The 71566-nt window shown below is 32.0% G+C and overlaps 5 protein-coding genes, 2 long non-coding RNA genes and 2 pseudogenes across 11 annotated transcripts; 7 read left to right on the top strand and 2 right to left on the bottom strand.

The window, feature by feature from the left end:
* Nucleotides 1–16931: 16931 nt before the first annotated feature.
* Nucleotides 16932–22137, top strand: LOC107647773 (uncharacterized). Of its 3 annotated transcripts, XM_088489301.1 has the most exons (4): nucleotides 16975–17111; nucleotides 18063–19138; nucleotides 19238–20118; nucleotides 20316–22137. In XM_088489301.1, exons 2-4 carry the CDS (start codon nucleotides 18094–18096, stop codon nucleotides 22074–22076), a joined length of 3687 nt encoding a protein of 1228 aa, XP_088345427.1. In that variant the 5' UTR covers nucleotides 16975–17111; nucleotides 18063–18093; the 3' UTR covers nucleotides 22077–22137. The 3 variants fall into 3 exon arrangements, with proteins under 3 accessions (XP_088345425.1, XP_088345427.1, XP_088345426.1); XM_088489299.1 differs by having other exon boundaries at nucleotides 16932–17111; nucleotides 18063–20118; XM_088489300.1 differs by lacking the exon at nucleotides 16975–17111 and adding an exon at nucleotides 17558–17692 and having other exon boundaries at nucleotides 18063–20118.
* A 390-nt stretch (nucleotides 22138–22527) lies between these two features.
* LOC107647772 (alpha-amylase-like) lies at nucleotides 22528–26127 on the bottom strand. The gene is made up of 4 exons (XM_021105352.2): nucleotides 25936–26127; nucleotides 24139–24409; nucleotides 23124–23671; nucleotides 22528–22926 (listed from the first exon to the last, which is right to left on the bottom strand). Exons 2-4 carry the CDS (start codon nucleotides 24254–24256, stop codon nucleotides 22669–22671), a joined length of 924 nt encoding a protein of 307 aa, XP_020961011.1. The 5' UTR covers nucleotides 24257–24409; nucleotides 25936–26127; the 3' UTR covers nucleotides 22528–22668.
* A 9969-nt stretch (nucleotides 26128–36096) lies between these two features.
* Nucleotides 36097–38455, top strand: LOC148563153 (vacuolar protein-sorting protein bro1-like). The gene is made up of 3 exons (XM_088491428.1): nucleotides 36097–36840; nucleotides 36920–37954; nucleotides 38052–38455. The coding sequence occupies exons 1-3, from the start codon at nucleotides 36163–36165 to the stop codon at nucleotides 38325–38327; spliced, it is 1989 nt and encodes a 662-aa protein (XP_088347554.1). The 5' UTR covers nucleotides 36097–36162; the 3' UTR covers nucleotides 38328–38455.
* Nucleotides 38456–40067: 1612 nt separating this feature from the next.
* Nucleotides 40068–40990, top strand: LOC148563152 (putative pre-mRNA-splicing factor ATP-dependent RNA helicase DEAH5 pseudogene; annotated as a pseudogene).
* Nucleotides 40991–44007: 3017 nt separating this feature from the next.
* Nucleotides 44008–46435, top strand: LOC107647770 (vacuolar-sorting protein BRO1-like). Its single transcript, XM_088491305.1, has 3 exons — nucleotides 44008–44877; nucleotides 44965–45957; nucleotides 46055–46435. Exons 1-3 carry the CDS (start codon nucleotides 44239–44241, stop codon nucleotides 46328–46330), a joined length of 1908 nt encoding a protein of 635 aa, XP_088347431.1. The 5' UTR covers nucleotides 44008–44238; the 3' UTR covers nucleotides 46331–46435.
* Nucleotides 46436–47814: 1379 nt separating this feature from the next.
* Nucleotides 47815–49064, top strand: LOC110263866 (putative pre-mRNA-splicing factor ATP-dependent RNA helicase DEAH5 pseudogene; annotated as a pseudogene).
* Nucleotides 49065–53478: 4414 nt separating this feature from the next.
* On the top strand, nucleotides 53479–54982 carry LOC148563151 (uncharacterized). The gene is made up of 3 exons (XR_015885978.1): nucleotides 53479–53616; nucleotides 53711–53765; nucleotides 53844–54982. It is a non-coding gene; the product is annotated as an uncharacterized LOC148563151 (long non-coding RNA).
* A 4347-nt stretch (nucleotides 54983–59329) lies between these two features.
* On the top strand, nucleotides 59330–62010 carry LOC148563150 (uncharacterized). 3 transcript variants are annotated; one of them, XR_015885977.1, is made up of 3 exons: nucleotides 59330–60891; nucleotides 61101–61433; nucleotides 61568–62010. It is a non-coding gene; the product is annotated as an uncharacterized LOC148563150 (long non-coding RNA). The 3 variants fall into 3 exon arrangements; XR_015885976.1 differs by having other exon boundaries at nucleotides 59330–61248; nucleotides 61406–61433; XR_015885975.1 differs by having other exon boundaries at nucleotides 59330–61433.
* A 116-nt stretch (nucleotides 62011–62126) lies between these two features.
* On the bottom strand, nucleotides 62127–65340 carry AMY1 (alpha-amylase-like protein). Its single transcript, XM_088491306.1, has 4 exons — nucleotides 65135–65340; nucleotides 64911–65040; nucleotides 63359–64164; nucleotides 62127–62558 (listed from the first exon to the last, which is right to left on the bottom strand). The coding sequence occupies exons 1-4, from the start codon at nucleotides 65222–65224 to the stop codon at nucleotides 62313–62315; spliced, it is 1272 nt and encodes a 423-aa protein (XP_088347432.1). The 5' UTR covers nucleotides 65225–65340; the 3' UTR covers nucleotides 62127–62312.
* Between the last annotated feature and the right edge of the window lie 6226 nt (nucleotides 65341–71566).

Raw genomic sequence — 71566 nt, 5'->3', positions numbered from 1 at the left:
GCAGCGATGGAAGCGGAGAGGCTGGACGGTGGCGGAGACTGGACAGCTAACAAACCGCGATAGAGCACGACGGCGCTGATAAGTGAGAATGGATGGAGGCTGACGAACTGCGACGGAGCACACGCTGCTGTTGGATGGCGTGAGGCTTCGACAGACGGCGGCAGAGAGGACTGGGACTGAGAGAGGAGAATGGAGTCTGAGACTGCATGAGTGAGAGAGAAGTTTATGGCGTTCTGGTTTCTGCGGCGTGAGTGATTGAGAGAGAGAGAGAGAGAGAGAGTAGTGTATCTGTAAAGTGTTTTAGGGTTGATTTAGGTTGAGTGGGGTAAGACTAGTAACTTATATAGTTATATGTATTTACCGGTTTGGTTCAGGTTTTTAGTGTTAGAACCAAAAACCGAACCAAACCGAACAAAAAACTGCAAAATTACATTTTTTCGATTTTCGGTTTATTCAGTTTTCGATTTTTTTGGTTCGGTTGATCGGTTTTGTTCGGATTGGATCGGTTTTGAACACCCCTACCTACCAAACATCGACGGGATAGTAGATGTCGCATCCGGCCCCCGATACCTCAGCTTCATGGACGCGTATTTCGGGTACAACCAGATACCCATGCACCGACCTGATAAGGAGAAAACGGCTTTCATCACTCCCGAAGGAACGTACTGCTACACAGTCATGCCCTTCGTCCTGAAAAACACCGGAGCCGCCTACCAAAGGCTCGTCAACAAGGTATTCCAAAACCTATCCGGAACCAAGTTGGAAGTCTACATAGACGACATGCTCGCCAAGATCGAATCCGGCAAGCAACTCATCAACGACCTCGAGCTCATAATGAACACCTTAAGGAGGCACCGAATGGGCCTCAACCTGACAAAATGCGCCTTCGGAATGGAAGCAGGAAAGTTCTTCGGCTTTATGATCACACAGCACGGGGTAGAAGCTAACCCCGAGAAATGCCGAGCCTTCCTCAAAATGGCAAGTCCAAAGAATCTCAACTATATCCAGAAGCTCACCGGCCGGCTCACCGCACTGTCCCGCTTTCTCGGGGCATCAGCGCAGAAAGCAATCCCTTTCTTCAAGCAAATGAAGAAAGGAGCCCCCTTCAAATGGGAAGCAAAATGCGAAGAAGTATTCCAGCATTTCAAAAAGGTCTTAGCAGAACCCCCGGTTCTCGCCAAACCCCAGACGGGAGAGACCCTTTACCTATACCTCTCCATACCAGAAGAAGCACTTGCGGCAGCACTCATCCGCGAAGACGAGAACAGGGCCCAACAACCCATCTACTTCATAAGCAAAGTCTTACAAGACGCGGAAACACGCTACTCGCGCCTAGAGAAGCTCGCCCTCACACTCCTCACGGCCTCCCGACGTCTGCGACAATATTTCCAGGCCCACCCTGTGACGGTTTGAACTGACCAAGCAGTCAAGCAAATACTACAAAAGCCCGACTTAGCAGGGAGGATGCTGGCATGGTCCATGGCCGACTTCATCGCCGAGATGACACCGGGAAACTCCACCTTTGAATCTTGGAAGCTACACGTCGACGGCTCGTCAAACATCACTTCCGGAGGAGCCGGAGTAATACTCGAGAGCCAAAACGGGGTCGTAATTGAACAATCCGTTCGCTACAAGTTCCCGGTCTCGAACAACCAAGAGGAATACAAGGCCCTTCTAGCCGGCCTAACTCTAGCCAAAGAAGTCGGGGCAAAAATCTTGGAAGTATGCAGCGACTCACAGGTAGTCAGCTCCCAAGTCAACGGAGACTACCAAACACGAGACTTCCTGCTCCAACAGTACCTCACCAAGGTAAACAAGCTAAAGAAAGGATTCGACCGCATAACCATACAACACGTCCCCAAGGAACGAAATGCCAGGGTAGATCTCCTCTCAAAACTAGCCAGCACCAAACCAAGATAAGGCAATAGGTCGCTAATTCAGGAAGTCGTCAAGACATCATCTATATCGGCCACGGCCGACGCCCTTCTGACACTATCCAGCCAAGGATCATGGACCTACCCTATCCTGCAATACCTCCTCAATGGAACGCTACCCGAGGACTCCAAAGAGGCCAAGCGAATGAAAAGGGAAGCCGCTAATTACACTGTCATCATAGGACAACTATACAAACGAGGATTCTCACAGCCCCTACTCAAATGCGTCGAGCCCGGGGACACGGAGTACATACTCCGTGAAATCCATGAAGGCTACTACGGCCACCACATCGGAGGCAAAATCCTAGCACAAAAAGTCATCCGGGTCGGATACTTCTGGCCCTCGGTTATCCGGGACTCCATGCAGCTGGTAAAAAGCTGCAGCAAATGCCAAAGGCATGTCGATCTCCACCAAGCCGCCCCACACCAGCTCAATGTCATAACAGCAGAACGACCATTCGGAACAGGGGCATCGACCTCGTTGGCCCCTTTCCCACGGCACTCGGACGGTCGAACAGCTCCGGTATCTCATCGTCGCCATAGACTATTACACCAAATGGATCGAGGCTGAACCCCTGGCCTCCATCACGGTAACCCAATGCCGGAATTTTTTCTGGAGACATATCGTAACCCGATTCGGAATCTCCGAGATCGTAATCTCAGACAACAGAACCCAATTCACCGACAAAAAATTCAGAGAATTCTTGGAAGGGCTGCACATATCCCACCGTTTCAGCTCGGTTGAGCACCCCCAAACAAATGGACAAGTGGAGTCCGCAAACAAAATAATCGTTAAGGGACTCAAGAAACGACTCGACGACGCCAAAGGTCTGTGGGCTGACGAACTCGGATCAGTCTTCTGGTCATACCGAACCACCCCCCAAATAGCCACCGGGGAAACTCCGTTTCGCCTAACATACGGCGTCGAAGCTATTATCCCGGTAGAGATAGAGGACCCAAGCCCCAGAAGAACGATCGGGGGTAACGACGAAGAAGCAGAACAAGACCTCACCGTCGAAGTAAGAAGCATAGCCCATATCAGAGAGCTAGCCTTAAAACAAAGAATCAGCTGTCGGTACAACCACGGCGTGATCCGACGGAAATTCGTACCCGAAGACCTCGTCCTACGACGAAACGACATTGGCGCCCCAACCCCAGGGGAAGGGAAACTCACCCCCAACTGGGAAGGCCTATACAGAGTCAAGGCAGCAATCGGAAAAGGAGCATACAAGCTTGAACGACTTAACGGTGATGAGATCCCGAGGACTTGGAACGCCACCAACCTACGACGATACTACACATAGGCCGACCCCCTAAGTCATCTGTTACTTTATTTCCTTTTGCTTTACTTTTTAAATTTATTTCCTTTTGCTTTACTTTTTAAATTTTGCATAAGTGTTATCTTCGGGTACTCTTTCCCGCCATAAAACGGAGGGTTTTAACGAGGCCCAAATATCAATAAAATCCCATCAAAATTATCAAATACTTTCATTATATTTTCCCCTAAAAACGAAATAAACATATGGCCACTGCTGAGAGACTGATCACCCCCAAGGCCCGAGAAACGGATATCCACAAAATAATGACCCCACGACGGTCCGTCCATCCCAAACAAATTTAGGAAACAAAATAAAGTCAAAATAAACGGCTCAAAGACAAACATGCAAAGAATGGCCCGAACCGCCAAACCGGCATAAAACCTAAGTTTAAAAGTCACAATCCACGATCATACGGCCACACGGCCAAAACACCAAAACATAAAAACTAACAAGTCCTCAAAATCCAGTACAACAAGTTATAACAAAAAGCTACTCAAGGGCGACGATCTGGCCATCAAGGACAGTCTTGAAAGCTCCCATCACATTTAAGGAAATAAATTAAAATCTTAAAATAAATACCACAAATTCATTATTTATATTCATAGTTTTGGTATTCGTTGGTCTATGCATCTTATACTTGCAAATACATGCAATACAGCTGATCAAGGTTGGGACAACCACACAGGTGGTAAAATCTCGAAATGTATCTCAAAAGACATGGATTTAGATTATCCTAGCCTCTATGAGGGCACGTTTGAAAGGCAATCCGTAAATATCTTCTAAATGTTCATTGAAGCTGGGGAAATGATATAATTTTAGGTGGGTGGTGCATGCTGAATTCACTTGGTCTTTTGTTAATCATATAATTAAAGAACACGGAAGCTTCAACAATGTTTAATTAATTGAATTGAGTCTATTTTCATGAATGTGGAGATGTATATATAAAAAAAACCAGTGTTAGTTTGTCTGTAATAAAGCCAAAACATCTTGTTAAATTGTGGCACTCATTTTTGTAGTATGCCAGTTTATCATCATTGTAAGAAATCATCATCCATTTGTTAATTGAGATATATGATATAGCTCTACTAGTTAGTACTGTTTTTAGATGTTTATGTTTCTATATTCAAGAAGAAAATGAAACTATAACTATTTGATTCAGATAATGGAATATTCTAATTATACTAGGCTGGTTAAATGAATGCTTCATGTCAGCAAATTTTTTGTTTTTTAATTATTATTAAGATTTAGCTGTCATATACTTTAATCACACAAAATTACTATTAATAAAAAATATAAATGTTATATTTTAATAGATGTACAAAATTTGCATTGATGATTAGATTCTTACTATTATTATTGAATATTAAGGGACTGATTGGTTTGGGCATTTTTTTTCATATGAAAATATCATTAATTGAACATTTTAAAAATATTTTTAACGAAAACATTTTTAAAAAACAATACAAAATTAAAAATAATATTTTTTATATTTCATCGTTTTTAGTTAAAAATAATAAAAATATTTTTAATAAAAAACATAGTATTTTCAGATGATGATCTCTTGAATCTTGATTTATTGTGTTCGATCAAATTTGATTTCTTTATAAATATCTCACGTTGCCAATTATTTTTTATTAATTATTTATTTTCCGCTAGTTTTTTTTATTCGAGGTAAAAGAGGTCCATAAAATTTTGTTTGACTTATATAAAATTTTTACTATTTTTATAAATTAAATTAGAATATTAAATTATATGAAATTTAAATTTTTTTTAATTTCAAATTTTTCTGTCTTCAATGTCTTTTAAATTATTTTGATATTTTTTTTAAAATTTTTGTGCTGGTGTATTTTTCATTCATAAAAATATGATATTTTTTTTAGTATATTATTTATTTTTTCTGTTGGCATATGTTTTGATATTTTTTATTTAATTTGAAGAAAAATATGAGTGAAATTGACTAAGGACATAAAGATACCAATATAAAGAATTATGTGTACTCTTATTTAATATAAACCCCGTTTTTTTTTTTCTTGTCGGTACTCCCATTTCAAAGTCAAATTCAAATGTACTCCAATTTTATATACTTTATTTTGTATACATTCAGCTATTTTTTTTATTCCAAACTCTTTTATATTTTTAATATCTTTTAAATTGTTTTGGTATTTTTGTTGAAATTTTTGTACTAGTATATCTTTCAGATTATGAGAATATGATAATTTTTTTGTTAGTATATTATTTATTTTTTCTGTTGATATATGTTTTGGTGTTTTTTATTTAATTAGAAGAAAAATATGATTGGTATTGCCTAAGGACATAAAAATACCAATATGAAGAATTATATGTACTCTTATGTACTCTTATTTAATATAATCTCTTTTTTCAATCTGTACTCCCATCTCAAAGTCAAATCCAAACATATTTTTATTGGGCCACACTATAGTAAATTGATACAGATTTACGTCAGCGCAGTGACTTGCTTGATTTACCCTTAACTAATATTTTATGGCTTGGTTGATGATCGTCTATTTTTGTCTGCCGATGAATTGGAGCTCCATTTTGAAATCTCCGATGATGATGATGATGATGATGATGATGATGATGATGCCGCGGCGGATGTGTTGGTTCGTGTTGAAGAAAGTGTATGATGATGATGATGATGCCGAAGAGTGTGGATTCCTCTTGAAAAAAGTGTTTGGTCACATTATTATGGCTTTTTTTTTTGGGACTTGAACATTTTATGGCTTAAAAGAATGTAGTGTGTTGGCTCTGTTATTACAAGCTCAGTTTTATACATAATTGGACTGAGTTTTTGGCTTGTGAATTTTGTTAAGTGAAATTCATTAAAAAAAATTCATAGCCTAGACTCTGCAGGAACATTTTTTTTGTTGTTTTGTGTATATTGCAGAGTTTTGATTCACCACCTTTTTATCAAGAAATTGTAGTATAATATGTAAATAAAATTTTGTATTTACAGTATTATTGTGCTATTTATATTATTTATTTATGTAGTAATAGTAATGTTTAACTTTATAGAATAAATTGTTAAGAGAATAAAATACGTACTCCACGTACTCTTGATAAACACTAATTTATTACATATGTGGGATAATTTTTAGGTACCGTCTTCTTTTTTAAATTAAACTGTTTTAATTATTGATTTATATTTATTAGTTTTTTAGTTCAACCAATTTTCGTGATTCAATCAAAATAACTGTTTAATCACAAAAAAAAATCAAATAACTGTTTTATAATAAAATAATAAATAAAATATAAATAAATACACTCAAATATAATTTTTTTTCTAAATTTTAAAATGTCATTTAAATTAAAAATACTACATTAATCATAATATTATAATTTCATTCAAATACACTTTAATAATAAAAAATCACAACAATTATATAAAGTCATATGCATTTTAATTTTTAATACACCTCTGTTTTTATCTACATTTAAATATATAAAGTCATATGCATTTTAACTTTTAATATTTGTAATAACATATAATTAGCTTAGTCTCTTTATGCAAAACAATATTATGATTTATGGGGTTTATTAAACTTTTCAAAATATTAAATTATAACTATTTATTTGATATATTAAGTTATGGCCTTAAGTTATATGTCCGTTTAAATAAATATTTGAGATTTGAATCTTTTCTTATATATGTAATAATATATTAACTAACCACAAATCTTTAAATAAAAATTTAATCCATAATAAATTAGCCATGTACTTGCCGAATAAGAAAATATTGAAAAAAAAACCTACTCTTCTCTTTTATGGGAGCAGAAAGAATGAATTGTCAATTAAATTAAATCAATGAATTCCTTAGTAACAAATTAGCATGTAGATTAGGAATATTATATAATAATGAGAAAGCTACTGCCCCCATTTTTTGATCTCCAAAAAGCTTTGATTTTTGAAAAGGTAAAATTATGTAATGACATTGCAACATTGCGTATGGATGCACATTACTAAAATGTGCAAATTGACTAATCACTAGCAAAGAGACAACTAGCCCATTATGTCATTTTCGTCATTTGGTTTCTCCAACAACCAATTATTATGAAAACCTTATAATATGGAATATTGTTAATAAGAGTAAAATACATTATAGTTATTATTAGCTTAAGCATTATTAATTAACTAATACAAACACAACATGATCCCTTTGCAAGCTAGATCATCAAGCATTATCTATATATTATTGAAAAAGTATTGAGAACCAATAATAATTGTGTATAATGTGTATAATAAATTAAGAAAATAAAATAAAATTAAAATAAAAAATTAAATTATTAATTAATTATTTAATTTTAAATTTTAAAATTTTAAAATTAAGATTAGTATTTAAATTTATTCACACTATGTATGGTTATTTCTAATTTTACCGTAATTTCCAATACATATTAACAAATAACAACCCAAATTTTTGAAAATTAAATATTAAGTGATTTATGATTTATTATATTTGTTAATAATTTTACTTAATGAAAGTTATTTTTTTAAAAGTAATTAAATTAAATTTTATAATACTTTTAATTTAAAATTTATTAGAATTTTTAAATAATTTTTATTATAATAAAATATTTTAAAAAAATAAAATAAATAAAAGAATTATTATTATTATTATTATTATTATTATTATTATTATTATTATTATTATTATTTGGCCGAAGCCATTAAGAAAACATGAAGCCAAACATGGCTTGTATTATATTATTACAATATTATATTATTACTTATTTATAACATGACACATGCTCCCTTTATATATATAACCAAATGAAAGAATTAGAAGCGTGGTTTATGTGCTTTTGTACATATATACATACATATAATTGTTACACATGCCACTTTTAACTATTAATCAATGACACCTAATGAAGCATTAGCCACCACAAATTATCCATTCATTCCTATCAGCCTTATCACTTTCATTTCTTTGCTTTCACCGCCGGATTGAACTTGGAAAAAAGAAGAAAGAAAGGCCGAGAGAGAGAGTGTGAGCTTCCATGGAAACCATGAGTTTCCAGTTCCAATTTCTTAAGATTCTTAATTCCAATAAAAAATCTAATCCGATAAAAGTGTTTGTATCTTTTTTCTTTACGTGTTGGCGTTATCTTTGTTCGGTGGAAGTTGAGGGTGACGTAGTTCTCCTTCCCTTTGAGTTCTGCCAATTGGAGTTTTAGGAGACACAGATGATTTCTGACATTTTCTTCTTCAATAGCTTGATCAGAAAATTTTTCCAGAATTTCCGTTATTTTGATTTCGTACGGAGGTAAGGGATTTTATTTTAAAATTAATCGTTTTAATTTATGAATGCCATTAAAGTTTAGTGAATAAGTGCAAATAATTTATAAATGTATCGTGACTAATTTTGTTGTTGTGAGTGGTTAATTGATGAAATTGAATTGCGACTGGTTGAATTGAGGCTGTGATTGATGTTGGTTTTCTGATTTTGATGGAATTATTTAAAATTTTGATTTATGAGATTATGCTGAATTGGTTGGTTGTGGCTGAAAATTCTAATTATTGAGTTGGAAAGTTGGTTTGATTGAATATTATGTAAACTGGTTTTCTTTTCTTGATTTAGGGTTACTTTGATATTGAAAATAAATCCGCATTTGAAATGATTTGAGATAGTGGGAATGAGTTTTATTGATTTATAAAAAATGATTCTTTTAGTCTTTTGAAAGAGGTTTAAATCTAAAATGGTGTAGAAGTTGATTTAGAAAAATCATGGTTAAGTAAGAACTGGTTTTTGTATGAAAGAAGACTTCTTGTAAATAAAGTAGTTTTGGAGGCTTGGAAAAGGTTATAAAGAGTGATGTTGGTTTTAAATAAAAATGACTTGAATCCGGTTTATTAAGTAAAGGGACCTCTGCCATAAAAGAGCAGAGAACAGTGACCGAAAAGATATTGAGTGTTGTTGGGCCTTAGTGCCAAGTGTCTAGTGAGGACGGTGATACGTAACGCTCACTTGACACAATAGAGATGGCTCAATGAGGACGGCGATACGTAACACTCACTGGAGGCCATGGGCTTTATGTGTGAATGATTGTACGGGGATGCCCGTGTGTATGGAATGACTTCCAGGAGAAAGTGACACATGCTTCAGTTGGAGAATTAGCGCCTGCAAGTACTTACAGAGGTCATGTTCGGCATACTTCAGCTGGAGAATCAGCGCCTGCAAGAAGTAGAAACTTGCAGAGGTTATGCCGCTGGAATGCCTTATCTGACTTGCGAGTCGGATTGCGTCGGGTGCGGGTCGAAACCGACAAATGAGCTCATTACCTGCGATAGGACTAAACATGCATCATCATTGTTTGCACATTTGCATTTGATTGTGTTTGCTTATCTTGTCTCTCTGTGATTGTGCTGTTTGTCTTATTGCTATTTGCTTGTGTGTTGATCTATTTCCTGTGCTATTAGTTTGTGTATTGAGGGGACTGATAACTGAGGTTGTGATTGAGATTTGTCTTAAGTTCAGAAATTTAAAGAAGGTAATTAATTATATAAAATAATAGTAAAAAGTATTTTCAAAATGTTTGATAAAAATATAGTTTTATTGAGTAAAGTTAATTATTTGCATATTATTTCATTACGCTTATGGCATTCCCATTTCCTACTGAGAACGCGTGGTTTGTTCTCACCCTAAAATCTTTCACCCTTTCAGTGTCACAGGTTTGAAGACTCAGTTTGAAGCTGCGAGCGATTATTAGTCTTATTTGAGTTAAGTTTATGTGTTGAGTCGCTTTCCTAGAATTCCCTCGCGCGCCTTTATTAGTTAAGATTTTATTTTATACAGAGGGATAGGAGTTGTATAGGAGTTGTATCTGAGTTTTATTTGAATTTTTTTGTATGATATTTATTATTCTTACTAACTATGTGACTAGTATTGCTTGGAGATCTTTAATATATAATTTTAATTAATAGAAACAAAACTTTTCGGCTTTTTCTTAAAAATTGAAACGCAAAATCAAACTAAAGGCTCAGTATTAAATATTAAATACAGAAAATAGGTCAGTAACGCCTCACTTTTGGTACGATCATGACGTGTTGAAAGTTAGGGTGTTACATTACACGTCCAAAACTCACCGTCATCTTCTCCGGTTCTCACCTCAATTTCTCGCCGGCGAGGCCGCCGCATCCTCCCACCGACACCATCCTCACCTCCGTCAGTCAGCCCGATGCGCCTCGCCCTCCGACGCTCAGCCTAACGTTGTCGCTGTTTTCGTGTCTCTCTTTCGAATCGGCTTCGCTTTCTCCCATTCCTTCAAACATCTTCTCACCAATGATACCACCATGCTCTTATTCTTCTTCGGATCCAAGCATGGTTAGCTTCTTTCATGATTTGAGCCCTATGCTTCACAGCAGTGCCGCTTTTGTAATGACTAGTCCTTCAAAATTATGTTTCACCACAATAATATTTTCTTCTGTTTATTCATCTTCTTCTTCTATTTTAATGGCCAATTTAGGATGATCATTTTAGTAGGTATGCGAATGGTTATTTTATTTTCATGTAGATGATTATTTTGATTGGATTGAGTTTAGTTATATATAATTAAAATATGTTAGATGTTCAATTCATTAGCTATGCGGATAATTATTTTTATCCTTAAGTAGATGGTTATTTTTATTAAGGGTGAGTGGCGTGTGGCAAGCCAAGTAGCGACGGTGAAATGGGATGATTATTGATGAAGGTGGGGTGGCCGTCGGTTGAAAAAGAAGAGAGTATTGGAGGATTTTAGATGGTTATTTTTTTGAAATAACTAACTGGATATTTTAAAAATTTAAAATTTGAAATTGGAGAATTTGAAATTTTAAATTTAATGTGAAATAACTGAATAAGAGTTTTTAAATTTATTATTTCGTGGATAATTTTTATTTTTAATTCATATTGGGCTAAATAAGCAACCCATTGTACACATTGTACAATACCCCATTGGCTCCCTAGCGGGACTCTATATTATTTTATGGGTTAAGTACTTTTTTCGTCCCTAAGATTTGGGATGAAAATCAAATTCGTCCCCAACCTTTTTTTATTATTAAAATCATTCTCAGCATTACTAAACGTTCGTCTTTTTTTACCTCAATTTTAATTTTTTGACTAAATTACCTTTAATAATAATAAAAATAATATTAAAAAACAAAATTAAACCCACCCTCTTTTGGATAAATCTTCACTTTCTTCCCTTTCCATCCCTTTTCACCCACCACTCTCTCTTGGGACTCTTCCTCCCCCATCCCTTTCCAAAATTCTTCTTCTCTCCCTTTTCGCCACCTTACCACCTCCGCCTTCTGCCTCCTTCTTTAACTTTCCTCTCTTTCTCCATCACCAACTTCAACCCTTCCTCCATTAGTGTTAGCCTCGCCTTCCTCATCTCGCCTTCCTCCTTAGGCCTCAACGACAACCATGTTAGCATTGACCTCAACGGCATCGTTTCAACTGAAACTACCGATTTGGGTCTTCTACTCCAGTGTCAAGTCCAAAGATCTCATTTTGAAGTTGAATCTCGAGTTGAGTCTCCTACTCCACCATCTTTGTCGCCCTCAATAGACCAACTCAGCCACACTCTTCACCGCCTCGAATTTTCTGTTCCTATTTTCTTTTCTTATTGTCTATTCTTGTTCGATGTTCTCATTTTGTTCTTCCAATTTTTCATTTTTATTTTTGAAGAACATATATATCAGTGTTTTTATTATTTTTTGTTCTGAGATCTTTAAATTAGAATAAAATTTTGAGCCTGTGGCTGCACACGCCTCTCTTCTCTGCTTCCAATTGATGGTCTACATTACCCCTAATAACATGTGTATGTCTGAATTACAATTTAAATGGTAATTTTTTAAACATTATACTGTGTTATAGCATTGTTGGTAATTTAATAGAGATGGAATAAAAAATATAACTTCTGAGTTGTTGTCATTGAATTGTTACTGCCAAATTTTTTCCTCTATTTTCACTTTAAAATTGAGTTGTTGTTGCTATTGTTGGTGTTGTTTGGATGAAAGGATGATGTTGCGATGGGTTTAGATTGATGGATGGATGAAGAATGGTGTGGTGATGATAGTCGTGATGACTGATGATGCAGGGGGTATTAGGGGTGAGAATGGAGAAGATTTTTTTATTTTTGTTTTAGAGTAAAATTGTCTGAAAAATATTATTTATGGATAAAAGGACGATTTTATAATGTTTTGTAATGTTGAGGATGGTTTTAATAAGAAAAAAAATCAGAAACAATTTTGATTTTGATCTCAAATTTTAGGGATAAAAAAAATACTTAACCCTTATTTTATTCAAGGTCACACATGACCCTAGCAATAATTAATGCATGATAAACAACATTATCTTAATTTATTTTTCTAAAAAAAAGAACTATAATTAAGCATTTGATCGCACTAAAATTTTTTTTTTCTGAAAATTAATAATTTGAAACTATCTTAAAAGATAGTGAATGATGAACTTATTTTTTAAATCTTGAGAAATAATTATTGCTTATTTTCTTTCTATTTCATCTCTAGCCAAAGGAATATTAAGATTAAAACTTATTCTTTGGCTCACTTAAAATATTTAAATTTAGTTATGAAAAAGTCTAGGGACCAGCAATTTTGTTAAAATTTGACCAGCATGTAACTGGCAAAGAAAAGTGAACCATTGGATGAAATCTCACACCAATCTCACACCATTAAAACCATCATTGATGGCTATTTGATGGCTACAAATCACAAAAATTACTGGCCCCATAGCATTCCTCTTTAGTTATTATTCACCTAAATATATCTTTATAAAAAAATAATAATTAAGATATAAATATGTATTATATTAAATAATTTTTAATTATATCTTAATCACATAAAAATATTTTCACGTGTGAGTAGTGATCTTAAATTTAATTAATTACTGTGACCAAGTAACCAACATTGATTTGATTTTTGAAATGTTATATATATGAAGAGAGGATATATATATATATATATATATATATATATATATATATTTGATGAGTTAGTTGCATTATTTTCCATGTACTTGTGATAGAAGGTTTTGTTTGACGCATACACATATCCTTAAAGCTATCATCACCAGCTTCTTATTATTGTTGTTGAAGCTATGTCTTGCAAGGAATTATTTGGTGGGAGTTACCTCTTACTGAACCGTCAAGAGGCAACTCTTCTTGATCTGCTTCGACTCCTTTTTTCTTCTAAACTCAAAAACCGGAGTTTCATCGAATGTCCGGTGGACATGAAGGCAGAGGAATTCCGGCAAAGATGGCTCCTCTTCACCTCCATTGTCGCGCAAAAGCTTCTATTCACTTCAGGGAACACCATGAAAATTAATCGTGGGAGATAACTTGGAGTTGTGACTTGATGGTAATAAGTGACTAAGAAAATAGGGGTTGAATTTTAGTCTTTTTTTTGTTTAATATTAATTTCTGATTTTTCAATGGAATTTCAGGAGATTTTTTTGTTTTTGTCTCATGTTAAGTTGAGAGACACTTTTGTTTTGTCTCGTGTCGAGTTGAAAGATACTTTTGTTTTTGTCTCCTGATAAACAGAAACAGAGAAAGGTGTAGAAGAAGAAGTAACACCATATACATCTTAGTTCAGCTGCTAGGTGCAATGTAGCCTATATTCAGTCTCCATCACAACAATGATGAAATTTCACTATGTTTTCACATTACAAATACCAATTTCTCCCTAGAAACTACCCATTCTTATCTGGGATAAATTCAGATTCTAACCCCAATCTGAACTTGCCTAGACCTCAATCTAACTTTCAACAGCAAAGTACTAACCCAACTTGTAAGGGAATCCACACAGAATCACGAAACACAACAAAAAGATGTACAAAGAAACTCTGAAACATCTATGACTTTTTCTCTAATTTTGATCACTGTCTTTTTTCTCTCACTGATTTTTTCTTACAAACCTCACCATATTTACCTTTTTCACCATGAGACTCAGACAGATAAAACTAAAAAAAAAAAGAAAACAAAATGAGCACCATTAAAGGAGAAGAACTCAAGAAGCTCGAATAGCTATGAGAACTCTGTGCTTTACACTTTTTCTCCTTGATCTCAACCCTTGGCCGTTCACCCTTAATATAGAAGGGGAAGCTTTCAAGGTTGAAACCGGTTCAACCAACCTAGCAACTTCTTCTCCAACCTTAGAGTAGCAGCGGTTCGAACAGGGAGGAGAGAGAGAGAGGGAACCGGAACCTACTTGCATGTACCTCTTTCATCCTTTTTCATACATCTTCTTCAATTTTGGCCATTGATCTTGACTTTGGCTCCAAGATTTAATTTTGACCATTGATAAACTTCTGACTCAGGACAGCTTCAAGCTTCCCATTTTTGCTTCTTCCCTACCTGAGACTCAGAGGCTATCTTTTTCTTGGTAGAACAAAAAACGGAAATAAGTTTTTACCAAGGTAGATCTGCTTCCTGACCGAGGCCAATCCTTTTTTTTTCTTGGCAACAAAATCTTGAAACTTTTCTTCAAATCTTTCTTTCTATAGAAAATAGTTTTCTTAGCCTTTTTTCATAGCCTTTTCTCTGATGCTTCATTTTTCTTCTATCTTCCTTTTTGATGATAGACGTGACCGAAGGAGAGAGGAGAGAGAGAAAAGAAAAGCCTTTGATAGAAGCTTTCAATACAAATTAAATTGAATTGAATTGGGAGTTACGATTACTAATAGAGAAATTAATTGAATTGAAATTTGAGTTCCAATAACCAAGGGGAGTAGGTAACCGTAGAGTGATTGATTCATTTCCTTCTTTCTTCTTCTATTTTGGATCAAGAAAGATGTTGGATCAAGAGATGTGTTGACTTGGGCTTTGCATTAATTTTTTGGGCCAATTAGTTTTACTATCTTTTTTAAAATTCAGCCACTTGATATGAAATGATTTTTTCATAAGGCTTAATTTATTCAAAAGTTAGATTGGGCTTGATTAGCTTTAGCCCAATAGAAAACTAATTTTCTTTCATGCACACTAAACCAAATTCATCAAACAAATAATTGGAAGCAATTAAATAAACACTTAATAATAATTTTAATAATTTTTTAATTTATATTTTAATAATATTTGATCATCATTTCAATTTTCCAAACTCAACATGGCTCAATATACTTTCAAGCAATGGAGGATTTTTAGGGTTCTTCAAAAACAAACTAAAAGGTTCGTTCACTATTATTTCTTCATAATCATTTTTGTTGTTCGTAATGCTAAAGAAACAAAAACAAAAATTATTAAAATTTGTTTCATTTAGTATTTAATAATATTAGAAAAACAAAAATTAATAAATATTGAATAAAAATTTTTTGATTATTTTTTATTAATTTTTTTTGTTACTAAATATTTATATGTTTGTCATTTTTGTATTTATATTATGAATATAATTAATTAACATCATAGATTTAAAGATTTAACTTTAAAAAGTTACAATAACAATTATGCTCACCAAAAAATTAAAGAACTAAAATTATAGAAATCATAGATGATATTGATTTATTCAAATTTTTTAGTAATTTGACGGATATACTTTTAAATTTTGAATCATCAAACAAAAAATAAAAATATAACAAAAGTCAGGACCCTTTTTTTGTTATTTTAATTTTTAAATTGTTAAATTAGTGTAGATATTATCAAAAAATTGATTCAAGAATTTAAATATTTTGAATTTTAATGGAGCAGAAAATTAGTTTATCGACTTCAATAAACGTCAATTGTTATTGTGTGAATGAAAAATACGGAGGATGAGTACTTACAGTAAAAAGGCACTCTAATAAGTATTTAAGAAGTATATAATAATTTTATTAATATAAAATATTAGACATGAAATAAAACTTGTAAAATTTATTATCTAATTTTTTTGAGATATAGAAATAGGTGTCTTTTATAGACATAGAATTGAAAAATAGAATTGATGTTATGGCTGTTGATTATTAAGTGAGAATAATGATTATTAAGATTGTCCGTTACAAAATTAAAATAAAGGCAAATAAAATCGAATTATGACTCATGATGCACAATAAAAAATAAACTATAAGATAACGGGTCAAAAATTAAAAAGGTGAACTAACTCAATAATTCTGATCTGGTTGCTGGTAGATTTTGCTATAAGATAAACTATAAGACAAATCAAACTTGCGTCAACATAGATGCATTTAGATTTAGTAACCCTAACAATAAATTAGTTACATTGGTGTATGTGTGTAGATGCACTATTATAGGGTTATAGCTATCATCATCCAAGTGTTATGTGACCTTTTCTTAGAACATGAAGAAATCAAATCACATAGCATCAATTTTCTAAATCTTTTACAATTATGCTACATACACAACAATAATTAATTATTAAATTAGTTATTCATATAAAATATAAGTTAAAATATAAATATATATTAACAATAAATTAAATAATATATATATATTTATATATAAATACATAATAGATTAATTTAATGATTGATTTTTAACATGCAAAAAGTATTTTTATTTTTTTAAATAATATTTTTGCCACCTTTAAAATTTAGTAGTATTTCAAAAAACAGAAAGAGAAATATTAATAATATTATTATTACTATTTGTTTATTTGTTTGTGTTACAAGGTAGGCTTAGCTCCACTAACTGTGCAAACCTTTTAAGTTTTAACTCTCACATTTTATTTTATTTTCATTTTGCTTTATTTTCTTAATTACTAAATTTAGCTTCATACTTTTTCCTCCCTGAAGCTAATTTTGATTTTTTTTTTTACATTGTGTGATGTATTTTCCTCCTCAGAAACTTTTCAGTGATCTTTAATATCTCTTCAACTCTCAATCATCACTTTGGTTTCTGCTTTAATCAAGGTATGTTTCTCTCTCTCTCTCTCTCCCCCCTTTGCATTTTTTTTTTTTAATTTTATTTTTATCTTTTTTTCCTTTTCTATTTTTCTATTTTCCTACATTTTTTCAACACCCCAAATTATTGTAGCTTAATCTGGTTTATGTTCTTGGTTGTTTGCCAATTCTTCCTTGGAGATTGAATTGGTCTCCCTGTCTGCTGTATACCCTCTTTGCATGTCGATCAAGATAATGTGGCAAAATTTTAGTATTGACTTTTAATTAAGTCCTTGTATATTCATCTTTAATTTGTTATGATCATCACTTCTTTTTCTTTTCCATCTTGCAAAACCTTTGGATTATAGCAGTTATCTATATCAATTGTAGCTGGGATTGGAACATATCTTTGCCTAACTGCATGGCATTAAGATTATAGGATTAAGAAATATTTGTTATTGCCTTTGCCAACCTTCATTATAACTATATATATCACCAGAATTTTTCAACAAATCAGTTGAGAATTCGCGGGGTTTTCGATTGCCAATTCGATTGCCCGGCAACCACAATGATCTTCAAATGTTAAAGGCTGAGATATTTGCCTCCACAAGGTTAGCTGCTACAGAATGCAGATGGTGTAATATATAGGTCTCAATTTTGTTCTGTTTTTTATGTTGGTAATTCTATTTAGGAAGATTAGAATTCTAAATAATGTGAGTCTCTTTGTGCAAAGAACAATGTGAAGGCTTAACAAATATCATGATTTTAGTGCTTCAGGGCAATTTGCATAACCCTTGATCTAATTTAACTTTCCAATAGATATGATGAATTCTAAAAGAAAAATGATATGGTTTGATTGATCTAAAAGTATTGTCTTTAGAGAAGTTTTTCAATCAGGTCCCTATTTTGGGCAATAAGAAATCATTTTTGTTCTTAATTTTGTTTTTCATTGATTGAGTTTCTTTGCATCTTGTGTTTCAGGTAGCTTTTGCAGTTCCAAGAGTTGATAAGAATGGAGGGTGTTGAGGAGAATCTACCCTCATCAGAATCCTCTTCAGAAAGTGCTAATGAGCAAAAGCAGCAAAATGTAGAAACCCCTGGTGAAACTTCACATGTAAATGAATCCACTGTTAGTGATAGTAGAGAAGAATCCGAGACTCGTTTGCCGGTGACAACAGCCGAGGAATTAACCGAATCAGCAATGCTGCCTAATGCTTCTTCTGGTAGTCCAATTATTGTTGAAGAAATTGAAAATCCTCCCACAGATGACTCGGCATCATCGCCGCTGGATGATACTAAGCTTCACACAGCAGGATCAAATGATGATCAAATCATAGAACAAGATAATTCAGGTTCTACAGAGAATGCAGATTCTGAAGAGATCCTTGAGCAGCAGAAGAATGTTGAGACTGATGATTCAAATGATGTCCAAATCACAGAACAAGATGATTTAGCTTCTACAGCGAATGCAGATTCTGAAGAGATCCTTGAGAAGCAGGAGATTGTTAATAATGATGATCAAATCATAGAACAAGAAAATTCAGCTTCTATGGAGAATGCAGATTCTGAAGAGATCCTTGAGAAGCAGGAGGATGTTAATAATGATGATCAAATCATAGAACAAGATAGTTCTGCTTCTACAGCAAATGCAGATTCTGAAGAGATCCTTGAGAAGCAGGAGAATTTTCATAATGGTGATTCAAATGATCATCAAACGTTAGAACAAGATAATTCAGCTTCTACGGCAAATGCAGATTCTGAGGAGATCCTTGAGAGGCAAAAGAATGTTAATGATGAAGACTCAAAAGATAATCAAATCATAGAACAAGATAATTCAGCCTCTGCAGAAAATGCAGATTCTGAAGAGATCCTTGAGAAGCAGGAGAATGTTACTAATGATGATCCAAATGATGATCAAATCATAGAACAAGATAATTCAGCTTCTACGGCGATTGCAGATTCTGAAGAGATTCTTGAGAAGCAGGAGAATGTTAATGATGAAGATTCAAAAGATGATCAAATCATAGAACAAAATTCAGCTTCTACAGAAAACACAGGTTCTGAAGAGATCCTTGAGCAGCAGAAGAATGTTAATGATGAAGATTCAAAAGACGATCAAATCATAGAACAAAATTCAGCTTCTACAGAAAATACAGGTTCTGAAGAGATCCTTGAGCAGCAGAATAATGTTAATGATGAAGATTCAAAAGATGATCAAATCATAGAACAAAATTCAGCTTCTACAGAAAATACAGGTTCTGAAGAAATCCTTGAGCCGCAGAAGAATGTTAATGATGAAGACTCAAAAGATGATCAAATTATAGAGCAAGATAATTCAGCTTCTACAGAAAATCCAGGCTCTAAAGAGATCCTTGAGCAGCAGAAGAATGTTAATACCGATAATTCGAATGATGGCCAAATCATAGAACAAGAGAATTCAGCTTCTACAGAAAAAGCAAATTCTGAAGAGATCCTTGAGAATCAGAAGAATATTAACAATGATGAATCTAGTGTCACTACCATCGATGATCAAATGGAGATTCCAGCTTCTAATCCTGAAACAAAAGAGTTCCATGATGACAGTACCAAAGAAGTTATGTTATCATTGCCGCAAATCATAGTTACTGATTTTAGCAAGGAAAATTCAACACTGACGAGTTCAAATTCTTGTAATGCTATGGATACCATGAATGCTGATTCTGAACCGGAAGATTTCTATGATAGTAATCAAGGTGGTTCTGCCGTTAAAATTTCTTCCAGTATGGATGCAAATGACTTGATTAAACGGTCTACATCGGCACCGGAAATAAAATTGTTGCAGATGCTAAAGGAGAATAGAAGACGAAAGATGAACTCAACGGCTCGAAAAAAGGCTGATGTTGCTCATATACCAACCGGCTCGCCTTCAAGTTCCAAGAAAAATGCTGAGAATAGAGGCTTCATCGACACGGCAGCTCCCTTCGAATCTGTAAAGGAAGCTGTTTCCAAGTTCGGAGGAATTGTAGATTGGAAGGCTCATAAGAAACAGACCGTGGAGGTATAAAATTTAAAAATTAATTACAACACAAATCACAAATGTTAGGTGGAAACTCAGGTGCAGTCAACTTCACGTGAAGTTGATAGCTGAGAGTCGTAAGATGAAAATTTAGTCAAATCAGTCAAACCATCTGAGTTTTCACCCAAATGTTATGATATATTCGGTGAATGTTAATTTTGGCACATTGTATGATGCAGAGACGAAAGGACGTAGAACAAGAACTCGAGAAAGTGCAGCAGGAGATCCCAATATACAAAAAGAAATCAGAAGCTGCAGAGAAAGCGAAACAAGAAGTACTTCAGGAGCTGGACACCACCAAGAGACTAATAGAAGAGCTGAAACTGAACCTGGAGAGAGCACAAACCGAAGAGCGTCAGGCAAGACAGGATTCGGAACTCGCGAAACTCAGAGTGGAAGAGATGGAGCAAGGTATCGCCGAGGACTCTAGCGTGGCGGCCAAGGCACAGCTTGAGGTCGCAAAGGCCAGGTACACTGCGGCAGTTACAGAGCTAACATCTGTGAAAGAGGAGCTGGACGCGTTGCGTAAGGAATACGCTTCCTTAGTTGTTGAAAAAGAGGAAGCTATTCAGAAATCGGAAGAAGCAATTACTTCGTCCAAACAGGTTGAGAAGACTGTGGAAGAATTAACGATTGAGTTGCTTGCTATAAAGGAGTCGATGGAAGCAGCACATGCAGCGCACATGGAAGCCGAAGAACATCGGATGGAATCGGTTATGGCTAGGGATCAGGACTCTCTCAATTGGGAAAAAGATCTTAAACACTCCGAGGAAGAACTTCAAAGAATAAACCAGAAAATCTTAGCTGCTAAAGATCTGAAGTCTAAATTGGACACAGCCTCGACTTTGCTGACGGATCTGAAAGATGAAATGAATGCTTATACAGAAGCACAGTCGAGGCAAGACGGAAGTGCCGAACGTGAAGAACTGTGGCCTTTGAGGACGAAGATACACAATGAAATAAAAGAAGCCGTTGAATCTGCGAAGAAGGAACTTGCGGAAGTGAAAAGTAACATAGAAAAAGCAACTGCTGAGGTTAGTAACTTAAAGGAAGCCGCAGCGGCGTTGAAAACAGAACTTGAGGAAGAGAAATTGAACCTTGCATCGATTCGGCAGAAAGAGGAAATGGCCTCAATCACTGCGAAATCTCTAGAAGCTGAAGTAGAGAAAAGCAGAACAGAAAAGCTTCTGCTTCAGATGAAAGAAAGGGAAGCTAGAATCCCGCAGAAAGTACGAGAAGCTGCTGAAGAGGCTAAAGAAGCCAACTCACTCAGTCAAGCAGCTCGCGAAGAGCTGCAGCGAGCGAAGGAGGAGGCCGAGCAAGCGAAGGCGGCAGCGAGCGCAATGCAGAGCAGATTACTTGAAGTTCTAAAGGAGATTGAGGCTGCCAAGACTTCGGAGAGATGCGCAATGGCGGCAATCAATGCATTGAAGGAGAGTGAATTAGCTCAAAGCAGCCAAGAAGCAGATTCGTCGGCGGAGGTAGTGACACTTTCTTTGGAGGAGTATTACTTGCTGAGCAAGCATGCACATGAGGCTGAAGAGGGAGCCAAGGCAGTGATGGCGACGGCGAATGCTGAAATTGAGGCAGCTAAGGAATCTGAAATGACAAGTTTGGAAAAGTTGAATGAAGTGAATACAGAGATTGCTGCTAGAAGAGAAACTTTAAGGGATGCAATGTGTAAAGCTGAGAAGGCTAAAGAAGGAAAGTTAGGCATGGAATACGAGTTGCGAAGATGGAGGTCGGAGCGCGACAGAGGGGAACACCAGAAAAGCATGTCCGGGGACAGTTTTGATTCAGGTTCAAGGGGTTATGACAGTGCAATTGGATCACCAGATTTAAGAAATGGAAAGAAGAAGAAGAAGTCATTTTTTCCAAGGTTTTTGATGTTCTTTGCAAGAAGAAAATCATATTCGTCACATCACTGTAGTCCCTATTGAAAACATCATTTTTATTGATATTGCATCATGATTCATGATAAATAAATTCTTAACCATCTCATGATCTTTCTTTTCTTCATTCCCTTTTGAAAAATTATAACCATATACTTCTCAACATGTTTGTTATTGCTTTGATTGGATTGCATTCTACACACCTATTCACCCTGAGCATTTGTTTTATGTGCCTTTGTCTAGAGGTTAAAGTTAAATTCGTTTAGAGGTTAAATGTGATTTTTTTTTAGAAGTTTACATTAGAGTACATAAATTTCAGAACAAATATTCAAATTAATCTTCAAATTTTGGCAGAGTAGTGATCATATTAGTCCTGAAACTTTAAAAGATTATCATTATTTTTCCGTGATATAGATTAATTCTTCAGATGTCTCACGGCTTAATATTTTGGAGATTCAGATGGTAATTTTTAAAAAAATATAGAAACTAATTAGATATATATTTTAAATTTAGATATCCATTCATCTGTATTTTGTGAACATCAACAATGGACATGTATGTCATTATTCTAGTCATCAATTTATTTTTACAAGAAATGTAATAAAAATACATATGCATATATATCTGTATAAAGTGCATTTCACTTTAATTCCCACACAGCATAGTCTTGTCCGTTGGCAACAACTTGAGCATTTGATGGAAGAAGGTTTCCAAGATTCCCATTTGGTCCAATCTTGACAATGATTTTGTTGGCAATGTTGGCCATGTAAAGATCAGCTTGAGCTGCTAGAATGTTTATTGAGCTTGTTGCTGTGATTCCATTCCTTTTTCTTATGTCTGATAAACTCTTTATGTTATCCTTTATACCACTCTGACGTTCAAAATAGTCATGGTAGAACTGCATGTACAATATACAAAACATAGTTTACTATATAATCATACAAAAATAAAAGAATAAAATAATGTCACAGCACTTTCAGGCCAATATGCCCCATTTGAAATTTCTTAAGGACCAACTTAATATTCACTCATGAATTAATGTAAAAGAAAAAACAATCCCAAGATCGGAAAGAATGCAAATGGTGGTTTACTTACAATTGAAGGGTGACCAGGATGAGTGAGAATGTAAACATAACCCAACATAATCTTATCCTCAGGAAAAGGATATGTCTTCTGAGAGCCAGTGTCATGATTATCCACCAATGTCACAGCACTTTCAGGCTTTGTTCCAATCATACCTGGTGGTTTTCCATTACCATCCTTCAACCTCCATAACTCACCTTCAACAGCAGCACCAAGAATCATCTTTGTTGTGAAGTCAAATGTAAGTACACCACTTCCAACCTCATTCACCCAATTTACCAATTTGCCCCTGTGTGCATCTTGGTTTGCAAGGGGCTTGTTGTCATTTCCCAAGGTCACTTTTTCAAATAATTCTCCAACTGAAAATTCTGGTTTTGTGTTGTCTATATAGAGTTTGGTGAATTTTGGTGCATATCCTAAAACCATGTCAAATCTCCAACCTGAGAATCCTACTTCTGTTTTGAGCCAGTTCATCCAATCTGAGAGTTCTTGTTGTACTCTTGTACTTGTGTGATCTATGTCTGGGACCTGACCCCACCCAATCCCTGTGTCAGGGTTACCTGCACCAACCGAGTAATGTTATTTAAATTTGAACGAGGAATGTTAGGGGCAGTAACTTTTGTGATTTGTAGCCATCAAATAGTCATTAATAATAGTTTTAATGGTGTGAGATTGGTATGAAATTTTATCCAATGGATCACTTTTTTTTACTGGTTACATGCTGGCCAAAATTTAAGAAAGTTGCTGGCTTTAGACTTTTCCAATTTGAATATATAATTGTGAGTAACCAAAAAATGTGTGAAATCAATATAACTTAAATTTCAACTATACTTATATAATCACTATAATAATAGACATTATAAAATTTACCATATTATATTGTGTGTTAACATGTGATCAATTTATGTTAAATGAGATGTAAACTTCTATTTATTCACTATTCAATAATAAATGTACGTTATATTTTATGAAATATAATGGCAATATTACATAAATAATTATATTTCTTATTCTTAGAAAATTATACCTTTACCGTGAAATTCAGGATCATCTCTGCAAATTTCGGCCACACCCCAGTCTAGACGACTATCTGGGGTGCCGCCTTCGAATATGCTATTTCCATTGCTGTCGAATCTCTCCGGCATACGGTGGTTGATGACGATGTCGGATACGGCCTTTACTCCATTCTGTTTAAATGCGGCAACTAGTGATTTCAACTCTTCCTTGTTCCCATATTTGGATGTGTCAAGATCATATAGCCTCTTCGGCAAGTAACCTGCAAATTCAAATTGTGTGTTCTATTTTCGTTATATATATAAATTCAAATCAAGCATATCATGTATATTATACAAATTTCTCGATATATATCATATTATTTTATAGTTTCAGAATTTATTGAAAACAATTTAATATTGTTTTGATAATATAAAAGAAACAAAAAATTCCCAATTAAACTTTGACGTTTTTTCCTTTTTAATAACCATTACTCTCAACTGTACCTAAAAAAAGTTATATATGTGCACACTAAGGTAAAAACTCAGTTACAGTACACTTCACGTGAAGTTGATAGCTGAGAGTCGTTAGATGAAAATTTAGTTAATTCAGTTAAATTATCTAACGACTCTCACTTATCAACTTCACGTGAAGTCGACTGCACTTGAGTCATTAAACATATTTACCATGTAGTTGTGAATATTAGTAAATTTTGTATTCTAACATATATTCTATATGAATAATTAATTTAATGGCTAATTTTTTGTGTATATAAATAAAATAACCTATATAACTAGCTAAAAAAAATATATTATATCAAAATAATTAACAACTTAATAATTATTATATTGTGAAAGAGATAATAATGAATTGGAATTAAACTGAGGTTATCGACAAGTTGATGAATGTTGAATTAAAATTTTTAGAAATTATTACTAGAGTGTTCATGAATGATAAAGTTACTTATTCAAGTTAACAACCAATGGTAAAAAAGAAAAGTTTCATAAAAAATAAATAAGAGTTGATCAAGTTATTAGAATATCATAGAAGTTGTATTATGTTTGACAAGTTAAATTTAAAAATTATAAATTTAAGAATAATAAATACAAGTATTAAAAAAATTAGAAGATATATTTAATTTTATAGTCAAAATTATTGACTTGAATAAAAAGACTTTGTACATATATAATCAAATTAAGTTAGAATATAATAATTAAATACAAATTTAAAAGTATAAAAATATATAAAATACAAATAAATATCTTAGCAGACATTAAGATTAGTTATCATTATTTGTCTACAAATAGAAATTTATACATATATGGAATTAGATTAAACATTTTCACTTTTTCAAGAATTAATAGAGAATATATATATATATATATATAATTGTTGCATTGTAGTATAATTATTTTTCTTTTCAGTATATTATTATACTGATTTAGAGAAAATTATATTAAAATTATATTGTATTATTAATGAGATATTTACGTAAATGAGCGACACTGTGGCTAATTAAATTATGGATATTTATTCTGACATGAACTCTAATACTATTTCTTTAATTTTAGAGAAAAAATTTTAAACAACGTTTGACAATTACCTCAAAAGATAATGAAGTTTTTGACAAAAAAAATATTCAATCTGATTTTTGAATTTTATTTTTATAAGATTGGTTAGTCTCTGTACTAAATTAAATGAGTTACATGCATGCTATAATATATATTATCCAAAACTTTAAGATAACAGTTCTATTTAAGTATATATGTACTATTAATTCGACTTAAAAAAATAAAAGGAAATTTTATTATTCATTTAATTTAAATTTAACTAATGTAATACTTCTTCACAAATAACATTTAAAATTTCAACAAAGTATATTGGCGACAGATATATACCTGAAATAGTATGGTAGAGGTGGAGAAAGAAGGGAGAAGAGAAATGCAAAGGCATAGGAAGCATAGTGAAAAAAAGAGTAGTGACGACTTCATTTTTTTTTCTTTCTATTTTTGTGTGTGGCAATAAATAACAGGGTGTTTATGTAGCCTTATATAGGCATCATTGATGAGAATAAGGTGCAATGAATTTTCAAAGAAACGCAAATGTGTCCTATGTCTCGTACGTTATACGTTAGGCACAAGTCTAGAAAAATGTCCCAAAGTTTTGTCAAAAATTTAAGGACTTGAAAGTTTGACAAGTAATTAGCTATTAGATATGTAGAAGCCTATACTCTCTAATTTTGACCTCAATTCAAACAATGTTGCTATTGATTATTAATAAAGCAAAGAGGATAGCACACGTATTTGTAAAAGATAGGGACACAACAATTCAACATATATATGCAACGTAGTAAAGTTTGTATCGCTAGATATATGACCAAAAATTAGTTTTTTTTTTTTTGGTTTCCCACGATATCCTCCAACACGGCAGATCAAGGACTAATCCGTCGCGGTACTGAGTTCCATCTAAGGGTTTGCCGCTGGCCAATGGATTACTGCATGCACAAGGCGGGATTCGAACCCCCCGACACTTACTTAAGCGGATTAGTGAGCTAACCACTAGACCAACTCAACTTGGTTACCAAAAATTAGTTACTAGAGGATAGATGATGAGTTTAATCCTATCTGCCAATAAGCCTTAACTTACATGGCATATTTTTCTCTCTTCATGTCAAAGGTTTTGGATTTAAATCCTACTAATTGTAATCGAAAAATGTGGTAAGTATATAAAAAAATATGTGAGTGTATTGTGTATTTAGAATTGGAGTTGTCTAATCTATCTGGGATACTTAAGATTAAAAAATTGTCTAAAAATTAAAGTATTTCCAAATTAAATATCTCTTATCCGAACCGGTTATTAAATTGATAAAGTTAGAAATTAAAAATTAAAAGTTTAATATTTAATTAAAGTGAATAATTATCTAAATTAATTTTTGAGAATTTTAAAAATGAATATTTTAGTCTCTTAAAAAAATTAATACACACGTCAATTTTTAATGTTTGTCTCCAACAACCAAATTAGTCCCTAGCTAGTTCATAAATGATAAAGTTATTACTTATTCAAGTTAAAAACCAATGATAAAAGATGAAAGTTTCATAAAAAATAAATAAGAGTTGATGAAGTTATTAGAATATCATATAAGTTGTATTATGTTTGACCAGTCAAATTAAAAAATTGAAAATTTAGAAATAAATAAAAAATAAAAAAATTAGAGATATATCTTATAGTCAAAATTAATGACTTGAATAAAAATATTTTGTACATAAACCATAGTCAAATTGAGTTAGCATATAATAATTATATGCAAATTTAAAAGTAAAAATATATAAAATGTAATTAAGTATCTTAGACATTAAGATTAGTTATCATTATTTGTCTATAAATAGAAATTTATACCTGATGTGTATTTCAAGTGAAATATATGAAAAATGGACTTAGATTAAATATTTTCACTTTTTCAAGAATTAATAGAGAATACATATATAATTGTTGCATTGTAGTACCTATCCTCTTTAAGGAAGATACTATAATTCTGATACCATATTAGAAATAAGAGACTAAATTGGAGGAAGGATTTGTATATTATTGAGTGTAATCAAGTTGTCTGTTCAAGTTGTCTGGAACTAGTGTATGTTCCCGTGCCTTGCACGGGATAATATATAAAACTATATAAAAAAATTTTATTAGAAAATTAAATAAAAAATACATATAATAATTATTATTATAAATATTTTATAATTTAAAAATATTAAAAATAATTAAAATTTGTTTTAATCAATTTAGATTGGTTGAATGGTCATATCATTTGTTCGCTTAAGTAAATATTTGGAATTCAAATCTCGCCTTGTGTGTATAACAATCCATTAGTTAACGGCATATCCTTAATAAATAGAGCATCAATTGTAGTGGATTAGTTCTCGACTTCTCGAATTAGGAAATCCGTAAAAAAAAATTGTATTTGTCTTTAAAATAGATTAATTTCTCATTAATAGTAGTACTTATAGACTTTTATCTTTGTTGAAATTTACATGTGACAATTTTATTTATTGGTATCGTATTCATTTTTGAAGTCAAAACAATATGATCAACATTGTTACTTGTTAAAATTTCACATTTTATAAAATAATTTTTAAATTTTTAAATTTTTAAATTTATAAACTTATATCATTACAAAAGTTATTAGATCGATTAATATTTCTTGGTAACATAATGTACCGAAACACCATCGTTGAGTATTAATAAGTGTGAAGAGAAACTAATAACAACTTTTGTTATTCAATATATAATTTATTCTATTAAAAAATAAATTAATATTTCTTGAACTGATAAATACATTTCCTTCTAATTTCTTACACCATTTTATTTGACAATATTTACCATTAAAAATAGCAAATGACCATGTTATCCTACAATATATATGATGTACAAAATAATTTCTTATCTTAAAATTAATTATAGTTAGTGAGATAAAATTTAAAATATTTTTATTTTCTTACTCAAATCTAAATTTAAATTTAGAATTGATTAACAACTCACCCTTTTTAATTTCAATAACAAAAATAAAATTGATTAGATACAAAATATTCAGTATTTAATAATTTCAATCATTTAAATTTTAGTTACCAAAAATTGGGTTAAAAATTAATTATAAACTTAATAATCGATAAAATATATTATATTAGTACGTAAATATTAATATCTAATGTATTAATTATTTTTTTTACAGGACTAATGTATAATCTATTGAGAATTGATTTATTATCCAAAATTTTTATCATAAATTTTGTAATATGTGAAAATAATGATCTTATTGTTTATTATTATTTAAAAAATTATTCATAATTTTTTAATTATGTAATTAAATTAATTAATAATCTTTATTATTATTTTTATACTAAAAAATATCAATTTATACTATTTATATATTTTTTATTATTAATAAATAAGTAGGCATTTACACTACTATACTTATTACCTTAGACGATGACGACTTAAGTTACTTATTTTGTATGTTAAATAATATTTTAAATGTTAAATTTATTAAATATTAAGATAAAAAAATTGTTCAATAAATTATATAAATAGTCATTACAAAAAAAAAAATTATTTATCATATATAATAATCTTTTATATATATAATGTCATGTATATATTAGGATTATCTATTTTAATTATGTGAGTGATTATTGTTATTTTTATTTTTTCGTTATATTAGTAAATAATATTTAAAACTAAAAAAAAGATAGTTAATATTTTTAATTTGAATTAAAAAAAATTTTGTAAATATATCCAACTTTTACATATATTAAGTGTTATAATATTAAATAGTATAGTATTTGTTATAATAATGATTCAAAATATTAATCCCAGATATATTTGGGTCTAGTGAGACCTCAATACAAGGAAGATCAACCTTAAAGGCCCAATGCAGATGAATTCCATGAGTTCCCTCTCAAATTGGTTTAGATATAAAATTCAAGAAATTGATTTATTTATATATAAATTAGGATAGATTCATAATTTTATATTCGCGTGTATTTAATAGGTTTCATGGGATAGGTACTTATGTCCGTGTTTCCATTAGGGGTGGCAAACGGGAAAGCCCGCCCTACCTCGCCAAAAGCCTGCCATCTGGCAAATTAGACCGCCTCGCCCTACCTAATGAGACAGTCCTGAGTTCTTCTCCCGTCCCGTCTAACGGTAAGTTGGCAGGTTGGCGGGCCAATCTCGCCAAATCTCTCTCTTTTTTTTTATAAATCGTTAAATATTAAATAATATATATAATTTCACAATCTTTTCAATAAATTTATAATTTCTAAAGATATAAAAAAGTTATAATTTCTAAATTTACAAACATTAAAGTCTTTATAATTATAAATATGTAATAAACATAATTATAAACCAAATTTTTTAAAACAAAATAATAAAACTAACATTGTCCAAAGCAAAACAAATATTGTCCAAAACATATAATTAAACATCTTCAAATTTATAATCAATCAAACATAAAATATAATTTAGAATATCTTCAATTCTCATTTTTATCCTTTTGTAGATCAATAACATCATTGAAATTTGTAAAAAAAATTGTTCTGACAAAAAAACGCTTGGCTTGGCAAGGAAGCCTTCCCCACCTCACCCCACCCCACCGAAACTCGCCAAAACCCATGAATTAGGTAATACAGGGTAGGCGGACTTTTTAAATTTGGCGATCTCAAATTTTTAACCCACCTCCGCCTTTTTTGGTGAGTTACGCGGGCCGACCCGACAGATTTTAGCCTGTTTGCCACCCCTAATCCCATCTATTTTTGCGTGGTAGATCGTGAGGATTTCACAGGTCCCCATCTAACCCTAAAACACGAGTAATATTTTTATATATTATATATAAATTATAATTTAAAGGGTAACTCTATACTTTTACCCATGTTTGCACTTCTCCATCAATTTTTTTCGCAACTTTAAAGAGAAAAAATTTACACGAGCTCCACATACACCTTTTTTGTTTTCCATTCAATTTCTTTGTTGATCCAAACAATGGAAAATTGATTTTTTCTCCATTTTTTTCTCCAACATTTTATTTTTCTACAAATTCTTCTAATCCAAACAATACGTAAATAAGTCACATTTTTCATATATATAACAATAAAGAATATCATATATTATAACTTGTGAAATCATAATATTTTGAGAAGTGATGTATAGACAACTTAAATATTGGTAAGTTTGAAAAAATTTAAAAAAAATAAAAAAATAAAAAATTACATGTTGATCCATAATATTTTCTTTTTAAAAATTTGTTCATAATCTACGATTAATAACTTTAAAATTATATATATGTTATTTATCTTATATATTTTTTATTTTATAGAGGCTTATATTTTTTTATCGGCGATGTTAGTGACTGTAGAGAGATTTTTACTTTTAAATAAAATTATAAAAAATTAAAAACAAAATTGGTTACAATTTTTTCTGATCATTCATTTAGTTTTTAGTTTAAATTAAAATTAAATTATATATTAAATTTATACTTATTTATTTATCCTAATAATTATATATAATAGATAATATATTTAAGTTTATTTTGAAAGAAACTATTGAATTTTATATAATTGAATTTTTATATAATTTTATAGATGATATATTTGAATTTAAATTTTCATAAATTAATTTATTTTTGTTAAAGTGAATTACGCAATAAAAAATTTATAAAAAATTATATATTAAAGTAAAAAAAATCTATTTATAGATAAAAATTAAAAAATTATTCTTAAAAAGTTGAATATGTAGATAAAAAAATAAATTATAACTTACAAAAATTATCTCTAAAATTTATTATAATAAATAGTAAAACTGTAAAAATTATGTATCTATATAAATTAAATTATATTAAATTATAAAATATCTATATATTTAATCAACTTAATTAATTAGTTGTAATGGATTTGATTTAATAATTTAAAAAATATTAAATAACCATTTTTAAAAATATGCCAATCCAAATAATATAGATTAAAAATAGAAAAAATAGAATTAAATTATATAATACAACATAATATTTATAGAAGTTTGTTTTATAGTAGATCTAATGCTAAGATATTTATCATTATCTCTAGTATAATTTAATTTCACGATTATTCAAACTTTATTTATATGAAAAAATCGTATTATTTACTTTGAAAAAAATATTTACTCACTATTAGAATTTAAATAAAATATATAATAGATATTAAACCAATTTATTTTAATAAAGTTACAAATATTCATCAAAGATAAGAGATTTAAGAGCATACAAAGTAAATATAACACTTACAACTTCTACACTACCACTATAAGATGATTATCATAAGTCATTTTAGCATAAATTAAACAGAATAATATATAATAATATAGAAACAATCAAATCTAAAAATGTTATAGAACACCGATCATAAGGATTATAAGAAATATTTTTTATGTAATACTATAAAAAAATATCATGGTCACCCTAAATTACTATAGGTTCAACTTCCATCGGTAGCGGTAAAATGCTTAAATTGAGACATTTTCAGACTATAATATTTTTCAAACAAACAATTAATGAAACACTCATCTATACCTTCTCATTTTAAGTACATTTATACATTAAAAAAAAAAAAAAGAAGAGTTGAAATAGCAAAAGCGATAAAAATGATGATTCTTATAATTTTATGTGGCTATCTATATATAGAAGACTATGATTATCTAACAAAATTAATTTGTATTTATTGCATTCAATTTGAATAGGTAAAAAAGCATCTTATTTTAATTTAGTCCTTAATTCACATTATTTGAATTTAGCTCAATATATCTGATTTAATTTGATTTAATTATTAATAAAAAATATCTGGAGAGCCTATTTCATTCATAAATTTATTATTTTAATAATTAATAAATTAATCTAATTAATTAACACAGATAATTAATATAATTAATTTAGTTTAATAAATTAAAAAATACTAATAGAACATTAAAAGAAATAAATTAAAAAATACTACAAAATCAAATTGATATATATAATAAATTGTGTGATATTTAAATATATAATAAAATCAATTAGTTGATATAGTTAATTTATTGTAATAAATTGTATTTAATGAGTTAAAAGAAATAAATCGCTAAACACTCTCAAAAGTATGTCACGTCAACTCTATCATTAAGTGCTAAAATTTGATAAATAGAATAGATGAAAATATGATATATGGCATTTTAATTATAAAATTGGTAATATATAATAGATTTTTTTATGAATCCTTATTGCTTGTTCGTTGCTAGTTTTTACGTAATTACTTAATAATATTTACCTATGAAATTGTCAACTACCTAATATTATGATTTAGTTAATAAGAATAATGATATTAATATTTTTTCATAAGTCTTGTTATTATTTATAATTAGGAAAGAGCCCTATATAAATTTATTTTGTTAATGAATGTTAATTTTGTTGTAAAATGCTATATTACCTTTAAAATTTTAGCGAAATTGAGTCTAATTTTTACATTTTGAAATGAATTTACTCGAAAAAATTAATATGCAAATCATATTAGTATTACAAAATTATTTTATTAACATAATTAGTGCTACTTATTTGAACCATTAAATTTAGTTTCTAATGATATTAAAGTCAACCTATTTTATTATCTTGTGCCTTCAAAGAATTTACACGGCTGACATAAAAGTCTAATAATTAAAAAAAATTCATTAAAATGAGTCTATTTATTTTAACAAATATTTTTCTATCTAATACTATAAAAAATATACTGGTTAACTTGAATTACTATAGGTCAACTGCCATCCACAGTGATAGAATGTCTAAATTGATAAATATTCATCAAACAAACAATCAATAAAACATCATCTGTACTTTCTCATTTTGGGTACATTTATACATAAAAAATATACATAAAGAAAAAAAAAAAGAAAAGAAGAGTTGAAATAGTATTTGCGAAAAAAGTCATGGTTCTTATAATTTTGTGTTGCCATCTATATATAGTATACCAGACGACTATAATTATCTAACAAAATTAATTTGTATTTATTGCATTCAATTTGAATAGGTAAGAAATCATCTTATTTTAATTTAGTCCTTAATTCACATGATTTGAGTTTGGCTTAATATATATGATTTGATTTAATTATTAGTTAAAAATATCTCAATTATCTATTTTATTCATAGATTTATTATTTTAATGACTAATAAATTAATTAAATTAATTAATTAGTGCATACAATAAATTTGGTTTAATAAATTAAAAAATACTAATAGAATATTAAAAGAAATAAATTAGAAAATACTACCAAATCAAATTGATATAAATTATATGATATTTAGATATCTAATCAAATTAATTAGTTGATATAATTAGTTTATCGTAATAACTTGTATTTAATGAGTTAAAAGAAATAAATTGGGAAATACTCTCAAAAACATGCCACGTTAGCTCCATCATTAAGTGCAGAAATCTGATTTTTATATAATAGAATAGATGATACAATATAGAAGGGTATTTATAGGGACTAAGAAAATCGTAATAATAAAAACGTAATATTCTATAATAAATATTCAGATATACTAAATAATTCTAATCGATCCTAATTATATTTTAACAATAGTATAATAATTTTTCTTTTCAGTATATTATTATACTAATTTAGAGAAAATTATATTAAAATTATATTGTATTATTAATGAGATATTTATGTAAATAAGCGACACTATGGCTAATTAAGTTGTGGATCGATGAACTGCTGCAACTTTCAAGCTCCCTTCATACTCAACTTCATAGATGGATTGTGGTCAAGTTGTGGAGAAGAAAAAATAGTGATATGCACAACAAATCACAAAGAACGTCTTGACCCTGCATTGTTGAGACCTGGTAGAATGGACTTGCACATTCACATGTCATATTGCTCTTTCACTGCTTTCAAGACACTGGCTTCTAACTACCTAAGCATTCAGAACCATCGATCATCATCCTATGTTTGATGACATACAAGGTTTGATGGACAAGGTTAATGCAACACCTGCTGAGGTTGCAGGAGAGTTGATGAAGAGTGACAATGTAGACATTGCACTCAAAGGCCTCATCAACTTTCTCCAAAGCAAGCACAATACTTCCAAGTAATTATAGTTATTAAACTCAAACCAGTGATTACCTCAGGAAAGTTAACATGTTATTGATAAAGCAAAACAATGGCTATAGCATGACTTCTTTAGCATGAATTTCTCTCTCTCTCTCTCTCATAATTTTCTATATATAACACAGTATTAAGTTTGCTTAATTTGACTTCTCTAAAATGAGATTTGTAAAGTAAAAATGTGATTTATTATTTTAAGTGACTGTTTGGACGCTATTATCTTGGTAAAAATAGATCTTTTTCAATAAAAAAGATCTTTTTTTTATTATTTTTTTAGTGTGTTTAGCAAATTTTTAATAGTAAAAGTAAAAACATTAGAAAAATAAAAAAATATATTTTTTTAAAAATTGTAATTTACATCTTCGTTTAAAAGATCTTTTTTCTTAAAAAAAAAGATGTTTTTCATGTAATAAATAAACAAAAAAATATTTTTATATTGTTATACCCAAAACATAATTGATAAATAAAAAGATCTTTTTGCATGAGATTTTTAAACATAAAATTACTTTTATTTTTTCATAAAATTTTTAAAAAAAATAACTTGAAAAAGATATTTTTTTAGAAACTCACCCAAACAAATCCTAAATTATTTTTAAAACACTCAAATAAAAGTTTATAATCTAAGAGTAGTTATTTTTCTCTATAAATCTATTTACTTCAAAAAAGATAAATTCAATTTTACTTACAAAAATATAAAAATTGACTGGAATTTAAGGTAATGAACACGTCTTACTTAATCATTAAATATTAAAAATTTGTGTATCAAAAAAACACTTTATATTTAATTATGCTACACATTTAAAAAAAGAAGAGTTCTATGTGATTTCTGTTCCTGCAATTTTCACCAACTCTGATCTTTTTCAAGAAACACAAAATTCACAAATTGATTTGAAAGTTTCTGATCAAATATACGCATCCATGTCTATAAAAGTATTAAGAAGTGAAAATAGTTTCAGACCTACTAAACCATATCTACGATAGTTGGTAGAAATCATCATTAGATTATATTTTGTAGCTTGCATATATATGCATTTGATAGAAAGATCTGATTTTAGAACAATTTCATTTTTAAGAAAACTTCTAATTCTATTAAAATGCTATGTCAGCTTGAGTTCTTCCAAGTTTATTAGCATAGAAAGATTAAAAAGTATCCACGCCTCCTATGGCAGGAGTTTTTCGGCTCACGACGAAAGAACACTTGTTTCAGGATCATTAGAATCGCGATCATGATAAAATAAATGAGAGATTTTTTTTTTTATCTTATTTAAAATTTAAATTCTATTGTCACAAAAAAAATTAAATTTTATAATTAAAAAAAAAAATCCCCGAATAGGTTAAAAGGGGGGAGGGAGGAGAGCGGAATTTGCAAATCCAATTCCAATTCTCGGATTCCTAAGAAGCCGCCATGAACAACGATGATCGGGTGCTGTCAATCCCACTGAAGAAGACTGATCCGGTGGAGCTGTACCTGCCGTTACGTAAGTTGGTAGTCTCAAAATACTCGGAGAACGATGCACAAAAAGTTGAAAGCGTTCTCGAAACCCTAAACAAATGCCGTAGGGACATGGTGGAGCGTAGAGGGGACCTCTCCCTTCCCATGCAACGTGACTGCCTCATCCACTACTTCAAATGCCTTTCCATGGTTGAGCTACTCTTCACCTCTATCTCCTCCGACGCCGACGTGGATCCCGTCATCTTTGTCTGGTACGACGCCTTCAACCCTGACCATCAGGATGGAGTCTCCTCAGAGCGCAACGCCATCCAATTGGAGAAGGCCGCCGTTGTCTTCAACCTTGGAGCCATATGCAGCCAGATTGCTGCCTCTTGCGACCGTACCACCGCCCTTGGCCGTCACCTTGCTATGGAAGCCTTCAAAGTTGCCGCCAATTTCTTCTTGAAACTCTGGAAGGTTTTTGCCAATGGCGTGGTCTCCGCCACCCTCGATTTGACTCGCCGCTTCGCGAAGTTTCTGCACCTCCTCTTCTCCGCTCAGGCTTTCGAGCTCGAATTAGGGGAAGAACTCAACAACAAGGGCGGCAGTTACCGTCTCCAACAACACCGATGTGCCCTATTTTTTAGATCGGTCAGTCTTCACTCTTGATTGATTTTACATTTATTTTTCACTCTAATGATGATGAATTGATGATGATGATGATGTGTAGGTTTATAAGCTTTATCGTAGAGCATATGAACTGATACCTGCTGATTCGGCTGCATGGAACTATGTCAACTCTTTTGACCAAACCTGGGTACCTCATCTTTGCCAGAAGGCGACATTCTTTGAGGCGGAGGCTCGTCAGTGGAAATCATCCATCCTACCCAAATCCAAGCGACCTTTCCCTGAAGCATACGAGTCAAGGGTCCAATCTTGTGCTATTGATCAAGCAGAATGTGTCACTGAGACATTAGTTAGCGGGATTTGCAGCCTCTCGAGGGAACTCAAGCCACCACAAATATACGTTGACCTCATCCTCTCGGAGTACAATCCTTTCAAGATTACGAAGGATGGAAAGCTGGTGGCTTACCCATGGGACATGCCTCCTCCTTATCCAATAAATTCGGCAATCCTCTCGTCTCCATTGCCTTCTTCGCGGGCCTCAGAAATTCTTGCATTCATTCCTTTGAAGAAGAGTGAGCCCTTGAATGATCTCTATGAGTCCCTGCGCAGTTACTTTGTCCTCAAATACTCTGAGAGCGTGGCAAAAAGAGTAGAAGGCTTTCTCGAAATGCTACACAAATTGCGCAATGAGATGCTGCGTGATGACCTTTCTCTACCCTTTCGCCGTGACTGCCTCGTCCTTTATTTCAAATGCCTTTGCATGATTGAGCCTTTCTTTCCTATGAAAGCCTCACCCAACCCACCTGTCTTTGTTTGGTACAATGCCATCATCCCTCAACATCACTCTTCTCAGCATAACATCCATTTGGAGAAGGCCTCTGTTCTCTTCAACCTGGGAGCCCTCTGCATCCACATTGCTCTCTCCTGCGATCAAGGCACCATCCATGGCTATCGCCTTGCCAAGGACGCCTTAAAGGATGCTTTTTATTGGAACGGTAAAATGAGGCTGAGGCGTGAGTCTAAGCAGGCATCTGGCACGATTGACTTGTCCGGAAAATACTTCGATGCGATACAAGATGAGATTCACAATGAGTTTGCCCACTTGAAAAGGAAGTTTCGTGATGTGTCTTCATTACCTGTATGTATAATCATCTAGCTTTTCAGTTGATTTTTTCTTAATACAATTGATTGATGTCAATCTTGATTTGTTAAATTGTTTGATTGAGATGATACAGGATTCAGCTAATATGTCGAGAGATGGGCCTTTAGCTAATTATGATCCGAGTGATGTCACTGAACAATTTCTTTTAGGGTATTGTAAGGCTCACTCCCTGCTTCATTTTGGGGCTGACTCTCTGCCTCATGGGGTATGTGAAGCAGAATGCTTGGACCTTCTCTCTGAGTTTAGCCCTGTCAAGATTGAGGATGGAAATCTTGTGGCCAATGCAATCTTAGAGGCACCAAATTTGGCATTGGAGAACATGAGCTTGCAGGAGACGACACAACAGTAACATTACCGTAGAGAAAAGCTTTAGGAATTATCTTATTTTCTTTTTTAAATTGGATGTTGGAACTTTGTTGGTTGATGCTAGAACTCTTTCTGTGAAATATTATCCTCGTGATTTTGTTGCTTGGTTTATGAATATATTCCTTCTTATTCAACCCCAATTTGTTGTGATTTGTATGCCTGTGATCTGATCTCGTACCTATGCTAGTTATCGTTGCATATTGGTAAATTGAACTTATTCAGTGTTTCCAATTTCCATAAATGCCTAATAATTAAGCAAATAATATTGTTTCATTTAGAATCATTCTTATTTTTTAGTGAATAAATAGTTAGAATGTAAATCGATCACTCGAATGAAAATAGAGAGATACTAACCTATACAACTAAACTAATTGATGAGTTAGATTCAAAATGGAGAAACTCTAAAGTCGCCCTTCGATGAATTGTTTTGCTTCAAACTCGACAAAAGAGGTCCTGTTGACATAACTGTCTCTTGTTGATTAAGTCTGAGACCTTTTGAGGATTCTTCGTGTTTCGGCTTTTGCAGGAGTTTTAAGTTCTCGATCGCGGAGCATGAGGCCTCTTCCTCTCACATGAAAGATGAAACCAATTATGTCTAGGGAAAAGAAAAAAACAAGTCCTGAATAAATTGAAATAACAATAATGGGGAAGGAAAACAGGGAAAAAGATTACATTCATATTTATCTTTGAGTGCAGTTAGCCTCTCCTTCAAGTAAGATCCAACAAGAAGAGCATTCTCTTTCTCTATTACTTTCAGAACTCAGCAATCTCTGGAGTAGTTACAACAGCACCAAAGGGAATGCCATCTCCAATGCCCTGACAAGTCATTTATAATGATGAAATCTATGTTTTATTCTCAATTCATCAATATGGATGTCAGGAACAACACCATGAGACTCAAATCCCCAGAAATGGTGAAGCCGGCCTGAACTTCATCGGCAATACAAAGCCCTCCCGCTTTCTTAACCATACTGTAAGCAGCAGGCAATTCCATAATTAGTGAAAATGAGATATGTTCTTATCACATGCTCCTAATACTATAATTACAATGCTACTTTTGTTTGTGTTCTTTCAATCATGTTTGATTTCATTTTCATTTATTGTTATGATTTTTAGTCTATGAATTTCACATTCAATGACATGTTTTACAAACAATTGGTTTGATTAATTTTTCTGATGATAAACTCATGAATACTCTCAACCTAGCTCTATGGTTATTATAACAGTAATATTTGATGTCTTATACCAAAGAAAGGCTTTCTTGAAGATAGAATCAATAGGCTTGATGATTATTGATGAATAATCATCCCTATGCAAAAGTAATGAAGGTGAGTTGTATTTCCTTCATCATACATGTTTTTTGTTACTCTTTAGTCTTTATTGCCTGTGCTGTGAAGGAATTCTATCACAACAGCATCGCCAGTAGGTAAAAAAGGTAACTTGTTCTTGTCCTTGACTATCTAGTAATTTCAAGGTATTTTTGGTTCAAGTTACACGTATATATTGAAGTTATTCTCTTTGGACATTCTGGTGCATTGTTATCGGAATTGCATAAGGGGATGTCAAAAATCCAGAGGGTTCTCTTGGTCGTGCTGCTGCCCTCCAGTCTGCACTTATAAAGGAGCGTAGAGAAGTACGAGAACAGCAGCAGCGCACCATGCTTGATTCTATTCCAAAGGATCTCAATCGTCCTTGGGAAGACCCTAGCCAGAGTCTGATGAAAGGCATCTTGCTCAGGAGCTTACGGGTGTTGGTTTGTCAGCCTATGATATATGCCAGAATGGAAGAATGATGCTTATGGGAAGACCATTACTTTTGGGCAAAGGTCAAAGCTTTCTATTCAAGAACAGAGGCAGAGTCTCCCAATTTACAAGTTAAAAAAAGGAATTGATTCAGGCTGTCCATGATAATCAGGTGTTGGTGGTAATTGGTGAAACAGGTTCAGGCAAAACTACTCAGATCACACAGTATCTTGCTGAAGCAGGTTACACCACAAGAGGTAAAATTGGATGCACTCAACCTCGTAGGGTGGCTGCAACGTCAGTTGCAAAGAGAGTGGCAGAAGAGTTTGGATGTCAATTGGGAGAGGAAGTTGGTTATGCCATTCGGTTTGAAGATTCTACGGGACCAGATACTGTAATCAAGTACATGACCGAAGGTATGCTTCTTAGGGAAATACTGGCTGATGAGAATCTGTCACAGTATTCTGTCATAATGCTTGATGAAGCCCATGAAAGGACCATTAATACTGATGTTCTTTTTGGACTGCTTAAGCAGCTAGTGCAGCGTAGACCTGAGTTGTGATTGATTGTCACATCTGCCACTCTGGATGGAGAGAAGTTCTCAGGATATTTCTTTAACTGTAACATATTTACAATACCCGGGAGAACTTTCCCTGTGGAGATTCTTTATAGTAAGCAGCCAGAAAGTGATTACTTAGATGCAGCTTTAATCACTGTCCTACAGATCCACTTGACAGAACCTGAAGGAGCCATTCTTCTCTTCTTGACTGGCCAAGAGGAGATTGATTTTGCTTGTCAATCTCTCTATGAAAGAATGAAGGGATTAGTTAAGAATGTTCCAGAATTGATAATATTACCTGTTTATAGTGCCCTTCCTAGTAAAAATATGATTTATTATCTTTAAATTATTTTTAAAACACTCAAATAAAAGTTTATAATCCAAGAATAGTTATTTTTCTCTATAAATCTATTTATTTCAAAAGAGATAAATCCAATTTTACTTACGAAAATATAAAAATTGATTGAAATTTAAGATGATAAATACGTCTTATTTAATCATTAAATATTGAAAATTTGTGATCATAAAAACACTTGGTATTTAACTATACTGCACATTTTAAAAAAAAAAAGAGTTCTATGTGATATTTGTTTCTGCAATCTTCACCAACCTGATCTTTTCTAAAAAATACAAAATTCGCAAATTAATTTAAAAGTTTCTAATTAAATACACGCCTCCATGTTTATAAAAATATTGAAAAGTGGAAATAGTTTCAGACCTATTAAACCATACCTACGTAGATGGTAAAAATCATCATTAGATTATATTTTGTAGCTTACATATATATGCATTTGATAGAAAGATCTGATTTTAGAACAATTTCATTTTTAAGAAAACTCATAATTCTATTAAAATGCTATGTTAGCTTGAATTCTTCCAAATTTATTAGTATAGAAAGATTAAAAAGTATCCACGCCTCCCATAGCAGGAGTTTTTCGGCTCACAACGAAAGAACACTTGTTTCAGGATCATTAGGATCGCGATCATGATGGCCATCTGAATCATCATCGAGTAAATGAATATTAATTTAAACAGGAACGCTAAACACAAGCACTTTTTTATGCGCCACAATTAAAAGATAAAATAAATGAGAGATTTTTTTTGGCTCAATTTTATGGAAATGGACCCTATATGTGTGCTATTATTCGATATGAAATCAAGGGGACTAGACATGTATGTGGGATAGATTTTTGGCAACTTTTGGAAGAAGAACTCGGACCGTCCGAGTTCTTCGTTACTAAAGTTTTCTCCATCAAATCGCATGGTCCAATTTGGGAGGTTATAGGAAACAAATTTGGGTAGGTATAAATCGAACCCTTCGTGTTCCTTGAGTTGGGGATTTAAACGTTAAACCTTGGAACATCAACTCGAATGGTCCGAGTTGCATGTTGAGAGTGTGAATTCACGAAAACTGTTTGCTAGCGGAAAACTGCGGGACTCTCTAGGAACCGGCGATAGATATGGCAGTCGGATCCAAGCCCAACCGAGCAGAAGTGTTAGTGGACCGACCATCTATTTTCTTACAGTCAACTCGAGATGCCCGACATAACGCCCTGTAGAGGTGTGCTAGGCATGCAGATCCCCAACTATATTGTATAATACTGCCAAAATCACGAAGCAAGGGTAGAAACTTCCAGTGCACACCTGCTCCTGATTTATCCCCAAATAAGATCGTCCACATAAGCAACATAATGTGGCACTTGACATACCTCTGTATACCAATTTCATCAGTCAACTGTAAATTTTCTTTAAGATCCCGCAGCCGAGTCAGTTTTATGCAGCTGCCTCTACAGTCCGACTTACGCGGTGCAACTCCGAATTGATGCAAACACTCCGCCTCCAAAGCTTCGAAACTACTCATTGTCATCCTGTAACTGGAAGTCCGTCAGTCGGAAGACCAAGAATTAGAGCCACATCTTCAAGAGTCACGGCACATTCACCAATGGGAAGGTGAAACGTATGTGTGTCGGGGTGCCACCGCTCGATTAGAGCATTCACCAGTGCCTTTTGACATTGGACTACCCCAATCTGTGATGCATGATAAAAGCCGGTAAGTCGTAAATGCTCCTCCACCCTATCGTTGTACCAATCCGGAGGAACTGAGTGATCACATGTCAACATTCTCAACTTCTACAAAAAACATAACAAAGTATTAGTCAACTTCTTAACACTTACTAACTTACTACTAAAATAAAATAATTTTTGTAGCCACAACAACTAAAACAATAAACTCCTACCAAAATTAAATAAATATCATGGTTACAAAATTTGCACAAATAGCTCAACAAAAAACAAGTTACTACCATAAATTTATTTACTAAATCCTTATAAAATAGATAATTCTAACTTCTAAAATTAATTATTAACCCTAATTATTCATAACTTACTAATAATAATAATAATAATAATAATAATAATAATAATAATAATAATAATACATAAATACCTAAATTCTTTTTCTAACAACATTCATAACAACTAATTAACTTGCTAACAATGAAAACTACAATTAAAAAATTTAAATTATTCCCAAAGTAAGACTAACAGTTTCTCACAACAACAACAATAACATTTACGTTCATTCATTACAATTATAATTAATAATTTTAAAAAGATTTTAAAAAAATTAACCCTATTTTCAATAATAATTAAAATAAAGATTAAGCCGTTGGGACTCTCTTTTAATTTGGTTATATTTATATTAAATAATAATTATAATACAAAATATTAAAAAATCCCAAAAAAAATTTACGTCCTCTATTAAAAAATGCCTAACAGAATCTGTTTACATTTTAAAATGTACCAACTAACAAAATAATAATAATTAATTTACTAACAATAATATTTACAATTAAAAATTAATTAAAAAATTTTAAATAATTCAAAAAAATCATGTAAATGCTAAAAAATACTAATAATCATTCTATTTATATTTTTAATTTGCACTTCTAATAACAACAATCATAAGAAGTAAATAGTTTACAATAATAATTTTAAATAAAAAAATTTAAAAATATTAAAAAAAAACTTACATAATCAGGATGACTGAGATAATGCATAACATGAAATTCAGGTTGATCAACATTCCTAATTTTATTTTTCTTTGGCATGCTTTTATTTCTTCAATCATGCACAGCTGAGGAGAAAGAAAAAGAAAAATGGACTTCAACTTGAAAATGAAATCTAATAGAGTGATATTTTCGGATGGTGAGAGAGGTGAATGCATGAATAAGTGTTTGGTTTCAGGGCACCGTTTGGAGAGTTGCTGCAACGCGACGCGTGTCCTTCCCCTTTGAAATCAGACCGTGCGTCTGCTGAGAGAAAAATCGGACAGTTCGTGTAACTTGTTAGAACTCGGAGGGTCCGAGTTGTTACTAGGCTGACACCACAAACTAGTGAAGTCCCTCCCTCCCCCATTATGGCGTCCAACTCCACTCCCGCTCCAATATTGAAAATAAAAAGCGATTTTTTTTTAGCTTATTTAAAATTTAAATTTTATAACCGAATAGTTTAAAAGGAGGGAGGGGAGGAGTGCGAAATTTGCAAATCCAATTCCAATTCTCGGATTCCTAATCGTATCATTGGACGCCGCCATGAACAACGATGATCGGGTGCTGTCAATCCCACTGAAGAAGACTGATCCGGTGGAACTGTACCTGCCGTTACGTAAGTTGGTAGTCTCAAAATACTCGGAGAACGATGCACAAAGAGTTGAAAGCGTTCTGGAAACCCTAAACAAATGCCGCAGGGACATGGTGGAGCGTGGAGGGGACCTCTCCCTTCCCATGCAACGTGACTGCCTCATCCACTACTTCAAATGCCTTTCCATGGTTGAGCTACTCTTCACCTCTATCTCCTCCGACGCCGACGTGGATCCCATCATCTTTGTCTGGTACGACGCCTTCAACCCTGACCATCAGGATGGGGTCTCCTCAGAGCGCAACGCCATCCAATTGGAGAAGGCCGCCGTTGTCTTCAACCTTGGAGCCATATGCAGCCAGATTGCTGCCTCTTGCGACCGTACCACCGCCCCTGGCCTTCACCTTGCTATAGAAGCCTTCAAAGTTGCCGCCAATTTCTTCTTGAAACTCTGGAAGGTTTTTGCCAAGGGCGTGGTCTCCGCCACTCTCGATTTGACTCCCCTCTTCGCGAAGTTTCTGCACCTCCTCTTCTCCGCTCAGGCTTCCGAGCTCGAATTACGGGAACAATTCAACAACAACGACGCCAGTTCGGTCAGTCTTCACTCTTGATTGATTTTAGTATTTTACATTTATTTTTCACTCTAATGATGATGAATTGATGATGATGATGATGTGTAGCTTTATAAGCTTTATCATAGAGCATATGAACTGATACCTGCTGATTCGGCTGCATGGAACCATGTCAACTCTTTTGACCAAACCTGGGTACCTCATCTTTACCAGAAGGCGACATTCTTTAAGGCGGAGGAGGCTCGTCAGAGGAAATCATCCATCCTACCCATATCCAAGCGACCTTTACCAGAATGTGTCACTGAGACATTAGTTAGCGGGATTTGCAGCCTCTCGAGGAAACTCAAGCCACCACAAATATACGTTGACCTCATCCTCTCGGAGTACAATCCTTTCAAGATTACGAAGGATGGAAAGCTGGTGGCTTACCCATGGGACATGCCTCCTCCTTATCCAACAAATTCGGCAATCCTCTCGTCTCCATTGCCTTCTTCGCGGGCCTCAGAAATTCTTGCATTCATTCCTTTGAAGAAGAGTGAGCCCTTGAATGATCTCTATGAGTCCCTGCGCAGTTACTTTGTCCTCAAATACTCTGAGAGCGTGGCAAAAAGAGTAGAAGGCTTTCTCGAAATGCTACACAAATTGCGCAATGAGATGCTGCGTGATGACCTTTCTCTACCCTTTCGCCGTGACTGCCTCGTCCTTTATTTCAAATGCCTTTGCATGATTGAGCCTTTCTTTCCTATGAAAGCCTCACCCAACCCACCTGTCTTTGTTTGGTACAATGCCATCAGCCCTCAACATCACTCTTCTCAGCATAACATCCATTTGGAGAAGGCCTCTGTTCTCTTTAACCTGGGAGCCCTCTGCATCCACATTGCTCTCTCCTGCGATCAAAGCACCATCCATGGCTATCGCCTTGCCAAGGACGCCTTAAAGGATGCTTTTTATTGGAACGATAAACTGAGGAGGGAGTCTAAGCGGGCATCTGGCACGATTGACTTGTCCGGACAATACTTCGATGTGATACAAGATGAGATTCACAATGAGTTTGCCCACTTGAAAAGGAAGTTTCATCGTCATGATGTGTCTTCATTACCTGTATGTATAATCATCTAGCTTTTCAGTTGATCTTTTCTTAATACAATTGATTGATGTCAATCTTGATTTGTTAAATTGTTTGATTGAGATAATACAGGATTCAGCTAATATGTCGAGAGATGGGCCTTTAGCTAATTATGATCCGAGTGATGTCACCGAACAATTTCTTTTAGGGTATTGTAAGGCTCACTCCCTGCTTCATTTTGGGGCTGACTCTCTGCCTCATGGGGTATGTGAAGCACAATGCTTGGACCTTCTCTCTGAGTTTAGCCCTGTCAAGATTAAGGATGGAAATCTTGTGGCCAATGCAATCTTAGAGGCACCAAATTTGGCATTGGAGAACATGAGCTTGCAGGAGACGACACAACAGTAACATTACTGTAGAGAAAAGCTTTAGGAATTATCTTATTTTCTTTTTTAAATTGGAGGTTGGAACTTTGTTGGTTGAAATATTATCCTCGTGATTTTGTTGCTTGGTTTATGAATATATTCCTTCTTATTCAACCCCAATTTGTAGTGATTTGTATGACTGTGATCTGATCTCGTACCTATTGCTAGTTATCGTTGCATATTGGTAAATTGAACTTATTCGGTGTTTCCAATTTCCATCAATGCCTAATAATTAAGCAAATAATATTGTTTCATTTAGAATCATTCTTATTTTTTAGTGAATCAATCGTTAGAATGTAAATTGATCAATAGAATGAAAATAAAGAAATACTAACCTATACAACTAAACTAATTGATGAGTTAGATTCAAAATGGAGAAACTCTAAAGTCGCCCTTCGATGAATTGTTTTGCTTCAAACTCAGACAAAAGAGGTCCTGTTGACATAACTGTCTCTTTGATTAAGTCTGAGACCTTTAGAGGATTCTTGGTGTTTCGGCTTTTGCAGGAGTTTTAAGTTCTCGATCGCGGAGCATGAGACCTCTTCCTCTCACATGAAAGATGAAACCAATTATGTCTAGGGAAAAAAAAAAACAAGTCCTGAATAAATTGAAATAACATTAATGGGGAAGGAAAACAGGGAAAAAGGTTACATTCATATTTATCTTTGAGTGCAGTTAGCCTCTCCTTCAAGTAAGATCCAACAAGAAGAGCATTCTCTTTCTCTATTACTTTCAGAACTCAGCGATCTCTGGAGTAGTTACAACAGCACCAAAGGGAATGCCGTTTCCAATGCCCTGTCAAGTCATTTATAATGATGAAATCTATGTTTTATTCTCAATTCATCAATATGGATGTCAGGAACAACACCATGAGACTCAAATCCCCAGAAATGGCGAAGCCGGCCTGAACTTCATCGGCAATACAAAGCCCTCCGGCTTTCTTAACCATACTGTAAGCCGCAGGCAATTCCATAGTTAGTGAAAACGAGATATGTTCTTATCACATGCTCCTAATACTATAATTACAATGCTACTTTTGTTTGTGTTCCTTCACTCATGTTTGATTTCATTTTCATTTATTGTTATGATATTTTTAGTCTATGAATTTCACATTCAATGACATGTTTTACAAACAATTGGTTTGATTAATTTTTCTGATGATAAACTCATGAATACTCTCAACCTAGCTCTATGGTTATTATAACAGTAATATTTGATGTCTTATACCTAAGAAAGGCTTTGTTGAAGATAGAATCAATAGGCTTGATGATTATTGATGAATAATCATCCCTATGCAAAAGTAATGAAGGTGAGTTGTATTTCCTTCATCATACATGTTTTTTGTTACTCTTTATTGCCTGTGCTGTGAAGGAATTCTATCACAACAGCATCGCCAGTAGGTAAAAAAGGTAATTTGTCGTGTCCTTAACTATCCAGGTATACTGTTAGTAATTTCTTTGACTATTGATGGGATATTTTACATTATTGATCCTGGGTTTTGCAAAGCAAAATGTTTATAACCCAAAACAAGGACTTGATTCATTGGTGATAACTCCGATATCACAAGCTTCAGCCAAACAAAGAACTGGACGTGCAGGGCGCAAATGCTATCGCCTATATACCGAGAGCGCATATAGGAATGAGATGCCTCCCACTACGATTCCTGAGATTCAAAGGATAAATCTTGCAATGACTACTCTCAACATGAAAGCTATGGGAATAAATGATCTTCTGTCCTTTGATTTTATGGATCCACCATCATCCCAAGCTATTATTTCAGCAATGGAACAGCTCTATAGTCTTGGAGCATTGGATGAAGAGGGCCTTTTAACCAAATTGGGGAGGAAAATGGCAGAATTTCCCTTGGATCCGCCATTGTCTAAGATGTTACTTGCCAGTGTGGACCTTGGATGTAGTGATGAGATATTGACGATAATTTCCATGATTCAGACTGGCAATATTTTTTACAGGCCTAGGGAAAAGCATGCCCAAGCAAATCGGGCAAAGTTTTTCCAGCCTGAAGGTGACCATTTCACACTGCTTGCTGTTTATGAGGCTTGGAAAGCCAAGAAATTTTCGGAACCATGGTGTTTTGAGCACAGGATGTCAGGAAACAGCTTCTCACCATCATGGATAAGTAAGATATCTATTTACTGCTACTAAATATTTTAGCTGCTTTGTTTACTTGTTTGCTTCTTTGTTTGTTTTCTTTTTTATTGTAATTGTGTACGAAGGTTCTCAATGTTTCTTCAGATATACTGTTTTGTAATATAGTGAAATGTTTTAGAATTGGGCTTCTTGTTAACATATTCTGCTGTGAATTGTAGAATAAATCTTGTCATTGGTCCTCTGCATATAATTTGCTGGCCAGATTGAATTAGGTTCTGAAATCTGAATCATCATCTCTGATATGCAGCTACAAATTGGATGTTGTAAGTGTTGGAAAATTTTTTACCAAGATCAGAAAGGCGATCACCGCAGGATTCTTTTTCCATGCAGCAAGGAAGGATCCCCAGGAAGGCTACAGAACCCTTGTTGAGAACCAGCCTGTATATATCCATCCAAGTTCAGCTTTGTTCCAGAGACAACCTGGTTGGGTCATCTACCATGAACTTGTTATGACTACTAAGGATCAATATATGCGTGAGGTCATAGTGATAGATCCTAAATGGCTTGTTGGATTGAACCACTTTATGACAGATATCATGAGCTCATGAGCCAAATTCATGGTGCTTGATATTCAATCCATCTTCTTCCTCTTGATGCAATGTATTGCTTAGTGTTTACACTACATTGTATGATGATGCAGGTGTAAATTTTGACCCTTAATTTGTATTAACTGTAAATGATGTATATAGGCAGATTTACTAAGTTGTAAATTTTATGGGTTCCTAAATCAAAGTCTAAGTTGTAAATTATGTTTGGGTAAATTCATGTTTAAAGCAGAAAGCTGAAGTTGAATCCTGCAAGAACACTTGGCTGCACCGCATTACGTTTAGATTCCAATTACTGCTATTATTGTATCATCCCTAAGCAACTTTATGTGACAGAAATATATGTTACTAATAATTGTTAATATGATTTTCTTTACCGAGGCATTCACTAATTATTATTGCGTTTGACATGAAGGTTTTTGAGTTTTGACTTGTCCCATATTTGCCTTGGTTCATTTGTTGTATCGCACAACACTCCCCAAAGCATTTTGCAATGTAGTATAGTGATATGAAGGTATAATAACAAAAAAACAAAATTAATGAATTGAACATTTAAAAAAATCCACAAATTATAATAAAATATAGGGTAAAGTACTAAAGTTTAACAAAAGTTTTAAAAATATTCCTAAGTTTTATTTTGTTTCAATTTTGTTCCAAAAATTTTCGATTTGCATCAAATATACCCCTGACGGCAAATTTTTCAAAAAAAATTAAGACTAATTCAATAACAATTTCATAAGAACAATCTTCAATACAAGCAAATTAAGTATAATTTTCATGTATTATTGTTAGATTGGTCTTAAATTTTTTTGAAAATTTAGCCGTTGAGGGTATATTTGATGTAAATCGAAAACTTCTGCGACAAAATTAAAACAAAATAAAACTTAGAGATATTTTTAAAACTTTTGCCAAATTTTAAGAATGAAAAGTATCCTTTACCCTAAACTATATATTTTTATGGTACTCTTAAAACTTAAACCACACAACTACAATCACTCTTTTTCTTAATTACAAGTTTACAATTGTACCTTTTTCAATAAAAACAATTGGATTCCACTAATGCTTCCTTTTTCAATATGGGGGAAATTCTTATACATCTATCTTTTTTATATGTCCTCTTATGAAAAGCATATCATCCAATATATTAATTAGGTCTTAATAGTTACCAAAAAAAGATTTTAGGTCTTAAATTATCTTCTATCAATCTAGCAACATCGCTTAAATTGAACTAAAAATTATCTATTTTATCTTATGCATAATGTTCCAAAATTTTTTTATATTTATTTTTTTATATAATTTTCTTCTTACAATTTCACCTATTCGTGAATATTTACGAATTTCTTATTTTTAGATTTTTTATCCTGAATTTTGGATATCATATTTATTTTTTATTAAATAAAATACCACTATTATCTTTTTTAAAAAAAACTTGAACGATTATTTTCTCAAGTATTGATAAGAAAGTTTGAAGGATAAAAGATTTTCTCCTTTTTTTTTAATATTCTTTTGGATAGTCAAAGTGTATAGTTTAGTGGCGGAGCTTAGTTCAGACAAGGGGGCCATAGCCCCTCCAAATTTTTTATAAAAAATTTAGTAGTACTTTTTCAAAAGATAAAAAATAGTTCAATTAACTTAAATACTTTTTTTTTGGTGACTAATTGACTTAAATATTTTACTATGACTTAAAGTATCTAATAAGTTCAATAAACAACCATTTCTCTATCTTTAAGTTCAAATATAAAAAATTAGATATTTTTTATTTATTTAATTTAATATTATTTTATATTTTACTATTTATTTAATTTAATTTTTTATATGATAAAAAATAATAGAATATTTAATAAGTATTAATATTATTGTATTTGTATAAATTGATAAAAAAAATTCAATAAATATTATAAATTTTAATATTTGTCCTTCTAACTTCTTCTTTACATATTTTACAGGATATATATTCAAATTTTTATATAAAATAATAATAAAAAATCAAAGAATTGATACATTTTTTAAGAGGAAGGCTAATATTTAAGAAGGAGAACATATAACTTTTACAATATCAACACTTGTAGATAGTTTTTCTACTTTAATGAATCACGAAGAAAGTGAGATATAACTTTCAAAAGTTCAAAAAGTTACATCTAATGACTTTAATCTTAACTTTTTAGAATGAGATCTTCTTGAAAAACGGCTTTAAATTTGGCAATATCACCCAAACCAGAAAGAAGAGATTAGACGAACTTATCTTAAATGGAATTCATATCAAAAATATTTTGACAATTATTTTTTATCTGACTCTCCAAAATTTTATTTCAAGTTCCGGCACTGGTATAGTTGTTTGAATAGGAAAGCTCTTTAACTAAAATATGATGCATTAACAAATTGTAGGGTTAGATCCTCGTAACTCTTTCTCTAACCGACACCCTAATAATACAAAGAGGGTTCGTATCTAAATCAAACTAGACAGTACAATAACACCTTTTTCTTTAACTTATCAAAGTATAGAAGATACATGGAAGATGCAATTTGTTATATCAAAACATGAGTGTGGTACAGTATAGAATACTATTAGCTAGAGTTAACATTTAACAGAAAAGAAATTGGAAAATAATAGCCTCCAAATTGCATCTTTAGAGGATACTACATAATAATATTATTGGATATTCTTTTTAATTTCTAAATTATTATTGACTATGTAGAGTATTTTATTTAAAATTTGAGTACATATATGTATTTACCTAAGTCATTAAAATATTACAAATTTTTATAATACTTCTAATATTTTTTAAGCTATTTTTTTAAAATTGTTTTGTATAAAATAAAATATTTTTTGTAGTATAATTTAAATAAATTTATTAAAAAAATTATTAAAAAATATTTATGAACTATCAAAAATGGGCAAAAAAATATTGTATAGAATTCGAATTGATAGCTCATTAATATTTTAAAAAAGTCTTGTAATTAAATATTTTATTAATTTTTTTAATACATGAAATAAAATATATTTTTTTTAATTTTTAAATTATTAATTTTTTAATAAATTATTAATCTTTTAATAAAAGAATATGTAGGGTATTTTATTTACTATGTAGAGTATTTTAATTATTGCTCACTATGTAATTCGAATCAGAGTTATTCGAACTGTTCAGGCATAATTCGAATTAGAGTGATTCGAACTTCTCCATGCGTAATTTGAATCAGCATGATTCGAACTACCTAACATGCTCCTTCATAATTCAAACTGCATTGATTCAAATTATTATTATTTAGTTCGAATTACATTGATTTAAATTATATAAATATATATTTTTAGTTGATCTATATCTCATTTTTTCGTTTGGTTGAATGATATAATATACTAATATCTCATTCAAACTGACTTAATACTGCCATTTGCCATATAATTTGGTTACTTAGTGTAATCTAATCTTAGGATTGGAGATGGCGATAGTTGGTGCCTAATTTTCAAATTGTTATATTATCAAGACATACATAGGACACTAATAAGCAGTTTATTCAAGCCTTGGGAGGATAAAATATACGATACTACAAAATAATTGAAATTTTAGTAGTAGAACAATGATAATACTAAATTATACAAAGGTATTAAAATTATATTTGTTAAGTATCCATCATATACTTACAAAAAGTTATATTTATCTAAGTTGCATTAGGTTTTTCTTTAAAAATCTCTTTTAGGGGAGATTAATGTCACCCGTTGCTAACTAATATATAACTATATATAAGTATTTGATGCTACATTACTATTTTTTTTTTTTTTAAATTAGAAGTGAGAGTTGAATTCGAAATTTTTATGCGAGAATGAGAAAACTATGCCATTTGAATTATAATTCGTTGACTACATTAATTACTGTTATTTTACTTAAATCTTAGCGAAGTATATATATATAATTATGTCTTTTTCCCTGTATATTTAGTAATTATGCATTAAATATTAGAATTTAGCTAAGTTTATAAATTAAAAAAGTTTTTATTAAAGATATAAAAAATTTAAATTTTTAATATATTTATTTTATATTTATTAAATAAAAAAATTTTAAATTTTTTTACTAATAATAAGTTTATCATGTACCTTAAAGACATGTCAGTTAAATCTTAAGTATTATAGTACTCGTCAATATAAGTATATAACTATGTGATAATGTTGTAAACTCTGAGCAATTAGTAAATAACTAACCAAAAAATTAATTATTAATAAAAAAATTAGAAAATAAAATTTTATAGTTTAATATGATAGAAAAAATTAAAATAAAAATTTTGACACTAATTTTAAAAAATTTGGCCCAAAATTGGATCGAACCGAATCCAAACCGAACCCATGGGCCCAACCCACTCACTATAGTAAGTGAGCTCAGGTATTTCTCTCCCTATTTTTGCATGCTGAAGACGTTGGAGTAGCCATGGGAGAAGAAAGAAGAAGCAAACCCTTGGTTTCCATTTAAATTCACGTAACTTTTGATCCAGAGCTTCGATGGTTGCATCGTTTGCGGCCACGCGACCGCAGCGTTGAACTCTACAAAGCCCAGTGGTCAATTAGGTAAGGAAGCCACGTTTTTCTTTTTCATTTTCTCTTTCCCAATTTCGAATTTAATGTGTAATCGTGTTAGATTTTGCTTGAATTCGATGTTTAGGTTCGAATTAACTCGCGGGTATTGCCGGATTTTGACCCAATTATCCGTTGGTAAGGTGAGGACAACTCTAACCCTTGTGAGATCTGAATTCAAGTGAGAGTTATATTGATTTAGTAATGTTCATTGGTATTAGACTGAGTTGTGATGTTAATTGAGGCTTGTTGATGGAATTGGTGGTATCGGAAAGCTGGATGTTGGGATGTGGTAGCTGAGTTTTCTGTTTATGGTGTATTTTGGAAACCTTGGAATTTGTGAAAACGGTGCTAGTTGAGGCGTTCCAGATGTTACGAGAAATCGACCAAGGTATGGTTTAAGTTTCTCGTATTTAATATATAATATTCTGTGAAAACTTAGACTAAGTGACCATAGGATAGGCAAATTGAGAATCTTGTTGATGTATTTAAGAGGTCGATGCATGATATTGTTGAATTTGAGAAATGGTAGGATGTGAAGGTTGTTGTGGTGTTGAGAAAGGTTTGTTGTGGTTGATGATGATGTAGTGAGGATTGATGGATATAAAATTGTTATTGTTGTTTCATTGGCATATCATGTTATTTGGATATAGATTATTGTATTTGAGCTGTTGAATGATGTATGAGACAGTTGAGGATGTTAGTTAATTGAGAATAATGAGATGCATATGTGAGCTAATGACTGAATAATATTGAGCTTGGGATATTATTTTCTCCCATGTCAGCCTGGGATTCCTCCCACGGATAATGTTGAGCTTGGGATATCGTCTCCTCATGTCAGCTTGGGATTCTTCCCATGGTTAATCTTTGAATTTGGGGTGTTGTCTCTTTCTCCCATGTCATCTTGGGACTCTTTCCATGGATGTTATTCAGCTTGGGGTGTTCTCTCCCCCATGTCAGCTTGGGGATTCTCCCCATGGTGAGTATTGAGTTTGAGAACATGTCGGACTGGCTACGTAACCGACAGTTGATATCAACAGCCATAGGACAGGCATGCACCATATGCATTTGTATGTATTTTTTGTTTGTGCATTGATTGGAATTGCCTAGTTGATTATAATATGCTATTTGTTATATTTGCTATCTGTATTACTTGTAATCTACCTATATTTGCATTGTCTGCTTGTTTGTCTTTGTAATTTCACCGGAGATAGAGGAACGGGAAAAGGCGGAGAGATTTAGGGATTCAGTTAAGTTTTAGTTTGGTTTGAGGAATAAGTTAAGTTTAGAAAGCTTTAGAGAACTACTCCCGTTTATGGTTTCTGTTTTAGTACCTTAAGATTTATAATCTGAGTGTCGGAGTTCTAGGATCGCCTTCGGCTTTCTGAGATCTTATATAGTTTGTTTAATCTTATGTACTTAACTCTCCGAACAACTTGTTTAATTTGCTCCTCTTACAGGATTGTGATAACTAGGGTTTTATATATGTATTTTGGATGTTGGGTTATATTATATATGTATGTAAATATTCACCGGCCAGCCTTAACTTCGCAGGCTGAGTTAGAAATTTGCTATTTTGTACCTTGACCCTCTAATATATAAATCTTAGAGAAATTTGCTATTTTGTACCTGGGTTATATATATATATATATATATATATATATATATATATATATATATATATATCTTAGTTTTCTTCGTATGCAAGTTTTTTGTTTACGTGAGTGCTGCTACGGCCTTTGTTTTAGACTCCCCTTCAAAGGCTCCTTGTTATACAATCCCGTTCAACTATTATTATGTACAATTTTACTTTTAGAGGTCGTAATACCTTGCCACCTCAGTTTTATGACTTAAGTATAAGACTTTGGGTGGTAGGGTGTTACAAGTTTTGTTTTTGGCCTAAAGTGTCGCAAAAATGTCGAAATTCAACTGCTTTGAGCTCAAATCTCTCTAACTCCTTAGGCGTGATCCATGGGTACTTCAAGAGGAGTTCTCTATACATGAAGGAGAGTAGAAATTCATCATATCTATTGTTTTAAAAATAGAAAAGGAAAGGAGAAAGAACAAGAGTTTACATAGCCGAAATTTCGGTATAAACGTAAGAATTAACGAAAACGGGCAATAGTTTGTGCTTGTATTGTTTGAGTCCTTGAAGAACGCATGAAGAATAATGGAAGAAGAGTTGAAATAGGGGCTGGGGTGTAGAGAACAAATGCAAGAATTTCTCTATTTCTCTCTCAAGAATTCGGTCAAAAGAGTGTAAAAATGTGTGAAGTATTTTGTGAATTTTGTGGCCAATGCTTCCTTAAATAAAAAATCAAAGTCTTGCTGAATTTATGGTGGTAAAAGTGGCCAAAATTTTTGTGGTCAAGGGCTAGGTTTCAATGAATAAGGGGCGTGAAAACGAGGAAGTTTGGTCATTGCTTTCATGTCGAGCTTATCCGTAATTAACCACAGTTATTTACTCGAGGTTAAGAAACACATCAGAGAGGGGTGAAAGGCTGAGATAGTCTCGGCCTAGAGACTGAGAAGGAGAGACAAGTTACATGGGTGGCAAGTAAGAAGATTTAAGGTCTCTAGGAGTCGTTTGCGGAATACTAGTCAGAAATTCAGTTCAGAGTAAATTTTATCGTGTGGTAAAATAATTAATGGCTAAGATTTATTCTTAAAGAAATATATCATGAATAGATGGCTAATATAAATCTTAAGACACATTTAGTTGGGTAGAAATTATTTTGACCACTAATTATGAGGTTTTCGGTTACTAGAGCTTTTCTTGACGCACGCAAAACCGTCACTAAAAGTGAATTTCCGGCTCAAAAAGTCTCTGGTGAGGAAAATAAACTAATGGTAAGCTAATATTTATTATTTACTAGTCAAACTTGACTTAGAGAGATTAATTATCTTCATAAAGTCAATTTTGACCTTATTAATGACCTTTTTCTATTTAATTTTTTTCTTTATTTTTTTTTACCATTGGGCTAGCCTCACTATTTCTAATTGGGCCGTGGTTCGAAATTTCTTGGAATAATTTTAAAAAAAAATAGTTAGAAAAGTCTGTTTTTCGAAAATCGAGTTCTTACACGTTTGCTTATTTATCTTTGAAAATGCATCCGTTGTGGTTCCGAGATTCTTGGGACCAGTACCGAAGTGTATCGAGGATCTTTTGCTTCAGTAGTTCAACCGTCTTTGACCAGGTGGTTCCGAGGTATAACGTCAGTTCCAAATTTAGGGTACGGAGCAATATATATCCATTAAATAGGCCAGTCTAGTAGACTTAGTACAAATTAGATACACCTAAAATCTCATATAACAGCTCGGTGTATTTTCATCCTCTAACTACATATGATAAATTAATCGACTATGTTATGTGCATACTAAAATTAACCATCAAAATCATTCATTAATATAAAATATATGTTAAAATATAAATATATATTAAAAATAAATTAAAATACACATGTATTTATACATAAATACATTAGTGACAATTTTAATGATAAATTTAATTTAATGCATAAATAATATTTTTGTAAATTAATATTATGCAGATAAAGGTTGACACAAATTATTTTAATATAAATTTATAATAGATTAAAAAAATTGAAACAAGTGTAAATGGTTTTGTGTGAAGTTAGAAGTTAGAAATAAAGTGAGTGAGACTGGTGGTCTGTTGAGTTGAGAGTTGAGGGAGACATAACAGACAACATAAAGTTTTAAAATGTCTTATGTTAAAATGTTCAAGTCCAACACAAATCTAAAGTAATATTCGACTAAAAAATTAATATATTACACTAAATGAAATAACTATCGAATAATTATAATTTTATTTGAATTTTACAATATCCTACAATAATGACAGATATATTAGTTTAAAATAATTTATATTTTTCTCTATTTCAAGATATAATAAAACTTTTATTAAGAGAAGATAGGATACAATTTAGTATTACACTTTATACATAAAACACTATTGTATATAATTACTTATGATCCCTATAAAAAAAAGAAGATAAACCAAAAAGACGAAGTAGAAGACGGACAACAGTCTAAATCTATATTTCATCACTCAATAATTATTAGGTGCTATTGGTGCAAATTATAACCCTTGTACTAATATATTAATTGAACCATATATTTTAATCTACTTATAACAAGGTTTTGAAAACCGATTCAAATCGACTGATCAGACCGTAAAATAGTTAACAAGACGGTTCGGTTAGAAGTCATAACTCACAACCGCTAAATTCAAAAATATTATTGAACCGTTGAACTGGTCGGTCGAATCGAACCGCAACCCGATCAGTTTTCAAAAATTTTCATCAAACAACGTCGTTTTGTTCACGGTGGGAAACCATAACTTTACGAACGCGAACCTCTTCACCAAAGTCCAAACGAAGCATCCTGCCGCTCTCTCACTCATGCGACACTCCTCCTCCCTCTCCAACTCGAGCTCCTCCCTCACTCCCACACCTGCTCCGTCCAGCTACCGCCCTGCCACTACCGCCGTCGAAGCCACCACCTTGCTCGAAGCCGGTCGTCTTCGCCGCTGTTCAAACTTTGAAGTCATCGTCGGTGCTGCAACTGGTCTCACCTCATTCCTCCATCCCGCAGCCACTGTCCCGCTGCGCCGTCTCTATTCCGCCGCGTCAGCCCCACCGTCGTGCTCCTTGTCCTGCTATATGCTCTCTCTCAAAGGATCTAGTCCGTTCCTTAATTGATTGAGCAGGTAAGTACATTCATCTTCCCCCTTGACTAAGTCCGGTCGAGTTAGATTTTCTACATCGATACTACAAAACTTGCTCTCTTTAGAATTTTTTTTTCAAAATTGTAATTGTTATTTTAACTTTTAATTGGTTAGTTAATCTATGATTTTTCATGTTGCTTCTTCAATTGTTGTTATCATTAGTTATTACTGTGATTTAGGATTGTGGATGATCTTAAATATTGATTCTGATATGCTGCAGCGTCCTCTCTCTGCTTCTGCCTCTTCTCTGCCTCGACCTCCTTTCTCTTCTGCTGCGTCACCTCTCTTTTCTGCTCCACTGCCGCCTTCTCTTCGCCTCTCTGCTTCGCTTCCTCCTCCTTTCCGACCCACTGCTCCGTCGTCGCCTCCTCCTCTCCGCCGGTGTGCTCTACTTTCCTGCCATTTCTTTTTTTTTTCTTCGGCTATTTTTTTAATTTTTATTGTTGATTGATGTGTTATTGTTAATCAAGTGCCAATGTTGCTACTGTTATAGTTGAAATTATGCTATTTATTTGTTGTTCTTCCTGATTGTTAATCAATTTTCTAATGAAATTGTTGATAAAATTGATCCCGTTGTTAATCAATTAAGTTATAGTTTTAATTTTTATGTAAGGTTATGTTCAATCTCATCGATGATGATTGATATTAAAGTATAATATTAGTTTTGTGTTACGACACAACTAATATTGGGCTGTACATTAGAATTTCGTAGAAATATAAATAAGAGTATTGAGCATTGTTCTGAAAACGAACCTGTCCGACCGATTTAACCCGGTAAATTAGAAACCAATCAGTAAGCTGATCCGGTTAAGCTTGAAAACCGTCTAAAAAAACTAATAAAAAATCGGTCGAACCGGCCAGTTTTTTAAAAGTCTCCACTCTCCCGGTTCGATAATCCTCCCAGAACGGCGCTGTTTTATGCTTTAGGAAAAAAAAAAAAGGCAAAACCCTAAAACTAAAGAAGGAAACCACAGCAGCCACACCCACCCCCCGCATCAACTATCCTCTCCTCTCTGAAACGACACAGCATCAACTAAACCTAGCCCCCAGCCACCCAGCCCGCCGCCCGCAGCCACCGCAGTCTCTGCAGCCACTGCAGCCACCTCAGTCTCTGCATCCGCCCTCGCAGCTCCCCGCAGCTCCCCGCAACCCCCACAGCCACGCAGCCCCGCAGCGGTGCAGCCACCACACCCACGCAGCCTCCACCGCCACCGTAGGAAGATCCGTCGCCGTCGTAGGAAGCTGTGTCGCCGTGATTGGAAGCTCCCTCGCCACAGGGATCCTTGGGAAGAAATGTCCGTCAGCAATCGCGATTACCGCGCTGAAGGCGATTACCACAATACGACGTGTGTAGTTTTTTGCTGGACCACTGTTGGGACCGTGAGATCTGCCGTCTCCCGGAATGCCGCGCAACCGGGAGATGGCAGCTCTCACTGTGTCAACAGTTGTCCAGCAAAAAACGAGGCACGACTTATTGATCAGCACGGTAATCGCGATTGCTGACGGACATTTCTACCTAGGGATCGCTGTGGCCATCAGTCTATCACGATCTGCTTCATCATCAGGATCACCTTTGCGATTTGGATCTTCGGAATCGCTGGATAGATCGCCAGAATTGCACATTGCAGTGATGATGAAGCTTATGATTGAAGAGGCGAAGAAGAACAAGATAGAACGGAGAGGATTGAACGGAGACATTTTCTGACCAGAGAAGAAATGACTCACTTTGTTATTTATTTCAGTCTGAGAAGAGATTTGGGATATTATATTCCATCCTTTGAAGAAGACTCATAACATCCATTTGGAGAAGGCCTCTGTTCTCTTCAACCTGGGAGCCCTCTGCACTCACATTGCTCTCTCCTGCGATCAATATGATAAACAATCAGTTTCGCGACTTGAAATCGAAGTTTCCTCGTCCCCAATCTGATGAATCATCTACCTTTTCAGTTGATCTTTTCTTATTACAAATGATTGATGTCCATCTTGATTTGTTAAATTGTTTGATTGAGATGATGCAGGCTTTCTCAGCTTATAATCCGTTGACATATGAGCTTTTAGCTTATGATCCAAGTGATGTCACTGAACAATTTCTTTTAGGGTATTGTAAGGCTTACTCCATGCTTCAAGGGTAATGTGAAGCACCACCATGCTTGGACCTTCTCTCTGAGGTTAGCCCTTTCAAGATTAAAGATGGGAATCTTGTGGCCAATGCAACCTTAGAGGCACCAAATTCGGCATTGGAAAAAAGCTTTAGAAATTAACTTTTTTATTTTGTTGGTTTATGCTAGAACTTTGATCTTGTAGTTATTGCGGGTTATTGTTGCATATCGGTAAATTGAACTTATTCAGTGTTTCCAATTTCCATCAATGCCTAATAATTTTAAACAAGCAAATAATATTGTTTCATTTAGAATGAACTTCTGCTTTGGAAAGATGTGAATGAACTTGTTTCCTCTTCAGCAAAGGATATCATCTACCAGCTATATGTTGAGCATGTTATGATGCCATTGCTTGATGCTGGGGTATGTATATGAAATGTAAAAGGTGCTCCAGCATTGTTTGTTTCATTGTTTAGTTTTTGTTTCTTTCAGTACTACGTTCTGACTAATTTTACTGTTGAAAAAAATGGGTTTTGCTAGTAATAAGAGTTTCTATGATACTGTGGTTAATTATGGCATGAGAAAGTTAATGATTAGAGATATCTTAATACGGTGCTTTGATGTTTTGTTAGGTGCATGTTTTGGTGTCTAGGAAATTCCTTGAATCAATTGAGAAGATTGTTATTAGCCAACGTCCTGTGCGGCGAGTCGATGCTGCCCAGATTGGTAAACAATGTGATTTTGGTCTTCTTATGTCTGATCATTCTGTGTTCCCTCATGGTACTGGATTTTTTTCTCCCCTATTTCGGTTAATTTGTTGAAAATAAAAAAAAATGAAGTATTAGAATTTAGAACAATATAACATTATCTTGCTGAGAAGATATTTGTACATAGGCTTATCACCAATTTGAAATTCTGTTCCTTGTTTTCATTTCAGATAGCCCTCCATTTCTCTTGAGATAAAGGCATGATTTCCATTATGTTCATATATTATTATTCTTCAGTTCAATCTTTTCCCACTAATCTAGCTGCTTTTTCATTTTTGGCCCCTTGTTTTACCCTGCTTGTAACAATTTAAACTACTTTTTAAAAAATGCAGCACAAATGGAGATTTCTTCCTCAATCTGAAGGAAATGCTATGAAAACGAGAGTAACTTGATTTGAAATGCATCAAGCTCTGAAGTTGCATCAAGGCGCGGTATAGCACACAAAAGTTAACTTTTCATGGTGATTTGAGGAAAGGCTGAAGTCTGTCATTGAACCCGATCAAGGTCATTGTACGGAGAACTTGTTTACGCTCGTTGCTGAGACCATGCACAAATCAAGAGTCCTTGATCTGCTCCTTGAGGTTCAGAAGCTCGACAATTTCGACATAGAAGGAGCCATCCATGCATATTATAACATTACTTCTCGACATAGAATGAATAAAATGCATATTATAACATATTATAAGTGATTTGATCCTTGTTTAGGTGTATTTTATCGACCTTGATTTGAAGTGATTGAATAAAATGGAAGAATATTATGAGTTAGATAAGAAAATAGTGAGCTGTTATAAACAAAGGATGAACATGGATCATCAAGAAAGAAACCAAGTTATTAACAAAATGGATCAAGAAGTAACAAATGTGCAGGGAACTTCTTGAGAATACCAAGAGTGCAAAAACATAACTGAATTATTTGTTCATTTATTGCTGCCTATATTATATAGGGGAATTTGTTGCTTGGTTAATTTTGGTATGATCTTATCTTAGGCAACATAATAGCAACAAGATAATTTGTACAGTGTAGTGTACATTTATAAGAATGTATACTACATGAATATGTTCATTTAATTAACTAAATCAGTGCCAAACAGCATAGTTTTGACCAGAGGTAGCAACTTTGAAATTTGGGGGAATAAGGTTTCCAAGATCCATCTTTGGTCCTATCTTCACAATGATCTTGTTATCTATCTCAGCTACATAAAGGTCACCCTCAGCTGCTAGAATGTTCACATTGCTCTTCTCATTGATGCCGCTCTGGATCCTTATTTCACTTAATTTGGATATCTCTTCCTTCAATCCCCAATCAAAAAAGTGATCATAGAACTGCAAAATAAGATGAAACATTTTTTTAAAAAAGAGAAAAATATATATATTGAAAATCCTCCTCAATTTTAATTCTGATTTAAATGCTATTATTCATACCCTATTACTAACAATCTAACTATTTTGTCCATAAAAAACTGTAAACAACCAAAATATACACAACTTTTCTATCTTATTCGTGTTCTGCGTATAAAATTTAAATTGAAATATAAAATACATATTAAAAATAAATTAAATAACATACATATTTACACACAAAAATATGATAAATAATGGTAAAAATAAGTCAGGCAGTCTATCATAAAATAATTTTAGACCTTGATTTAAAAGTTTAATTTTATTATAGGCTAGACCAAAATTTACAAATTAGTTTACCTAAATCTGTCAAATCCACTTCAACCTGTTAAAATATAAATAAATATAAAAATAATTATTAAAAATTTTAAATTTATTATAAATGTTTTTCATATTTTAAATATTTTAAAAATTTAAATATTATCATGAGGATTGAATTTAGTATATTATATATAAATATCTTTTTAAAAGAAAATTAATTTTATTAAATATTTTTTATTTTTTATTTTAATTATATATATATAACCTGTTAGACTTTAATACTTAAAATAAAATTTATAACAGGATCAGTTAAATACGTTACTGGTCTGTTAAAGATGAAGCATAGCCTGATCTGTTTTGAACTATACACATTACACCACCACAAAAAAAAACAGAGAAGGCTATAAAACGAAGAATGATTGTAAAATAATGTAAAAGAAATTTGAAAAGGTTTGAGAAATTACTATAGTTGGAGTTCCAGGATGTGTGAGGATGTAAGCATAACCCTGCATGACTTTATCAGAAGGAAATGGCCAAAGTTTCTGAGTAGAACCAGTGTCATGATTATCAATAAACGTAACAGCATTCTCAGGTTTCAAACCAATCAAACCAGATGGCTTTCCATTCGAATCTTTCAACCTCCACAACTCCCCTTCAACACCAGCCTGGAGAATCCCTTTCGTAGTAAAATCGAATGCCTTAACAGCGCCGCCGCCATTCTGCGCCCAGTTAGCCAGCTCGCCGCGCGCCGCGTCCTGGTTATACTCGGGCTTTCCATCGGGGCCAATAGAAAGTCTGTTCCAATTCTCGCCGACGGCGAAGTCCGGCGAAGTATTTTCCATGTACGTCTTAGTGGCGTCAGGGGTGTATCCCCTCACGAAATCGAATCTCCAACCGTCGAATCCGATTTCGGTTTTAAGCCAGTTCATCCAATCGGATAATTCCTTCCGAACTTGTGGATTAAGATGATCGATGTCAGGTGCAGGTTGATAAGGCTCGCCGCTGTCGTTGTTTCCGGTGCCGTCGGAATATGTGGTGTCGTCCTTGCAGATGAAGTGTGGGCCCCAGTCGAGGCGGGAATCCGGCGTACCGCCTTCGAAGATGCAGTAAATTCCTCTGCTGTCCTTCCTTTCGGCGGTTCTGTGGTTGATGACAATGTCAGCCAGGCTTTTGATTCCTTTAGCATGGAATGCTGCAATTAGTGACTTCAGTTCATCCTTAGAACCATATTTTGATGCATCAAGATCATATAGTCTTCCTGGAAGGTACCCTGCATTATAAAATTTTTCTTTTAGTTTTGATCCGGTGAAATTTCAAATCTTTAGTTTTAAATTCCAAATAGTTAATTTTGTTCTGTTAAATGCTGACGATTAGGGATTTAAATCTTGTTTTGTGTATACAGCAATTCATTGGACAGTAACAAACTCTTAAATAAAACTTAAATTCACGAAGAATTAGTCCTTAATATGTTGGAAAAAAAAATAAAGTGGTAAACCAAAAAAATATTGATGTGATAGTCTTGCTTGAGACCATCATTTAATGGAAAAACTAACAAGAATAACTGAACCAAAATATGGATATTTTATGGAGACCAAAAATTTATCTAAACCACAAATTGTGGCATTGACTTGTGTTATAAGAAGAGGTCAATATAATGTACCTTTAGGTTTTATTTAATATATGTCACATTCTCTGAACAAGTCTCCAAGAAGTTGAGCTCATACATATACAAGCTAAACTGAAGTGCACAAAGTTTATTTCACTCTACGTGAGAGTAATACATAATTTGTTGGGTAGGAAAAATTACACAAAATAGTTTTATATGTTCATATTCTATAAAATGTGACACCAATGACTTAGATTATAAACATGACATTAACCTCGGTTACAATAACACATTGAGATCAGGTTGTGTAGAAAGGACAAATGAATTTGACCATAATCAATATAATAAATATGTAAGGATTAGTCATAGAAAGTAAAGCAGGATGAAGATTAAAAGAAAGACATATATACCTTGTGGAGAAACAGATTGAGAAGGTGGAGGGAGCCAAACATGAGTAACTCCAGCATTTGCTATGTCAGGAATGGTGTTCTTTAATGAATTGTACCATCCTCCTTTCCCACTTGATTCCCAGTTGAATCCCTGAAAACAAATAACTTAAATTAGACTTCAAAATTGCATGTTCAAATAAGAAGTATGAGGATTTTTTTTGTGTATGATATGATTGATTGAAAACCTGAAATAATAAGGCAGAAGAAGCAAAAGGAGGAAAGAGTGAAAGGCAGAGGAGGCAGAAGAAAAACGTGAAACAGAAGAGGGAATCCATGCCCTTAAATTATTTTATGTTGGAGCTGTTCCTCTATATATGCTTATATATATAGAGAGAAGCATGAAGCATTATTTCTTCTGATCTGAGTGATTAATTAATGGATGAGTTTCTCTAAAGTGCTGGAAATGATAGTCTAATTAGTAATTATCATTGATTCAAGAATAATGAGAATTAATATTTTACTTTATCACTTTTATAATTCTTCTCAATTTAGAGAATCGTTTTTTAAAATTATTAATACGTTGAAAATTAGAAAAAATCATGACAGAAAAGCAGATTATTATATTTGGTCAAAACTATTTAATGTGTATTCTACAAATATGAGCAATTTATTATTTTCTTTTCCTGTTTTATATATGAATGTTAAAGAAATTAATTTTTAAAATTATTATGTACACATAAAAAAAATCAGTATAAATGTATGCATTATTTAATTTATTTTTAATATATATTTTATATAAATTACTAGCTTAGTTGTTAATTGTTTTACACATATCATAATTACTTGATCAATTGTGTATTGTCTACTTAAAAAGTCATCTAAATTTCTAAATATATGAATATAATTAGATGATTATATGAAATCAAATTTTTTTTTTATAATTTCTTTTCCAATTATTTTGTCAAATATGATCTTTTAACATTTAATATCTTCTCTCACATATTTTCTCTTAATTTCACTGAAATAATATACAGTGAGAAACAAAAGAATTAAGGAAAAAAAAATGAAGGAATTTCATTTCCTGAAAAATCTTTTACTATATCAATATATCAAAATTAAATTCAAAATTTAAATTTTAAATATTATAAATAAAAATATAAAAATATTATTTATACATTAAGACTTTTATAATCTTCTAACAACTTGATAACTACGGCAAATTTTTCGCAATTTGATAACCCATGATGACAAGCTTGTCTACATATTTAATATTATCTCCCTTAAACTACACTGGCATAATTAAACATTTTAATCATTTTTTTCAATTTGATTATAGACCGTTGATAATTTTAGTTTAATTATCAACAATATTGAATATTCATATAACTAAAATATAAATTGCTGATTTAGTGGAGATAAAGAATAAGAGACTAAAATCCTGAAAAGGAAAAAAAAAGTTATAAATAGATATAACTAGTTTTAGATAGTTTTAGTGTAAAAGAAAGAAAAGTATGTCATCACATTCACATCTGAGATTACATTTTTTTTAGAAAATTCCAAGATAGACAAGATATGATTTGTGGGATTTGGGAATGAAACAAAAATATGTAGAGTCAAAGTTACACACCAAGCTAGTATTTGAACCAAATTAAAGTTCCTTTCTATATATATACGCTATCTTTAACCTTGTACGCTAGTAATTAACTTACAGATGGATTTTAGTATTTGTGTTCATAAATAACTTAAAGCTTTTTATCCATTGATTCCTCTAGTGTGGTAGCATGATATAATTTTGTTTGCAAATATTTTATTGCAAATAGTAGCTTGAAAGTTACATCTAGTACCAAATATTACAACCTCATTCACATGTATATCCAGGTTTGGATGCAGGTAGGACGATTAGATTCGGATTCAAGACCATTTTTAGTATATAATGTAAAGTCCCACATCGGTTGGAGAGGGGAACGAAACATGTTTTATAAGGGTGTGATACCTCTTTTTAGTCCCTAGCATGACGCGTTTTGATGAGTGAATGTGTGCGACTATCATTCTTATTGTTAAAGGCAAAACTGTGAGGTCTTGTGTGCCAAAACGATGAGTGAGTGTGTGCGACTATCATTCTTAAGGCAAAACTGTGACATATAAAATATTATTTCTATCTGAATTATTTAAGTATATTTTGCATATGAATAATTTTACTATAGTTTTTCTTTTTCCTGAATAATTTATTATCAATTTTGTTATTTATGATGCAATTTATTATTAGGTAATAACTATGAATTACGGACACTTTGCTGAGTTGCCGTGTTCGCGTGTCGGACACATTTCGGACACGACACTCGTTCGACACGCGTGTCTGCTGTGTCCAAATCGTGTCTCAATAAAAAATAAAAAATTCTTCTCCGGACACATTTGGACACACCTAAATACCATCACGTGTCAGCGTGTCCGGTGTTATTCTTAATATATATTGTTAAAATAAATTTAGATATAGTATACATTATTATTTATTAAAACAAAAAATATTTTAAATACTTGATATAATTAAAATAAGACATTAAAAATAATTTAAAAAATTAATTTATATTTCAATATCAATAAAATATTAAAATATTATTACAGTTTATCTAAAAAATACTTTATGTTTTATACGTATGCGTGTTCCCATATCATATAAGATTTTAAAATTCGCGTGTCGACGTATTCTGTGTCGTATCGTGTTCCGTATTCGTGTTAGTGTCCGTGTATCATAGGGTAATAAGGATAACGTAGCATAGCAAAATGAGTAGAAAAGAATAGGAAAAAATGATGGAAAAAGAAAAGGAAATGGAATAAGGTAATGAAATTATAATGAAATGACATGGATAGGATGAGATCAGAATAATTTGGAATCATCCAAAGAATTAATAATAATTACATAAACCAAAATCCAAATCTAGTATGGTTGAGACAATACTTTATTTTCAATGTTGCGGCACAAATCAGGTACAAGAGTTCAACTTGTACACACTACTTTCCCCATACGTAATTTCCATTATCTTCGGAGTAAAATATTTTGTCTCATGAAAACTATATCTTTTAAAAAGCAGATTATATGGACAATGTGCACTTTGTTTTTCATCTTGTGTTACAAAGTTCGAAATAATTTCAGTTAAATGTTCCATTTCAAGTATGCTAAATTATTTTAAGGTGAATTATACGGTATAGATGTAAATATATAAATATTTTATTTGAGTCACAAAATTATTGACGCATATTGTGTCTACTAAAAAAATATATAAGAAAGAGAAAATATTAATTAACTTTCTTATAATATGTATAACGGGAGTTTATTATTTTATTAAGATAAAAATAAGAGACAATTATATTAGACAGATAATAAAATTGTACTACCACTATTTGTTGATCTTTCTTTAGTTTTTATATTTTATATTTTATATATTTTTTTTCAAGTTGAATTTGAATTTTAATATCATGCCAGAAATAGGAAATAGCTATTGTTTTTAGTAAGAAAATTTATAACTAAAGTCAACTATGACGTAAAATATACTAAGGCTCTCAATTTTTATAATATTAATGGAAAATATTTATTTTCAATATTTGATATTACAAATAAAAAAAAATATAAACAACAAAAATAGTTAACTATTAAAGGTGAATTATATAATACAGATGTAAATATATAAATATTTTATTTGAGTCACAAAATTATTGACGCGTATTATGTCTACTTAAAAAATATATAAAAAAGAGAAAATATTAATTAGCTTTCTTACGGTATGTATAACGGGAGTTTATTATTTTATTAAGATAAAAGTAAGAGACAATTATATTAGACGGATAATAAAATTGTACTACCACTATTTGTTGACCTTTTTTTAGTTTTTATATTTATATTTATATTTTTTTTTCAAGTTGAATTTGAATTTTAATATGTAGCTATTGTTTTTAGTAAGAAAATTTATAACTAATGTCAACTATGACGTAAAATATATTAAGGCTCTCAATTTTTATAATATTAATGAAAAATATTTATTTTAAATATTCGATATTACAAATAAAAAAAATATAAACAACAAAAATAGTTAACTATTAAAATGCTACAATTAATATATAGTTTAAAAATTCGTGCTAAATCGGGTGCACTATACCTGAGATATAACCATAATAAAATTTTTAGCATTATATTCGAGATACATATAATTTATAAAAAATATTTTTTAAAATAATATTTATCTATCTTTTATTTTTATATATTTTTTAATTTTTTAAATTTAATAGAATCACTTCATAAAATAAGAATATATTATAACTGAGATATAAATTTAATTATAAAAACAAAAAAAAAATATTTGAATTAGATTAGATAAATTTTGAAAGTTAAACCTAAAATTTAATTTAAAATCCAGTGTAAATTGTTTTTAATTTTGATATATTTTATAATTAAATTTAAATTAAATCATATTGAATTAAAGTGGATTTTAAGCTTTTAACACCCTAACTAACTAACTAGCTTATTACATTAGCTAACCTTAAAGTAAGGTTCTGAAAATCAGAATTGTCATCAAACTGTTTTAATTATTGATTTACTGATTTATTGGTCTAATTGGTTCAACTGTGGTACAATTAAAATAATCATTTTATAATTAAATAATAAATAAAATATAAATAAATACAGTAAAATATCATTATAGTCTAATAATATAAATCTTAAAATGTCATTCAAATTTAAGGAACTACATCATCAACAAAAATCTTATGATCTTATCAAAGTATAAACTCAGAAATTATTAGTTAAATAACATATTTCTTGATTGATATTATCATTCATAACTGAAATTGTAAATCAGAAAATGTATAAATGACTTTTAATCTTATCAATTATTAACAATTTAGTACTCTTTATATGAAAATAGTAATAATTTGTACACAATTTTAACAAAATGGTCCATACAAAAATTAATTTTACTTTAAAGAATTATTTTATTAAAAATAATTAAATTAAATTTTAAAATTCTAAATTTAAAATAATTAAGACTCTTATATAATTTTCATAATAATTAAGTATTTTTTATATTTAAAATTTAATAATAATTTCATAAATATGTATAAAATTTATTATAATAATTGACTATTACCTGGAGAATACATGCTTTGGGATGAGCATGCTTTCTTTGAATTCTTATTGAGTTAAATCTGAAATCACATATATGTACATAAATATAGAAAAAATTTAAAATTTTTAGTAAATATAATAATTTTTTATTTTGCATGGTTTCAGTGGCTCTATATTAAATATCGTAGTTGTCATGATAATTTTTTTAACGTGATGCAAAATATATCTTATACAATGTCTTATATCATAGGTGCAACTTGAATTAAAAACTTATAATTATAATTTTTGTGTTATTTAAATTATATTTTTGTATTATCAATTAAACTTTTTATATTTTTAATTAATTATTTTATATTTTTATTAAAATTTATGGATTTTTCTAGCATTATACAACTAAACAATCTGCATAATTAAAAATAATTTATTTATTAAGGAATGAACTAAATTTTTGTTTTCTTTTTCTGTTATTCAACTAAAAAGTTGCACAATTTAAAATTACTTTATTTAAAAAAAATTAATAATAAACAAAAAGTATTTTTACATTTTTTGTATTTATTTTTGTGTGGATAACCGACTATAAGGTTCTCTTTAGTTAGCTTGTTTAGAGAGATTTGCGAAGAAATTTATGTGTCTATCTGAATTGGCACGAAATTATTTAATTTTATAGAATAAGTGTGTTAGAAGAGCAAAACACGTACTTTCTACGTACTCCTGAAATAGCATGTGTATATTTAGTTTTAACCAAATTTCAATTTATAATTTTACTGAGTCGAGATAGGCCGGATCTAATGTCCCGCACAGTGGCACAGTGGTCCAGACAAAAATTTATTAAATATCAAAATATCCCATCTATTTTTTTTTTAAACAATTTAAATGTTTATGTTAGTACTTCCTAAAGCAATTTAAGTACTCCCTCATCGAAATTAGGAAGAAAAACTCTAAATTAAACAAAGTTTAATATATAATTTATTAATTTTATGTTAATACAATAATAACAGTCTATTATTATTCTTAGACCTGTCATCCTGGTTTATGACTATCATCTGCACCCACGGAGTTCTGTGGGCATTGGAATGCTCGCTGTCGTTATCTTCATCAGAGTGCCAATATTCATGATCGGAAGAAGAGTGAGAGGATGACATTTTTTTTGACCTACCTTTAAAGAAGAGAGCCTTGTATGAGCCCTATATGAGTGCCTCACTTCCGCTGACAACATCTCTTGGGGAATGCCGCGTAACTTTGATAGGCCGTATCTAATGTCCCGCACAGTGGCACAGTGGTCAAGACAAAAATTTATTAAATATCAAAATATTCAATCTATTTTTTTTTGAAACAATTTAAATGTTTATAGGATAAATACGTTAGAAGAGTAAAACACGTACTCTTTACGTACTCCTGAAATAGCATGTATATATTACAGACGGATCAGTATTTAAATATAATTAATAGATAAAAATATTTTTTTCACATGAAATATTTAAATATAAATTTTTTTTTTGAAATGATCTTTTGAATAAAGAAAACTACAGAAAATTGTTTTTTATAATCTCACCCAAACACT

Source organism: Arachis ipaensis, chromosome B6, assembly GCF_059453495.1.
Source record: "Arachis ipaensis isolate K30076 ecotype BB chromosome B6, ASM5945349v1, whole genome shotgun sequence".
Taxonomy (NCBI): Eukaryota; Viridiplantae; Streptophyta; class Magnoliopsida; order Fabales; family Fabaceae; genus Arachis; species Arachis ipaensis.
Note: the sequence above shows the minus strand (reverse complement) of the source record. Positions and strands in the feature narration are given on the sequence as shown.

Coding starts and splice junctions, on each gene's coding strand:
- LOC107647773 (XM_088489299.1), top strand. CDS start 18,094: ATGGAGGGTGTTGAGGAGAATCTACCCTCATCAGAATCCTCTTCAGAA. Junction 20,119..20,315: donor ATAAGAAACAGACCGTGGAG/GTATAAAATTTA, acceptor TGTATGATGCAG/AGACGAAAGGACGTAGAACA.
- LOC107647772 (XM_021105352.2), bottom strand. CDS start 24,256: ATGCCGGAGAGATTCGACAGCAATGGAAATAGCATATTCGAAGGCGGC. Junction 23,672..24,138: donor TCCTGAATTTCACGGTAAAG/GTATAATTTTCT, acceptor CGGTTGGTGCAG/GTAACCCTGACACAGGGATT. Junction 22,927..23,123: donor ATCCTGGTCACCCTTCAATT/GTAAGTAAACCA, acceptor TTGTACATGCAG/TTCTACCATGACTATTTTGA.
- LOC148563153 (XM_088491428.1), top strand. CDS start 36,163: ATGAACAACGATGATCGGGTGCTGTCAATCCCACTGAAGAAGACTGAT. Junction 36,841..36,919: donor GTGCCCTATTTTTTAGATCG/GTCAGTCTTCAC, acceptor GATGATGTGTAG/GTTTATAAGCTTTATCGTAG. Junction 37,955..38,051: donor GTGATGTGTCTTCATTACCT/GTATGTATAATC, acceptor GAGATGATACAG/GATTCAGCTAATATGTCGAG.
- LOC107647770 (XM_088491305.1), top strand. CDS start 44,239: ATGAACAACGATGATCGGGTGCTGTCAATCCCACTGAAGAAGACTGAT. Junction 44,878..44,964: donor ACAACAACGACGCCAGTTCG/GTCAGTCTTCAC, acceptor GATGATGTGTAG/CTTTATAAGCTTTATCATAG. Junction 45,958..46,054: donor ATGATGTGTCTTCATTACCT/GTATGTATAATC, acceptor GAGATAATACAG/GATTCAGCTAATATGTCGAG.
- AMY1 (XM_088491306.1), bottom strand. CDS start 65,224: ATGGATTCCCTCTTCTGTTTCACGTTTTTCTTCTGCCTCCTCTGCCTT. Junction 64,165..64,910: donor TCAATCTGTTTCTCCACAAG/GTATATATGTCT, acceptor TTTATAATGCAG/GGTACCTTCCAGGAAGACTA. Junction 62,559..63,358: donor ATCCTGGAACTCCAACTATA/GTAATTTCTCAA, acceptor CTTATTTTGCAG/TTCTATGATCACTTTTTTGA.